The sequence below is a fragment of the Canis lupus genome, chromosome 9 (assembly GCF_011100685.1).
Source record: "Canis lupus familiaris isolate Mischka breed German Shepherd chromosome 9, alternate assembly UU_Cfam_GSD_1.0, whole genome shotgun sequence".
NCBI lineage: Eukaryota > Metazoa > Chordata > Mammalia > Carnivora > Canidae > Canis > Canis lupus.
The window spans coordinates 49,346,061-49,412,601 of NC_049230.1; the positions used below are offsets into that span (position 1 = coordinate 49,346,061).

Sequence of the window (66,541 nt, forward strand, 5' to 3'; positions counted from 1 at the left end):
CCCAGGACCCCAGGGTCATGCCCTGAGCCGAACACAGACCCTCTACCAACTGAGCCACCCAGGTGCCCCTTACACGTAGATTTTTTTTTGAATGATCATAAATAGTGTTGTATTTTTAATTGTGGTAATTGATGATCTATAGAAATACAATTGTTTATCTTGTATCCTGTAACCTTGATAAACTCAGTAGTTCTAGGAGGTTTTTTGGTGGATTCCCTGGGATTTTGTATGTAGACAATCCTGCCATCTGCAGATAGGGACAGCTTTATTTCTTCCTCTCCAATCTATGTGTGTGTTTTCTTGCCTTATTGTGCTGTGTTGAGCAAGAGTGGTGAGGGCGGATGTCCTTGCCGTGCTCCCCATCTTAAGGAGAAAGCATCAACTGTAGGATTTTTGTAGATGCTCTTTTATCAAGTTGATAAAGTTCTCTGAGAGTTTTTATCATGGGTGGGTGTTAAATATTGTCAAATATTTCTTCTGCATTGAGACTGGTATGTTCATGTGATGTTTTTCATGAGTCTGATGATGGTGGGTCACATTGATTTTAAAATATTGAATCAGCTTGGCATCCCTGGAATAAACCCCACTCAGTCATGGTATATGATTTTATTGACATATTGCTGAATTCTATTTGTTCATATTTTGTTAAGGATTTTTGTTGTTGTTTTTTGTTTTTGTTTTTTGTTAAGGATTTTGGATCTGTCTCATGAGGAACATCAGTTTGCAGCTTTTTTGTGTGTGTGTGCTTTGTCTGATTTTGGTGTCTTTGAAGCTAGGGTAATACTAGCTTCATCATTGAATCGGGAAGTGTTCCTTCCTTTTCTGTTTTCTGGAAAAGGTTGTGTACAAGTGGTGTTAATTTTTCTTTTGACGTTTGTTAGAATTCCCCAGGGAAACCATCTGCACTTAGAGATTTCTTTTTTGAGAATTTTTAAAATTACAAATTCAATTTCCTTAATAGTTGGAGAAGGCTATTCAAATGCTGTGTTCCATGTTAGGTGAATTGTGGTGGGTTTTGTTCCCCCTTAGGAATTGGTTATTTAAGGGATGCCTGGGTGGCTCAGTGGTTGAGTGTCTGCCTTTGACTCAGGGTGTGATCCCGGAGTTGCAGGATCAAGTCCCACATCGGGCTTCCTGCATGGAGCCTGCTTCTCCCTCTGCCTGTGTCTCTGTCCCTCTCTCTGTGTGTGTCTCTCATGAATATATGAATAAAATCTTAAAAAAAAAAAAGGAATTGGTTATTTAATTTATGTTGTTGGGTTTATGTGTGTGAAGTTGTCGGTATCATTCTTTTTTCACGTCTGCAGGGTCTGTAGTGATATCCCCTGTTTCATTACTGATACTAGTAATTAATTTGCCTTCTTTCCCACTTCTTGTCGGTTGTGCGAGAGGTTTTTCAATTTCATTGATCTTTTAAAAGAACCAGCTCTTTGTTTCATTGATTTTTTTCTCTATATTTTCTTTCTATTTTCAATTTCATTGATTTCTGCTCTCACCATTATTTCCTCTGAGTTTATTTTCCTTCTTTTTCTAGGTTCTCGAGATGAAAGCTTAGATTATTGATTGGAACCTTTTCCTTTTTTCTACTGCAGGCACTTAGTGCTGTACATTACCTTTCAGCTCTGAAGGGGTGTCCCACACGTTTTGGGATGTCATGTTTTCCTTTTCCTTCACGGGATCTCCTTAAGATTTCCTCTGACACGTGAGTGACTTAGAGGCGTGTTGCTTATTTCCAGATGTTTGGAGAGTTCCTTGTTAATGTTTATGTTAATTGATTTTTAATTTGATTTTGTTGTGCTAGAGGAACCTACCCTGTATGATTTCAGTTCTTTTAAGTTTCTTGACATTTCTTTCTTTGTTTCCCAGGATATTGCTTGTCTGGGTGTAGGTTTCATGGACACTTGAAGGGAACGTGTAGTGTACTGTGCCATTGTTGAATGGATGGCTCTGTAAATGCTGATCCTATTGGTTGACTTTGGTTCTCTGTATTGCTGCGGATCTACTATCTAGTTCTGCCCATTGTTCAGAGAGGGCTGTTGAAGTCCTCAGATAGGGTTGTGCACTTGCCAACGTACAACACTACTATGATCATTCAAAAAAATCTCTTTTTAGTTCTATCCATTTGTGCTTCAGTATATTTAGCTCCTCTCTTGTCTGGTATATACATTCTGAGGATTGCTGTGCCTTCTGGGTGGATTAACCCTTTGATCTTGTGAAATGCCTTTGTCTCGATCATTTTCATTTCTCTGAAATCTGTTTGATAATAGTAGAGCAACCCCTGTTTTTTTTTTTATTATGCTTGCATGATTGATCTTTTTCCATCTTTTTCTTTTCAAATTGCCTGTATCATTATGTTTGAAAGTGAGTTTCTTGTAGAGAGCATATAAGTGGATCCTGGTTTGTTTCATCTACTCTGCCAATCTCTGTCTTTTAATTGGTATATTTAGACCATTTATATTTGATAGAATTATTGCTATGCCACGGCTTACATCTGCCATTTTATTTTTTTATTCTGTTTTTTTGTCCTTTTGTTTGTTTCTGTGCCTCCCCCCTTCCTGTGGGTCCCTTGACATTAAAATTTCATTTTGAAAAAAAAAATTTTCATTTTGATATATCTGAAGTTTTTTCTTTTTGAAAGAAAGCTTTAGTGAGATATAATTCACATACCATACAGTTACCCATAGGGTACACAATCCAGTGGCCTTTACTCTGAGTTTTGTAACCATCATCACAGTCTATTTTAGGACATTTTCATCAACCCAGAAAGAAGCCCTATCCTCTTTAGCTGTCACTCCTACTCCCTCTTTTCCTCCCTGATCCCCCACCACTTCTGGCTCTAGGCAACCACTGATCTGTTTTTGTTTTTGTTTTTAAGATTTTATTTATTTATTCACGAGAGACAGCGAGGCAGAGGGAGAAGCAGGCTCCACGCAGAGGGCCTGACATGGGACTCGATCACGGGACTCCAGGATCATACCCTGGGCTGAAGGCAGGCGCTAAACCACTGAGCCAGCCAGGGATCCTGTTTTATGTCTATCAATTGCTTGTTGTAGACATTTCATACAAATGGAATCATGTAATATGTGGTCTTTTATGATTGGCTTTCCTTTTTTTTTTTTTAACTTAACACCATGTTTTCAGAGTTTATCCATGTTGTAGCATGTGCCAGTACCTCATTCCTTTTGATGGATGAACAATATTCCATTGTATAGCTGTGCCACATTTCGTTTATCCATTCTTCCACTGATGGACATTTGGGTTGTTTCCACTTTTTAGCTATTGTGAATAATGGTGCTATTCATACACCAGGTTTTGCATGGACATTTGTTTTAATTTCTCTTGGTTATACCTAGGAGTGGAGTTGCATATGGCAATTGGCAACTCCGTATTTAACCTTGAGGAACTCCCAGATTGTTATCCAAAAATGGCTGCACCCATTTACATTCCCATCACATCTTCCCCAACATGTTTAATCTGTCTTTTTGATGATAGCCATTCGAGTGAGTGTGAAGTGCTATCTCATTATGGTTTTGATTTGCATTTCCCTAATGGCCCATGATGTTGAACATTTTCTCATATGTGTATTGGACATTTGTGTAACTTCTTTGGGGAAACGTTACCAGATGCTTTGCCTATTTTTAAATTGGGTTATCTTTATTGTTGAGTTGTTGGAGTTCTTTATATATTCTAGATATAAGTTTCTTGTCAGAAATATGATTTCCAGCTATCCCTTCCCATTCTTTGTTACTTTCTTGATGGTGTCCTTTGATGCACAAAAGTTTTTAAATTTAGTGAAGTTAAGGGCACCTGTGGCTCAGTGGTTGAATGTCTGCCTTCAGCTCAGGTCGTGATCCTGGGGTCCTGGGATTGAGTTCCTCATCGGACTCCATGCAGGGAGCCTGCTTCTCCCTCTGCTTATGTCTCTGCCTCTGAGCTCTCGCTGTCTCTCTCGTAAAAATAAATAGATAAATAAAATCTTTAAAAAAATTAATGAAGTCAAATTTATCCAGTTTTCTTTTGTTGTTTGTACTTTTGGGGTCATATCTAAGACTCTGTTGCCTAATCAGAGGTTACAACAATTTACTCCTATGTTTTCTTTTAAGAGTTGTATAGTTTTGGGATGCCTGGGTGGCTCAGTGGTTGAGCATCTGCTTTTGGCCCAAGGCGTGATCCCAGGATTCAGGATCGAGTCCTGCATCAGGCTCCTTGAAGGGAGACTGCTTCTCCCTCAGCCTGTGTCTCTCTCTCTCTCGCTGTGTCTCTCATGAATAAATAAATTAAAATCTTAAAAAAAAAAAGAGTTGTATAGTTTTAACTCTTACATTCAGACCTTTGATTTGTTCAAAGTTAATTCTGGTAGATGGTGTGAGATGAGGGTCTAAATTCATTCTTTTACGTGTGAATATCCAGTTGTCCCAGCACCATATTTTGAAGATGATTCTTTTCTAGTTGAATGGTCTTGATCCCCTTGTTTGTGTCTAGATTTTCTCTTTTATTCCTCATGTCAGCTGCACTTTTGATTACTATAGCCTCACAGTAAGTCTTGAAACTGGGAAGTACGAGTGCTCTTTGTTCTTTTTCAGCTTTGTTTGGCTCTTCTGGGTTTCTTTTATTTCCGTATGAATTTTAAGATTGGCTTTTTCATTTCTGTGATGATATCAGCTGGGATTTTGATTAGAATCACACTGAATCTGTGGATGAATTTTGGGGAGTACTACCACCTTAATGTTAGGTCTACCAATCCACGAACATGGATATCTTTCCATTTATTTAGATCTTTAGTTTCTTTCAACAAAATTTTGCAGGTTTTTAAAGTGTAAGTTTTTATACTTCTGTTAAATTTACTTCTAAGTGTTTTACGCTCTTTGATGTCATTATAAATAGAATTATTTACTAATTTTCATTTTCAGATTGCTCATGGCATATAGAGACACATTTGAGTTTTGGTTATTGGTCTTATATGTTATAACCTTGCTGAATTCATTTACTAGTTCTAATTGTTTTTTGTTGTTGTTGTTGTTGATACCTTAGAATCTTCTGTGTTACAAGATCACGTCATCTACAAAGAGATAGTTTCACTTTTTTCTTTCTATTTTTTATTTCATTTTTCTGCCCAGTGGCCTCCACTAGAGACTCCTCTGCAGTGTTGACCTCCTTACCTTCTCCCACACCCTAGTAGAAGCAGCCAGTCTTCAACTGTTGAGTATGACATTGGTTGTGGATTTTCACATATGCGGTTTTTCAGGTTGAGAAAATCTCCATTTCTAGTTTACTGAGTGATTTTTTTTTTAAGATTTTATTTATTATTTATGAGAGACACAGAGGCAGAGAGAGAAGCAGGCTCTATGCAGGGAGCCCAATGCAGGACTCGATCTCAGGACCCTGGGATGACACCCTGAGCTGAAGGCAGACCCTCAACCGCTGAGCCACCCAGGCGTCCCTCACAGAGTGTTTTTATGTGATGGTTACGTGTTCCATGTTTTTAGATAACAAATGTTAGAATTATCTGACAGAGTTTAATGCATCCCTCCAGTGTTCTACAGTGTTCCATATTCCTGGAAGTGGAGGTCTAACATAATTTTGATTCCAGTTTTGATATCAGTTTGAATTATTTAATAGAGTTGACTATGAATTTTATATTTTTTCATAGTCTTGAGCCCAATGTAAAAGTAATGCTAGCTTTTCTGGTTGGTCACACAGTATTCAGATTAACTACTTTCCTCATGAGAAAACACATCCAGATCTTGATAATAAAATGCACACTAGATTTATAAGTCAAAGAAAAGACATGAGGTTCCCCTCCCAAAGTTATCGAGCAGCCTGATTTGTTCAAGATTATGGAAATTTGGAGTTTTATACGGAAATACTTTTTGAGCTGGTGGTTTCTCTGAAAAGGGTCCCCTTCCCTTTAAATGTTAGCTCATTTATAATATTAGAAGGTACCTTGCTTTATATTCTGGGAATTCTAGAGGTTTTAGATTTACAAAGTCATTATCTGTGGGACACCTGGGTGGCTCAGCAGTTGAGCGTCTGCCTTTGGTTCAGGGCATGATCCTGGGGTCTTGGGATCGAGTCCCACATTGGGCTCCCTGCATGGAGCCTGCTTCTCTTTCTGCCTGTGTCTCTGCCTCATTCTCTGTGTGTCTCTCATGAATAAATAAATAAATAAATAAATAAATAAATAAATAAATAAATAAAGTCTTTTTTTTTAAAGTCATTATTTGTTAGCAAGTTGAGGACACAATTCTTTAAGAAACTCTAAGTCATGAACAATACTCTTCAGAGTTAGGAAAAACTCCAACCCAATGTGAGAGAGGGCTCATCTCAGGTCTAGACAGAGAGCACTTGCGGCATTAACCATGGGTCAGAAGTAAACACAGGGAGCGGCTCGCTCACCTCTCCTTGTCTGATGGGAGAGAGGTCTGTCTCTGCAGTGTGGACCTGAGCTCCATCCTTGATTGATGAGCGAACATGACTGGCAGCACAGATCAGACCCCCCTCGACCGCCCCGAAGAGTTTCCTCGTGGTCAGACTGGATCACCAGACCTCAAGCACCGCCTCCCCAACCTGCTCCCCGGCTTACAGTGTGGAGGTGCTCCTACAGGGCAGCCGAGACCCACCTCAGTGCTGGTGACTGCTCCTCCCTGTTCCTTGTCATGGGGCAGGGACATGGCCCGGACCCCAAGTTGCACAGGATTCAGGTGGGCTCACAGACTTGCCCAACGGCCAGAGGCAAAATAGTCTTGGAGGGAGAAATAAAGCATAAAAAGAGAAAAAGGCAGTCAGCTTGGGCTCAGATGGGGAGATGGGGCGCCGGTGCTTCGCCACATGCAGGCCGCCGGGTACCTGCTGGAGCACAGTGTTTCCTAAGGTGTGAATGAGAGCCTTGTGCCTGTGTGAGCGCGTGCGGAGGGTGTGCTGGGCTCCTAGTGGAGGGGCTGGTGGGGCGGGAGGCAGGGAGGGCAGGCCCTGGGGAGCAGGTGGGCCTGCAGGAGGAGCAGGTGGCCTCCTGGACCTGCCAGACGGCTGTCCTCGCCCATGGGGTGGTCTTTCCCTGCAGAGAGAAAGCTTGGCATCTTTCCTGGACAAGAACGATGTGTTAGGTGGAACCCGATGGAGTCTGGGTGGACAGTAAGGCAGAGGGGCTGCTCGTCTAGGAGCAATCGTGGGGGCAGCCCTGCTTCCCTGTGGTGAGGGGAATGGTTATGCTACTTCCAAGTGCTCAATGGCTCTCTGCAGTGTACCGCCCATCTGGAGCTGAGCTCTATCTCATGAGCTTGATCCCCTCCCCAGCCTGCCTGCCTGCAACCAAACCCCCTTTTCTGAGCAGGTGGTTTTGGGGTATCTTGCTGGGGGGGAACCGCTGGTTCCAGGTGCCATGTGGGCCCCATGCCCCTGCCCGCTTGTTCCCTTCCGTCCACTGTTCCCTGTGCTCTGCTGTTGGGGAGCAAGCGCCAGCCTCCCCTGGACCCCAGGTTCTCCTGCAGCGCTGAGTTCCCAGCTGACCCCCCAGTGGCCAGGGCCCCCTTCGTGTTCTGCAGGGCTAGGGAAGCATTTTAGTGAAGTGGAGCAAGTGCCCGGAGCTGCCAGGTACACTGCCCGCCATGGCTCCCGAGTGGCTAGAGGCAGCACACGACATGGCCCAATGTCCCCACTACTCCCCACCCCACTATACCCTGTCAGGCCGTGGGAGGCCACCTGGGGTCTGGCAGGGTGTGAGCTGGGGGCTGCGCTCTCCCTGACCTCCATGAAATTCTACGGCAAATAGAGCCCAAGCCTGAGAAGGGCCTGCCACTGACCCCTCTCCACAGCCCCTGGATGGGGGTGGGGCGTCTCCTTCAGCCTAGGATGTGCGGTACCAGTGGGCCTTGTCCCTACTCTGGGACAACCTAGGATCAGTAGTGTGGTCTGAGGCGAGGCAGTCTGGGGGTATTACACCCTCACGCACACACCTGCCTCTACTTCCTCTGCCCCATCCCACCTGTGTGGACCCCCCATCTGCAGGCTCTCAGGAGGTTTTTGGGTCTGGGGGGGCTTCTGGCATGCAGAGAGGGGGAGGTTATGGCAGAGGTGCTGGCCCACAGCTGGATACCCAGAGAGCCAGAGCAAGGCAGGGGGAATGAGCCAGGGAGACCTGAGGCCCTGGGGTCCGGAGGGTGGTGAGGCCTTGCTCTGGGGCCCAGGGTGTCTTCAGGGCACTTGGTGCCCACCCAGCTGCATCTGGGATGGTCACCAGGCATATTCTGTTGCTATTCTGTCCTCTGGGCCGACTTCCGCCCTGGAGGTGCGATGGGTCTGTGGGTAGGTAGAGCCGGGTGGGGCCCTTAGCCCTGGGGGCCAGTAGGCCTGGCAATCCTCTGACCACACAGAAGGCCTTCCGCCCCCTCGTGTCAGCTGGCCAGCCTGCCCTGGTGTCCTGCCCTTCCTGGTGTGGGCACTGAGCCCTCCGTCTCTGGGCACACCGGCCAGCCCATCCCGTCCCATCCCTGTGCCACAGCGTCGGTGAGGTCTGGGTGTCTGCAGCCCTCACCTCCTGCTTGCCGTGGGAGCCACGTGAGACTCGGGGTGGGGGTTAACCTGAGGCCTGGTGGGGCCAGCCTGGTGCTCCCTGCCTGCCCCTGCAGACTCCTCTGTGGAGGAGGAGCCGCCTCTGGGAGGGGAGCCGGGTCCTGCCCACTGCTCCTGGGCTGTAAAGTCGGGTATTTATGGTCTTTATTTTTCATATCAGTAATTACCTTTTATGGCTCCAGCTGTAAGCGGCGGCCCGTGCCTCTGATCGCAGGCCGAGCACAGAACTACCCCGCCCTCCGCTCCTCCTTCATGTGGCAAGATGCCTCTGCCTCGCACAAGGACTTGGGGGAGATCTGGGCTGTGGTTAAGATTTTCACACTGGAGCACGAGGACAATTATGTGTAGCTTTTATTCGGCCCCCAGGATTCTTACTGCATTATCCGTATTTCCTTTAATTTGTGGGATTTCTAGTAAATGGGCTTAAAAATAGGTCTGGGCGTGATGCCAGGCAGATGCGGGCAGCAGGCATCTCTGTGTCTCCTCCTCCAAAGGCAGAGTGGGGCAACCCCTGTGTCACTTGGGCCTGTGCCTCCTACGGGTCCCCCCAAGGAGAGCAGGGCCGTGCCAGCCCAGGTGCCCTGACTCCTGGATGGGAAGTGGGGCTGGGTCTTGGCTGCTGCGGGGGTCCAGGACCAGGGCAGGTGCCTGGAGCTGTGGGGAAGGCAGGCTCGGGGGCGTTTGGGGTCTGTTGGGGTGAGGCCAGGTGGCTTACGTACCTATTTGCTCACTGGCTGGCAGCTTTGCCCCGGGGTACACCAGGTGTGGCCCGGCCCACAGGGCCCTGAGGTCTGTATGTCTAAGCCGCCTGCTTAGGTCCCAGATGCCCTTTGCTGCCTACCTGTGAGGTGGGCTCTAAGTAGCAGGTGTGGCCTCTGTCCCCCTCCCTCCCGGGCCTAGACCCTTCTGTTCTGTTGGCCCTGGTGTGTGTCTCCCTGCAGCTGGGAGGCCTGGCCCCCAACGGCAGAGTCAAAGCCCACCGGGTCTCTTCTGCCCATGCGGGGCTGGGGCATCCTTGAGACTCAGGAGACCTACTGCCCCGTCCTCTTGGCCCTGAGTGGCCTGGCGCACTGTCCAGGATTCTGTCCCCCAGCGTGGGGCATTTCCTGGGGGGCGGGGGGCGTTGGTTCTGGTTCTGCGCTGTCGCTAGAGCTGAGCAGGCAAAGCGCCAGAGTGTCCAGAGGGTCTCCTGTGGAGACTGGGAGAGGGACTCAGCCCCCACCCACGGGGTGGCCCCAGGCCCACAGGGGCCTCTGTGAGCTGGGTGGCCGCACGGAGTGGGTAGCAGGTTGTCCTCAGGCCTAGAAGAGGGCAGGGGGCAGGGAACTCCTTAGGGAGAAGGTGAGCAGGCTGGCCAGCCCTGTGGCACTGGGGAGGGGTCTGTGAGGCTCTGCAGGCATCTCCCCGACTCTGGGCCCTGACTGGATGGCCAGCGAGGCTGAGGTTGGCCAGGGAGCGGGTGGGGACCCCGCTGCCCAGCTCCAGGACAGCCACCACCGTGTCACCAGCTGTCAGCATGCCTGGGGCTCCAAGGTGGGGACTGCTGCATCGTGGCCCCCCCCCTCCAGTGGCTGATTTAGTATTTCTGTGTCGGTCTGATTTACATTAGGTTTTTAAGCATAATTAGAAATGCAGGGGAGCTTTGTGTCTTACCTCGACTATTTATGGCACGATATGCAGATGAGGAACGGCTATGAATATTAACGGCGGGGGTGTGTGGCGGAGTCACTGTGGGGAAGGAGTTGGTGACCCACAGTGTAGGGCAGCGTCTGCCTGCCACCCTGCCACCCAGACCCCCCCGGGCCCCTCCCCCCAGGCCCTGGGACCCCGCCACCCCCCACCGTACATAGGACGTTGGCAGGGGAGGATGCCCTGTGGGCCGAGGAGGGGGTCCATCTCCACAGAGCCCCGCCAGCTGGGTCTGGGCAGCCCCAAGGGCTCCCCGAGCCGGAGGTGCGAGGGGGGGACCTCCTGTCAGCGGCCAGGGGAGGAGGAGGCCCGGCTGCAAGCTCATGGAGCTGGCTTTTTAAGTTATTAAACTATGCCCTAGGGAGACGCTCTTCAAGCTTACGTTATTTAAATTACAAATACGGGTGAGAGAGAGTGAGAGAGATTGTCGGCTCTGTTCAAAACACTGCTTCATTCTTTTGGAAGCCTTCTGGAACCGTTTTGTGGCTCATGTGCGGACCTGCTGGGTCCGTAGGGCTCCCGGCGGGCGGCAGGCCAGCCTGCTCCTTCTCTGAGTGACCTCAGGCCGTGTTTGTTTGGCCCCAACTGCACGCCCACACTAAAGGCAAAATATTTGAGAGTGATGGGTCGGAAGACAACGTTGGTGGCAGGTGGTCATACTGGGTGGCAGTGGCCTGTCTGACGGAGCCCCGCAGGTGTGGGTCACCAGACTGGACCCTTGTCAGAGCCCATGCAGTGGACACCTGCCCCGATGCAGGACCCACTCTCCCACCCGCTGGGGGCGTGTTCAGCCTGCGCCCAGCTCCGTGGCCCGGCAGTGTGGCTCCAAGGGCTGGTGCCACCTGCACTGTGGCCTGGGTCCTCTTCTTGGGAGAGGGCACCTGGGAGGGATTGATAAGCACGTGTTTGAATTTGCACATGCTGGCACAGCTCCCTTTTCTGTTTGGGGGATGAAAAAGAAAGGCTTCCAGGCAAACGTTTGTTAGTAAAGTTAAAACTGGTTTCATTGCTTGATGGTGGTCCAGGCTGTGGTCTGGGGTGGAGACCACCAGGGGCCTGGGGCTCAGGGCGCCAGGGTGGGAAGTTTCAGAGGCCCACGTGTCCCTTCCCCTGGCACGAGGGGCTCCAGGCCTGAATGCCCATGGGGTTCTGCTCTGCAGCCGAGCCCTGGGGGCCAGGCCAGAGTTGCCTCCCTGTTGTGGGGCTAGTCCTCCCTCCCTGGATAGTGAAGTGGACACTGGCTGGGTGCTGTTGTGGGATGCTGGGGAGACGTTGGCCCCCTGGCCTCTGCGGGAAGCATGCACTTGGTGCCTCTCTCCCGTCCACACCCACCTGGAGAACAGGGGCTGGGAGGTGAGCATACAGCAGGCAGAGGAACCCAGCGGCAGAGGAACCCAGGGAACAGGGGCTGGGAGGTGAGCATACAGCAGGCAGAGGAACCCAGTCGGGGACTGTGGAGAGGGGCTCCTGGTAGCCTAGCCCTGCTTCCGCTCACCCCAGTCTTCAAGGGGTGACGGGCCCTTCCATTAGCAGCGAGGCCATGGCTGCTCAGCTTTGTTTTATGATGTATTAAAAGTTTAATGCTAACCCGAGCACCAAGCTGGTTGGTGCCTCACCCAGCGCCCCGGGGCCTGGCCCACCCTGAGCAGGGCAGCCGGGCAGGCTTGCTGAAAACCAGCACCTGCCGTGACCCTTTGGGGGGTCAGCCAGCCTCCCTCGCTCCCCGCAGTGGCAGAGCAGCATTCACTGTGGCCGGCCACCAGTGCGCTCAGCTCCTGTAGCGTAACCAAAGCCTGCGCTCTAATCGAAAAGCCCAGGCAAGTGCTCTGCGGGCCTCAGTCCAAAGTGAGCCTCCCTCCCCGAGGACCCCTCCTCACCCTCCCTTCCTGCTCACAGTGTGTGCATGCTGACTCACGGGGTAACTCGGGGGCGGTGGGGCGGTGGGGCGGTGGGGCGCTGTCCTGGGGGTGTGGCCTGGCACCTTGACTTTAGGAGGCAGCCTTGTGGCCTGGCCGCTGTGACCTGGCCGTGGGGGCCGGGAGGCCAGGGAGGCAGGGAGGTGAAGGGGCTCCTTTGGTCCTGGCCCACCCGCCTGCCACGGTGGGTGTGATAGCTGTGCGTGTGTCCGGGCCCTGGCCTCTTATTAGAGTGGAAGAATTAAATCCTGCACAATAATTGTATTTAATTTCAGTTACGTCGCCTATCCTCTCCTTGTGGTGGTCACCCCACAGAAGTTAAACGTTGCATTCCTCCACCTCAGGAGGCTCCCTGGGATCTGGGGGAGGGGGGGTACGGCAGGGCGAGGTGTGGCAGGGCCAGGGTCCTGGCAGGGCTTCTCAGGACATCAGGCCGGGACCTGGGGACCCTGGGAAGAGGCCCCTCCGCTGGGCTCCCCATCCTTGTCTGGCTCTCTGGGCCCCAGGGGGAGTCCTTGGCACATTCCTGGTACCTGTTGGGGTCCCTACCCCCCCAGGTGCATGAGAGCCTGGCCGCACCCCGAGAAGCTGTGCCCCATTTGCATCCTGCTTAGGCTCTCAGGTCCTGCTCGGTGCATGTGTGTGGCTCTTAGGACCAGTACCTCCACCTCCTCCTCACCAGGTCTTCCCTCCTCTTTCCTCCTGCACCTGCAGGCAGGCTGCCCTTGGGGGACTGGGAGGAGCTCTGCTTGATGGCCCAGAACTGCAGGTCCTAGGTACTGGCTCTCCCTACAGGAGTGGTCTGTATGGGATGGGGGTACCCCCTGAGGCTGGCACAGCTACAGGGGCTGGACTCCGACTTTGGGATTTCCCAAAGTGGATTCCATGGTGGAGGGTATTATGAGGAGGGAGGGTTCCATGGTGCAGTGGCTTGGAGGATGGCCAGAGTGGACCAAGAGCTCTTTGATGTCTCTCCTGGCTCTTGAGAGCCTTCCTGACACCAGTGGGCATGGTGACTCTGGCCGTGGGGGAGAAACCCAGTGGGAGCTGTTTGAGAAGCAGGAAGATGGGGAGACTGGCAGGGAAGGGGGAAGGTGTTCTGGATGGGGCACGGTCCCACCGCCTGGGGAAAGGTGAGAGGGTGTCCCCGCTGCCCTCAGCCCACTCAGGTCCTGGGGCCCTCCTCTCTGGCTGCTGCCCGAGGGGCGGCCCGTGGCCTGTCCTGCTTTCACAGCTCCAGGCGCAGAAACCAAACCTTTATTTTATTGTTTTCTCCTAAAGTTCGGCTTTGTTGGCGTCCAGGCCCAGGCTTCTAAGAAAGCAATCTAAAACCAGCCCCCTCGGGGCTCTCCTGTACCAGGCTATGGGGCAGCAGCTTCACCTGTGCAGGTGGCTTGAGGACACAGCAGCAACAGCACACTTGTCCTCCATCCCTGGGGACCAGACAGCCTTCTCACCTTCCAGGGGAATAATGGTCCCCTCTCTGAGTGCGCAGCCTGGCCCCCAGCCCTGAAGTGTAGGTGTGGGCGGAGATGGGCGGCGGGGGTGGGAGTGGGAGCAGGGGCAGAGGGAGCCACCTGCCTTACCACCCCTCCTGTCCAGGTCATGGTAGGTAGCAGTCATCATGGGGCAGGTGACTGAGGCACAGAGCATGCTAGGCTCAAGCCGAGTGCTTCACCGATACCGTTTCCCTCAACTTTGTGGTGACCGTCCGAGGGTAGACCTGACCCCCAGTTGACAGATGAGCACCCCAGATGCAGTGCCATTTGCTTGAGGCCGCAGGACATGGACACAAAGTAATCGGGGCAGGGGCTGGCATAGGGAGGTATTCCTTGGTGGGGCCCAGGATTCCAGCCCTGCTGACAGGCAGAACCTGCTGTTTGAAGGGACAGGCTCTGAGGGCCTCCCATTGTCCCCTGCTCTCTGTTTGGGACCCGACCACTGGCCTGCCCAGCCTCGAGCAGTGGGGACCCTCTGGGGACTGGTGTGCAGTGCACCTTTGCTGGCTTGGCCCACCCCTCCCCAGGCTGGGTCACCCCCTTTCAGTACCAGGGCCCTCATCTGGCCCTGGGGACCCTGCCCGCCGCCCTCTGGGGGACACCTGACAGCAGGTGCTGTGGGTCTGTGAGGGGCCGTTTGGGGTGCCCAGCATTTGGCTAAATGCCCACCAGGCATCGGGCAGACTACCCTGCCCTTCTTCAGCTCAAGAGTGGTACCTGGCAAGCCTCTCTGAGGAGGTGACGGGGAGGAGGTTCCTGAAGTCAGCAGGCCCATCCCAGGGAGAGCTGGGGGATGGCTCCTGCAGGAGTTGTGTGTGCCTGGGCTCTGTCTCCCCACCCCCCCCCCCCCCGTCGTGGGTGCCACCATCCTTTGGCCTGTGGGTGTCTCTGTGTTTCCCCAAGTCTCCCTCTGTGGCTGGTGGCATGTGGGGGCTGTGTCCCCAAGCCCCACCCCAAGCCTTCAGCCCCCTCATCTTGGGGCCGTTGGGCTTCTCTGGGGCCCCAGGAAAGGGAGACCACCAGGACAACACAACCCAGTCTGGGAGCCCAGCAGGGCTTCTGGCAGGACTTCTCTGGGTCCATCCTTCTGGGTCTGGGTGAAGGGGAGCTGGCGAGTCTGCCTCCCCCCCACCCCTGGGTGTGCAGACACCCATGTTCATGTGGATACTCACTCCAAGCCTGCTGCTGCCCAGGGCAGCCAAGGAGTGGCAGTTTCCTAAGGCTGTCCATGGCCCCACGTGGCTTCCTAAGGGCGGTGGGGACCCGGCTGTGAGGGGTGTGTGGCCTGAAGCCTGTCTTGCTGTTGACCAGGCCCACCGCCCACTGGACTTGCTTCATCCAGGTGGGGGTGAGGGAGGGCTGAAGTTTGGATTCGCTCCATCGCCAGGGGACCAGGTCCTCATATCTCCTTCCTGGGCCAGGCTCCTGTGCCCTGCCGCCAGCCGAGCCCCCATGTCCCTCCCTCTAGGCCCCCCATGATCACACCCCCCCCCAGCTGGCCTCTGGATCCTCAGAGCAGCGAGCGGGGACCATTTCTGCCAACACTGCAGCCACAGTGCTGGTGTCACCACACTGAGGGTTCTCATTGTCCCCTGTAGGAGGCGCAGAGCCCCCTGAGGAGCCCCAGCCAGCCACTGCCCCCGGGGCGGGGGCGGGGGGGGGGGGGGGCTTTCCCACACCTGGATTTCTTCCTGCTCTCATCCTTCCTCGGTGTTTTATCTGCTCTCGGAAGCTGAGCCCAGGGTGTGTGAATGGGGAGGCGCCAGATGGCCCTTTCTTTCTCTCCGGATGCTGCTGCTCGCTGGTGGGAGGGCTGCCGCCTGGCCCCCCAGTCCCTCCCAGCTCCAGTGGCCAGGGTTTGTGCTTGAGGTGGACTCTGCGCTGGGTGCAGCAGGGGACCACACTCAGCCATTGCCAGTCTTGACTCTCTTTCTGCAGGTGCGTAGGCTCTTCCCAGAGCACAGTTAGTGGCAAGAGGGAAACTGAGGCTGGGCAGGCCACAGGTGGTTGAGTCTAGACCAGGACAGGCTGGGTGCAGAGCACAACCTCCCCTCCCCAGAAAAGCCCAGGAGCCATCAGATGTGGAGGGCCTTCATACTGTCAGCATCACGGTGGGGGGGTGACCATGCTGCCCCCCAGAAGGGAGGGGTCTGTCAGCACTGCTGGTTGCAGCCCCCCATATGGGCCTGTCCCTAGTTGTACTTGCAAAGTAGTTGTTCTTGAAAAGACCCGTGTCGGGGGCTAGGGGACAGGGTGACTTCTCTGGGTGAGTGGGATGGGGTGCAGGGGTACAGGAGTGGGACCTGCTGCTCAGGGGGGCCCCGGGGAGAAGTGGGGAGGCAGGTGTAGAGTGCTAGAGGCTCAGGGCCTCATCTCCCACCTGGGCTTTCCTTTCTGCTTCGTTTTCTCATCACCCCTCTCCCCTGGGCTCCCCCTCCTCGGCTCTACCCTCATCATCCAGCTTCTGCCTGTCTGCCCTGCCTGCCCCTGCCCCCCACCCTCTTGCCCCCCCATACCTGCCGTGCCCCCATCTTCCCCACCCCATCCTGTTCTCCCATACTCCCCCCTGCCCTCTCCTCTCCTTGTCCTCCCCCCCACCGTCCCCCTTCACCCTCCCATCCTCCGTCCCCCTCACCCCATGCCCTATCCCAAGCACCCTCATCCCCCTGTCCCCCATCCCCCTTCATCTCCACCCTCACGTCCCTTGTTCCCCCTCTGCCCCCTGGCCTGCCCCCCCCAAGGCCCCCACCCGGCCCCCTGCCCGGCCCCCTGCCCGTCCAGCCCACCCCGTGGAGTTGGGTGGCCCTGCCAGCCCTGCAGACTGTTTGGAATAGTTTAAATGCTTTGACACTCGGGCTGCATCGGGTGGCAGAGCGGCAGTTTACTGGGTAATTCACATGCAGAGCCGCACCATAAATCTCGGGCGCTCAGTTGCCGTGGCACCACGGAGCGTTTCCCCACGTACAGTACAGTATTTCTGCCATCTTTGTTTGCATTGCGGTGAGTCATCAAAGTCTGTCTTGTACCAACACCCGGAGCCGTGCATTCCTCTGGCACCAACACTCCACTGTTTTTAAAGCTGGGGCTGGAGCTGGCATTTACTTGGGCTCCCAAATCAAAGGCGGCTATTCATTCCCAAGAGCTGCCTGAATGTCCGTCTGCATCCGGCCTCTTCATTTAGATGCTGTGCGCTGCCCCGGAGAGCCGGGCTGGGTGCAGCTGAGCTGCGGCCGCCAAGCCCGGCGCGGAGACTCTGCCCTGCTCCTGCTGCTGCTGCTGCTGCTCCTCCTCCTCCTCCTCCTCCTCCTCCTCCTCCTCCTCCTCCTGCTCTCCCGGCTCCTCGCGCCCTCCCCACCCCAAGGGCTCCCGCTCCGTTTGCTGCATTCCCGGAGCAGCTGGCGAGCCTGCCCCTGCCAGACTGAGCGGGCAGTGCCGGGCCACCGGCGGCAGCCGCCGAAGGTAGGTCTCCCCTGCGGGCGGGCGCCGCGGGCTGGCCGGCAACTTCTCCGCAGCGGGGGCACTGCGGGCCCTCCCCCGGCGGCCACCCATCTGCCCAACTCCAGTCGCCGGGGTCCGGGCGCTCCGCCCTCCCTCTGCCCTCCCTCCCCCCTGCCGCCCGGCGCCTCTGCGGCCGCCTGCACTTTCCTCCCGCGGGACAGAGCGGCCCTTTGTGCGGGCGCTGCTGTGCGGAGTTGGGCCGGCGCCTTCTCCACCCGGCCGGCACCAGCCCCCCTCCCGAGCCCTGGGCAGCAGATCCACCTCGCTGGAGCTCTGCCCCCGCCCTGGGGGCGCCCGGCGGCGGAGGCAGCGGCTCCCAGAGCCCTTGCCGGGTCTCTCCCCCTGTCTCCCCCGACCCCTTTAGTCACCTGGGCTGGGAGCGAGCCAGCCAGGATTGGCCAGCGTGGGGAGCCGGGGGACGGGGAGGGCGGGCAGATGGGGCTGCGCCAGGCTCCCAGCAGCCGGTCCAGCCCTGTCCCTGACAGTGCCGGCGGCCTGGGGAGCCGGTCCCGGGGGAGGGGCCGCCTGACCTAGCTTCGGCTCCTTCCCCTGGGTGCCCCCACCCCTAGCCTTCTACCTCCACGGCAGCGGCCGGCAGGGCGGACGGGCGGCTTCTCAGCCAGTGGGGCGGGACCCTCCCCTTGCCGGCCCTCAGTCCGTCCGTCCGTGCGGCTGCTCTGAGGGAAAAGAAGACAAACCAGAAACCAAAAGCCTCCAGAAGGGCCCCTGCAGGACCCGCTGGCTCTGGGTGGTGGCCCCTCCCAGGGGAAGGGCTGTGAGGGGCTCCTCCGCCGCTAACTTTTTCTTGGGGAGAAGAGTTTGCAGACACGGCCTGCTGCCCTCTCCCCTCCTGGCAGCCGCGCGTGGCAGTGCCCTGTTCCATGTTCCATCCTCTCCGTCCTCTCCGTCCTCCTCAAGCGCAGGCCTCCGCTTCTGTCCCTGGCTTCTGCTCAGACGGGGCGTTCCTGCCCGAGGGTGCAGGCGCTGTCCTGGGGGTGGGCTCTGGGCGCCCCTCAAGGTGGGGGGAGCGTTCCGCAACTCCCCCTCCCGCCCCCGCCGGCCGGAGCGGGGCTGTGCAGCTCAGAGTCTGTGCAGTGCTGGCCACAAGCCCAGCCAGGGTCCCGCCCGGAGGAGCTTGGCCTCAGGACGTCCCCTGGGTTGCTCGCCCTGCTGGGGGGGCCCGGGAAGGGCACCGCATGCGGGGGGGGGGCGGCGCGGACATGCCGGGGTGGTGCATTCCCATAGGCTCGCTGGTGGACCCCGCCGTCCAGGAGCCTGACTGAGGTGTCCCCATGCCCTCTCTCCCGCAGATGTGCCCCTCTCGGGCGCTCCCGCGCTGAGTCTGAGGCGAGCCCTCTAGCGCCTGCCCGCCATGTCGCAGATGCTACACATCGAGATCCCCAACTTCGGGAACACCGTGCTCGGCTGCCTCAATGAGCAGCGCTTGCTGGGCCTCTACTGTGATGTGTCCATTGTGGTCAAGGGCCAGGCTTTCAAGGCCCACCGGGCCGTCCTGGCCGCCAGCAGCCTGTACTTCCGCGACCTGTTCAGCGGCAACAGCAAGAGCGCCTTCGAGCTGCCGGGCACTGTGCCGCCCGCCTGCTTCCAGCAGATCCTGTCCTTCTGCTACACGGGCAGGCTGACCATGGCGGCCAGCGAGCAGCTCGTGGTCATGTACACGGCCGGCTTCCTGCAGATCCAGCACATCGTGGAGCGCGGCACCGACCTCATGTTCAAGGTGAGCTCGCCCCACTGCGACTCGCAGACCGCCATGATCGAGGACGCCAGCTCCGAGCCCCAGAGCCCCTGCAACCAGCTGCAGCCGGCCGCCCCCACAGCCCCCCCCTATGTCGTGTCCCCCTCTGTGCCCATCCCGCTGCTGACCCGAGTGAAGCATGAAGCCATGGAGCTGCCGCCGGCTGCTGGCCCGGGCCTGGCCCCCAAGCGCCCTTTGGAGACGGGGCCCCGGGATGGCACGACGGTGGCGGCGGCCGCCACGGCGGCGGGCGCTGCCCCTCTCAAGCTGCCCCGGGTCTCCTACTACGGGGTGCCCAGCCTGGCCACCCTCATCCCCAGCATCCAGCAGGTGCCCTACTCCCAGGGGGAGCGGACCAGTCCGGGGGCCAGCAGCCTGCCCACCACGGACAGCCCCACCTCGTACCACAATGAGGAGGATGAGGAGGATGACGAGGCCTACGACACCATGGCGGAGGAGCAGTATGGCCAGATGTACATCAAGGCCACTGGCAGCTATGCAGGTAACGTGCGGCGGGGGCCTGGCCCCGAGACCCAACTGCCAGTGTAGCTGCGCCCCCTGCCCTGGTGGGCAGAGGTGAGCCTGATCCCTGCCCCTCTGGCCGTGACCACTCGGGGAGGCTGCTGTGCCAGGGGAGTGCAGGGGACGGTCCCTGACCCAGGCTAGCTGAGCAAGAGGGGCAGGGTCTTAGCTGAGGACCAGATGGTCATTTGATGCCGGATAAAACCCCCCCAGCCTGTGTGATGGGGCCTACTCTCCCCTGGGCCCAGAGGAGACCCAGGGACCTGCCCGAGGGCTCATAGGATAGTGTGCGGCCCACCTGCTCGAGGCTGGGGTGATCTGTCTGCCTGCCCTTTGACCTGAGCCTTCTTCCCCCACCTGCCCAGGTGCTCTCCCCTTCCCTGTGACTCGGCGAGGCCAGAGACTCCCCAGTGCCTGGCTCATTTGGGTCCAGCACCAAGGGACAGGCTGGAAAGTGCTTGTTGGACTGAGTGAGCTGCTCCCCCCACATTGTTGGTGGGGGGCTCCCCTGCGGGGGACCTACACCCCTGAGATGCCCCAACTTAACCTGGTGTTCTAGACCACATCCTGGTCCCCAGAGACTTCAGGGTTTGCTGGGCAGAGGGTCCGGTAATTGGGGCCCCAGCCCCAGATCGGGTGTCCACCTGCCTTCCGTGTTCCCCGAAAACTGGCTCTCTGCCTGGGCCCGCTGCCCGCTCATTTGCTTGCAGGGCCCATGTCCAGTGGACGGGCTCTGGACACACGGTGCCAGCGGGAAGTGACGTTCCAGAGTGGGGGCGCAAAGGGTAGTATGGGGACTCTCTCCTCTGTCCCTATGTCCTGCTGCCCTGATGAGGTCCCCCACCTCCAGGTGGGTACTGGTCAGCAGTGCTGGGGGGTGGGGGACCCGACTAGCTGGGGCCCTTGGGACAGCCACTCCCTGGGAGCAGCCAAGGATGTGTGTCTCTCAGCGCTGTGGGAAGTGGGGAGCCTCTGCCCTGGGCTCCTCAGGGGCTGTGGGTAGTTGGTTTCTCCCTAGAACTCATTGCTTTATTTGAATGCATGTTGTTAGATTTGCATGAATTCCACAGGACCTTAGCACAGACACCACCTTGATCTGGACTTGCTGCTTCCTCTCAGTGGCAGAGGGAAGGGCTTGGTGTCCCAACACCAGGAAAGCTGCAGGCTCTGGCTCGGTCCTTCAGAGGGCCACTGGACTCAGGCCTCAGGGAGGCCCCCGGGGACCTGCCCCGAGTGCAGTTCCCTCTGCCCGCTGCTCACAGGCACCTAGGGTCTGGGTAACCTGCCAGGTGCAGGCAGAGGGAGCTGGGACCTGCCCAAGGAGCCACTGTGGTTCCCCATGGAGCCGACAGGATCCCAACCTCCAGACATCTCCATGTGGTGTGGCCACAGGCCTTGGCACGTATGGGATGGTGAGAAACAGGACAAGGTGCTGGGATCGCTGGGCAGGTACATCTGCCCCTTCACCCGGACGTGCCTGGGGCCCTCTTCCCACCTGGACAGTAGTGGCCTACCTGTGTCCTTGGGTTTTCCAAGGAACCTGTGGGACAGTGGCCCTGGAAAGGCCAGGGTGGGGGTTGGAGGCCAAGCTGCCCTGGGCTGCCTCATAGCCTTGGTAGTGACCTGGCTTTCCCACCTGTCCCCCACCTCAGCTCTCAACCAAGATGCCAGGGGCACAGGCCTGGCCCGGGACATTGTGTCCGCGGAGGGTCACCCATCCATCTTCTCCCTGGGGGCGTCGAGGGAGGATGGGAAACGGGAGAGGGAAGTGGGCATGGGCGAGCCGCCCATGGGGCCAGCCCAGGGTGCTACAGTCTGGGTTTTCTCCTCGGCTAGACCATAATTGGGGCAGGGAGGGGGGGTGTGATTTCTTGGTTAAAATCTAGGTTATTGGCAGTGACGTCGCTGGCATCACTGGGCGCCGGGTGAGCAGGGAAGAGGGCTGTGGGGGAGGGGGCCGTAGGGGCCAGCGGGTCGGGGGAGCCGCCCCCAGAGGCCAGCTGCCCGCACCCCAGGCTCCCTCTGTGCACTGGCTCGGCTTGCGGAGGGGGTGTCCTCAGCCCCTCGGGCTGCTGAAGAGCCTGCTGCCCATAGTCTGGGGCCCTGACACAGGTTGGGCAGGGCTGGCTCTGAGCTGTGGAGTCGGGAATGCCCCAAGGTGCACCCCCATTTGTGAGGACCCTCAGGGATTCCCCTGCCGCCTGGCCTCTTTACCCACCCATCAGCTGAGAGGCTGGCCTGAGTCACCTTCAAGGGTCTTTTGACCTGCACCCCTGTGGGAAGGCATGGGACTGCCCACTGGGGCCCTGTGTCCACCCTCCACCTCGGGAAGAACCAGTAGTAGCTCCTGCCTGGTGAGCCTCTCGTTTTGGAGATCAGGGAATTCAATATGACAGATGAGGTTGGCTGGCCGTCCCCTGGCAGCCTCGCTGGGTTCCTGCCTCTGTCCCCTGCGTCTCCTGCGCTCCTTCCAGGTCCTACCTACTGGGCCATGGTAGGGAGACACCACTGCTGACTTACCTTGTCCCTGGGGACACTGGCGTGGTTTCTAATTTGTTGCTCTTAGGACCCAGTGGCCAGGAAGGGCCTGACCAGGGGCAGGGGATGTGGGCAGGGTGAGTCAGGCTGCCTCCTGGTGCCCCCAGCCCACATCTTGGGGCAACGTGGTCCCTCTATCCCTTCCTCCTAGCTCCTGGCTCGGGGCGGGATCTCCGCGGGGCTCGGGAAGCCCCTGCTCCAGCTCTGAGCTCTGGAGGGATGGGGTCTTCACACCTGCTGCTGCACTGGGAGTGAGGCGCTGCTCCTGTCATGGCAGAGGGTGGGGCACGGAGGGTGCCCCAGTGCAGTACAGGTCTGTCCCCAGGCTCTCCGCAGGCCGTGAGCAATGGTGGCCCAGATGAGACAGGTGGATGGCAAGCAGGCCTTGATGTTGGCTCGGTCACCACGAGGCAGGATGGGCTGCCCCCTGGCCCCAGGGAGTGAGGCTTAGGGGCGGGAAGAGTGAGCCTACCAGGGTGTGGTGAGAGGGGCTTGCTGTGCGACCTCTGCAGGGGTGGGGAATGAGGGTGGCCAGAGGGGCCACCCCTGTGCTACTCTGCCATGGCTGGGGTCCACGTGGTACCTCCACTGCAGGTCCAGCCCCTCCTCAGGGTGGGCAGATGCTTAATGGTCACTGGCAGATGTTGGTTCCTGAGACACAAGCCCTCCTAGCCAGGCATGGATGCCAGCCATCCCCTAGGAGGGGACCCCCACAGGATGCCGGCCAGGACAGATGGCCATGCACTGGTGTCCGTGTGTAGCGGGCCTGCCCGGCCTTGCTCCCACCTCCCCTCTGGGGGCTGGCCAGCTCCCCTGGGTCTACCCATCGTCCCAACACCGGGACGCAGGTTGGACGCTGGTGGTGCTCAGGTCCAGGTGTGGGGGGCTGGACGCATGGCTCTGCCTGCTGCGAGCAGGAGCTGCAGATGGTCCCTGTGAGCTCTGCCCCGGACCAGGCCCCATTTAGTGGCACCCACGAGGTCGGTACTGCGTCGACTGCCCCTCTACCACGGCGCCCTGCCTGTCATGGGCCGCACCACCTGCAGCCCAGCTGTACTTGGGGGTCCCGCAGAGAAGGGGAAGGCCAGGTTTGTTCTGCGAATCTCAAGCCCAGCCAGCCCTCACTGGCCTGGCCTGGCCGGGGGTGTCCCCACGACTTTAGAGCTTGGTGCTGGCACGGGGAGGCCCTGGGAGCAGTGGGTGCTTCCTGTCCCTGGCCTGGTGAGCGCAGAGCCAGACAGAGGCAAGTGGGGTCCCCTCCCTTTGAAGGCAGCAATCTGGCCAGGGGCCTGCTTGGGCCAGGCGGGCAAGGGGCAAGGGCCTGGGTGTGGGGTGTTTGGAGGCTTGTCTCTGCACCTCAGGGGGCGGCCTCCCTGGCTCCCTGACCCTTGTGTCTCCTATCTCAGGCACAGGACAGAGTTCCTGGTGCAGGGTCACGTGGAGCCCTCGCCCCCTCACCCCTGGGGACCCTATCTCCTCCATCGGTGTCATTGAGGCGTGGACCCCTGTTCCTCTCTGGAACGGGTGTGGGGGCACCTGTTGGAGTCCCGGACTGTGGCACCAGTGTGCAGTCAGAGGGAGGATGTGTCCATCACCCCTACCCCTACCCCCGGCAGCCTGCGACCCCCTGTCACTCTGGATGTCAGGTGAACACGGTGGAGCTCTCATCCTCCCGCTTCTCTCATCAGCGCAGTGCTTGTGGGGCCCATCCGTACTGTGTGGGCCCGTCCTTTGTTCCCTACCCTTGCCTTGTGCTCACTCAAGTATTTGTTCACGATAAAATACACTGACTCCGAGTGTACAGGTGATTGAGCTTGGTGTTTGGAATTGTTCGAGCACCACAGTTGCAGTCAAGCATGGAGCGGTCTGCCTCCCGTACGATGTCCCTCAGGACCTCTTGCCCCACCTGGCCCCCGCTGCCTCCTTCTGGCTCTCTATCCCTAGCCCTTTGTGTTTTCTAGAACCCCTGCAAACGGCATCATGCAGAATGGAGTCTTTGATTTCTGTCTCCGTGTTCTGTGATTCATGCATACGGTGTTAGTCCTCGGGCCTCGTGGTCCCATGCGGTGGATGAGGCCACCAGCAGCTCTGCAGGGGGCTGTGGTTATCTTGATGCCTTGAACACCTGTGTGCTGGTGGGACTGCTGGGCCCCACGAGAAGCGTGTGCAAGCGCCCGGCTGCCACACGGTCCACTCATCTTCTGAGGGTTGTTCCTTGTCGTGGATGATTTTACGGGTTTTCCCCTTAATTTTACTGACATCTGGCGTTGCATCAGCTCATTGTCAAACGTGAAACCCCCCCCCCTTGCGCTCCCGGGGTAAACCCTACCTGGTCATCATGTGTTGCGGTTTTTATATGGTGCTGGGTTTAATTAGCGAGTGTTTTCTTAAGGGGTTTTCTGTGTGTGCACTTGTGGGGGAGTGGGCACCCATGTCTTCCTTACAAGGTATTGTATGTCTGGGGAACATGAACCTTCTGCTCCTTTCTTTAGTTTTTGAGAGTCAGTATGAGGTTGATGTTCATTTCTCTTGCGTGTTTGATAGAATTCATTTGCCAGTGAAGCTGCTTCATCCTGAAGTTTCTTATGGTCACTCTTAATTGAGTTTTTAAAGGATAAATTCTGTTCCTTTGGATACAGAGCAGTTTTGGGTTTCTCTTTCATCAGGTGCCAGCCGTGGTGATCTGTGCATCTCCCGGAGCTCCTGTGCTCCCGAGTCCACTCTGATACTCCCGCGGCCGGGGCGGCTCTGGTTCTAGGGTTTGCACCTGCTGGCGCTTTGCATCCTTTTCTTTTTAACTTGCCCATATCTTACGGGGCGCTGCTCACACGAGACACGTGGTTGACACTGCAGTTTCATGCACTCTGATGATACAACTTTTATCTGGAGGGCTTCATCCGTCTATGCTTGGTCAGACTTTCAGCGGAGCTGGGTTCAAGTTGGGCACCTTACTGTGTGTTTTCAGTTCCTTGTTCCCTTTCTTCCTCTCTGCCAGTGTTTTTTTTTTTTTTTTTTTTTTTTTAAACATTTTATCTATCATTTGAGAGGAAGAGCAAGCGTGTGAGAGAAAGCAGCAGGGGGAGGGGGGGACAAGCAGATGTGGCACTGACTGTGGAGCCCAATGTGGGGCTCGATCCTGTGACCCTGAGATCACGATCTGAGCCCAACTGACTGAGATGCCCCGATGCCCCTCTGCCGGCACCTCTTAGGTTGAACTTTTCCTCATGATCCTTCTTACCCCTCTGGTGACACCCTGTGTGCTTAAGAAGAAAGTCGGGTAAAATTTACCCGTTTTTGGCCGTCCTATCCTCGCCTCTGCGCACAGGAGCCGGGACAGCCTCCCCACCCCACAATGTGTGGCCCTCAGGGGTCCCTGGCTCCCCCCAGCATATGTGCCCTGCTGCCCCATGTTCTCCCATAGACAGAAGCACACAGCCGTGGACACAGAGCCTGGTGTGCGCTGTATGTGTGTGTGGGCCTGCTGTGTGGCCACACCAGTCGATTTGCTCCCTCACCCATCACAGGGCATCTGCGTGGCTTCTGTGTTTCAGTAGTCACGTGCAAGGCTGGTGTGAACCTTCGCATACCCATGTTTGCAGGGCTTTAGGTCCCCAACCTCTGGGGTGTTTGGTAGAGTTTGTTTACCTACAAAGCTGATTCGCCCTGCAGTTTATTACAGTCATTGTTCATCACGAGAGAGTTTTTAAGGATAAATTCAAGGTTGGGGGGTCACATGGCAAGTGTGTGTTTGACTTTGTCAGACGTTGCCCAGCTCTTATATGAAGAATGAGGCCGTCACACCACAGACGGCTGTGCCACATTCTCGGCAGTGCTTGGCCTTGTCTTATTTTCTTTTTCTTTTTAAAGATATTATTTATTTGGGGATCCCTGGGTGGCTCAGTGGTTTAGCGCCTGCCTTTGGCCCAGGGCATGATCCTGGAGTCCCAGGATCAAGACCCATGTCGGGCTCCCTGTGTGGAGCCTGCTTCTCCCTCTGCCTGTGTCTCTGCCTCTCTCTCTCTCTGTGTCTTTCATGAATAAATAAATAAAAATCTTAATAAAATAAAATAAAGATATTTATTTATTCATGCGAGACACAGAGAGAGAGGCAGAAGAAGCAGGCTTCCTGTTGGGAGCCCATGTGGGTCCCAGGGTCACGCCCTGAGCTGAAGGCAGACACTCAACCACTGAGCCACCCAGGCATCCCTGTCTTGCTGTCAAAGCTGCTCCGTCGGGTGGCGGCGGTGTTTCTCTGATGTCTGATGACGTTGGATCTCGTTTGTGTATTCGCCACCCGGGTATCGGCTCGGGTCCGCTGCCTGTGCACCTTGGCCCTGTCTTACTGGGCTGTTTGGGTACCAAGGGTGTTGGACACTGTTGACAATTGTGAGTTCTTTGTGTGTATATTCGGGGCAGAGGCCTCTGGTGGGTGCATGATTCACGAATGTTTTCTCCTGGGCTACTGTTTGTCAAGTCCCTGGATAGAGAGTCTTTAATAAAACACATGTTTTTGGGGGACTCCATTGGTGAGGCGTCTGCCTTGGGCTCAGGTCGTGATCTCGGGGTCCTAGGATGGAGTCCCGCATTGGGCTCCCTGCTCTGTGTGAAGTCTGCCCCTCCCCCTGCTTGTGCGTGTGCGCTCTTGCTCTCTCTCAAATAAATCAGTAAAATCTTTCTAAAAACACTTTTTAGATGTTTTTTAACATTGTTGAAGTTGAGCGATTAATTCCAGTTGACCCTGAACAATCTGAGTTGGTACTGTTCAGACTCCCCTCCGCATGGGTGTTTTGCTGTAACGGTATTTCCCCATCTTTAGGATTTCATTTTTCTAGTAACGTTTTCTTTCCTCCAGCGGACTTTGCAGTAAGAGACAGTACGTTGTACATGCAGCACACCAAATAGGCGTTAATCGGCCGTGCACAATCCGCGAGGCTTCTGGTCAGCTGTGGGCTGCCACAATTAGCAGGTCAGAGTCACTCGTGGATTTTCCATGGCATCAGGGCCGCTCACCCTTGCCTCCTTCCAGCGTCAGCTGTGTTTCTCTAACAGATTGTGCTTACCTCACAGGACCACAAGGGTTTTTCCCCAACATTTTCTTCCAGATGTCTTGCAGCTTTGGGTTTTACTTTGCTCTGTGGCCCCGCTCTGGGTTAATTTTTGCATAAGGTGTGAGGTACAGGTCAAGCTTCTGTTGTCTCTTTCATGTGATGTCCAGTTTGTTTTCAAAGAAATTTAGAATATGAAAATAAAACCTGGGGGCGCCTGGGGTGCCCAGGCAGCGAAGCATCTGTCTTCGGCTCAGGTCAGGGTCCCGGGATCCTGGGGTCAAGTCCCATGTGGGGAGCCTGCTTCTCCCTCTCTCTCTCTACCCCCAACCCATGCATATGTACACACACTCTCTCTCTCTCAAATAGATAAAATTCAAAAAAAAAAAAACTTTTTAAAAATATAAGAAAAACCTTCTGATATTTACCCACATATTTGTTTTGTGTAGATTTAAGTTTCCACCTGGTATCATTTTTCTTCTGCTCAAAGAATTTCCTTTGACATTTCTCATGGTCCTGGTGACAGACCAGCAATGAATCCTGGAAACTCACAGAAAGGTCTTGCCCTAGTGACGTGGATTATCCGTGGGGTGAACCCCGTCCACTTCCACATGCGTGTCTGCCTGAGTGCCAGGCCGGAGCTCGCCTCCCGCTGTTAATGGACGCCTCTCCCTGGGTTCCCTCCTAGAAAATCGCAGGCCTCCGTGCTCTTCTGCAGTTCGCGGAGCTTCTCGGGCACTTGTGCGGATGCAGGCTTTTCTTCAGGTGACGTCATGCCCCGCTGCCCGGAGCTCCAATTGCTGTGCCTTTGTCCCTGAGGTCGCCGAGGCCCTTGTTTGTTGAGTGAATCATTTCCATTGCTGTTTCTCCACGGTCACCCATCTTTTCCGCAGCTCCATTTGCTTCTTAGTGGCTGCCCACCTCCCCCTCATTGAGCTCCTTTCTGCATGATTCCACGGGTGTGGTCATGTTAGAGTCACCGGGTTACAGCCCCCGCCCCTGGCACCGTCCTGTACTCCCTCCATACATGGGAGCTTTATTCACCTTTTCTCGTGATCACTCTTTATATTTTATTGAAAGATTTTTTTTTTTCCTCCACATTGAGGTGACGGAGATGTTCCTCTCTGTGTTCCTTGAGAAAATCAACCACTTTGATTTGAAATCATTTTTTTTAATTGTTTTTTAATTTTTATTTATTTATGATAGTCATACAGAGAGAGAGAGAGGCGCAGAGACACAGGCAGAGGGAGAAGCAGGCTCCATGCACCGGGAGCCCGATGTGGGATTCGATCCCGGGTCTCCAGGATCGCGCCCTGGGCCAAAGGCAGGCGCCAAACCGCTGCGCCACCCAGGGATCCCTGAAATCATTTTAAATGTACAGAAACGTTTCTGGGTTGGGTACCCTCCTCTCAGACACGCTCATGGGTCATAATGTGCCAGTCACTCCACTGTTGCATTTCTCTTTTTATGGAGGGGAAGGGGGTAGGTTTGTGGGATTTTTGAACCATCCTAGAGCAGGCTGCAGAAAGTGAGCCCCATTGCCCCCCGGTGCTGGGCATTTCCTGCAAACGGACATTCTCTCTCACTTGAATGCAGTAGCACATTCAGAGCTGCGGAGGCTCTGCTGGGGTGTGGGGCTCCTCCCGTGCCTGGGGGACCTTTTGTCTCCTCGCTGTCCTGCAGCACTGCTGTGTCTCTGAGCCCATGCTCAGGCCAGGAGCACGCACAGTATTTGGTGGCAATCCCTTGTCCTCTCCTTAGTCTGGGACAGTTTCTTGCTCTCGGTCCTTTCCTGGGAGCACAGTTCACCTGTTCTGCAGAACGTCCCTCTGTTTGGGTTTGTCAGGTTTTGTTGTGTGACGGGGCTTAGGTTGTGCTTTTCAGCTGGAACTACAAGGAAGCCACTCTGGGTGCTTCCCAATATGTCCTATCAGGAGGCGCCTGGGACAGTCTGGCTTCTTGGTGATGACCGGTGACCCCTGCCAGCAAACGTTGTGCTTTTCCCTCTGTGGGAAGACACAGTGCATCACCCACACTTTTCACCCAGCAGTATTTTTTTTTTTTGAGATTTTATTTATTTATTCATGAGAGACACAGAGAGAGAGAGGCAGAGACACAGGCAGAGGGAGAAGCAGGCTCCCTGCAGGGAGCCTGATATGGGACTCGATCCTGGGACCCCGGGATCATGACCTAAGCTGATGCCAGATGCTCCACCACGGAGCCACCCGGGCATCCCCACCAGCAGTTTGAGCATCTGCCCAGGATTCCTGCTGGGATTGATGACAGCCCCGACGGTCGCAGAACGGTCACTCCCAGCTCCATCACCCGTCTGTTTGCTAGCTGACTGTCATCATCAGGGCACGGCTTCCCCACATCCTTCACTTGTTTATGTTGTGCCTTCATTTATTATTTATTTAGTTAGGATAGAGAGTTTTTAAAGCATTTCTCATATTGTCTTGTTCAGCAAATATTCCAGGACCCGGCTGCTCTTTCTTTCAGTGAGTGGGGAGTGGACGTCCAGGGGTGGCCTATGTGGTGCTCGGGGTGGCCCCGAGTTCAGGCTGCTATCTCCAAATCCAGTTCAACCCCAGGGTTTTCCCAGCCTCCCCTGCTTACGTCTGTTCTCCTCCTGACAGACAAGATTCTGACACTTCCGTTTCTGAACGAAAGGCTTGTGCATCTGCGGGACTTCTGGAATTGGCTTTTTAATGGGGTGGGATATGAGGCCCAAGATTTGCTTTTCTCCCCACCTGACTTTCCAGTGGGCCCGCCTCTTTTCATGGGGGAGAGATTGCCTCCTCCGACACCATCCTGCCGCGCCACCCCGTGTCGTATTCCAGAGGTGAGTGCGGTGCACGAGTGCACCTGAGTTCCACACCCCCCGCCCCCCGCCACCTCCACACTGCACACTGCACATGCACCTGCAGAAGGCCTGGTGCGCACCGCCCGCAGGACTGAGTAAGGTTCGGAAGGTCTGTTTCTTTGGTTCTGTCCCTACAGTTGCCCTGCCTTGCTGCTCCTTGCATGCCTTTTATGCCTTTTAGAGTCCTTTTGTCGAAAGCCACACAGAAATACCTGCTGGAACGTGGTTGGGATTTTGTCGACTCTGTCAGGCTTGGGGGTGCATGGAGATCCTACGGTGTTGAGTATTTCCCTCCACTTACTGACATCTTCGGGTTTTTCTTGGGGCTGTTGTATTGTCCTCCGCACATGTGTGTTGTTAGATTGACTCCTAGAAATTCATATTTTGTCTCTACATGGTTATCTAAGTTTCTTCTACTTTTTTATGGGTGTTGCTATCGTGTATAGAAACAAATTGAATTTATTATTTTAAAAAATATCTGGCCGCAGCCCACTTACATAATTCTGATAATTTGCCTACAGATTCTTTTGGATTTTCTCTGTGTGCAGCCATGGCATCTGCTAGCAGTGGCGGTTTTATTTCTATTCCTGACCATGCTACTTCCTTTCTGCCCGACTGTACTGCCCAGAGCTTCCGGCTCAGCCTGTCTCATCTCCAAATTCAGGAAGGGCTTTCAATATTTCATCTTTAAGTAGGATATTTGCTCTAGGCATTTGTGGTGTACTTTATGGGATTACGCACATTCTTTTGCTAGGTTCAGAGCATTTTGGTTTTGTTTTGTATTTTTTTTTCGTTAAGTACGTGTTGAATTTTAACAGAAGCCTTGTCTCTAAATATTAAAATGCTTGTATAGTTTTCCTCTTCTGCTCTCCTACTTTTCTGAAATACAGAGATAGCTTCTTTGAATATTCAAACAAAACCAAACCAAAAACTCGCGTTCTTGGAATATGTTCAGCCTCGTTGTGATTGAAACTCTGGATTCAGCTTCCTGATTTTTTTCCCGTTTTGGGTGACTGTTCTGAGGTATGAGGCCCTCCCCAGGGCTGTCTCCTGGAAGGGGCATCGGGCAGAGGAGGCATGTGCAGGGCCAGGCGTCCAGCCGTTGGCAAATTGAGGGGAACCGCTGGCTCTGGTCGAAGCCTGGGCCAAGGACCTCGGGTGGCACCAGTCATCCTGAGCTGCACCCTCAACACCAGGCAACCTATTAGATGTGCTCTGGAGCACACGCAGTGTGGGCGCCTGTGTAGACACAAGCCACATCGGAGCCGGCTTCAAACCCAGGGTCCAGAGGCTGACGTCAGTGCTGCGCGGTCAGGTCAGTTTGACAGGCTGCCACCAGTCGCAGGGGGCGTGTCATCTAAATCTCCTTGAGGTAGTGTCTCTTGTCTCTCTGTCAGGGTCTCTCTACCTTCTGAAATGAACTGAGAATTATTTCCTGCTTTCTTAATGACTATCCTTTCTCAGTAACTTGGTGTGACATAGGCTGTTTCTGACACGCTCACCGTTGCTCACAGGTCAATGTTTGCTGGCTGCATCTCGTCTTCTGACTTACTGGTGTCAGTTTGTCCCTGATATACCCTTAAGGTCCTCTTAATGTTGGTAGCAGGGGCATCACATTGTGTCGTGGGCAGATCCGTCCCCTTGTGAGTTCCCTGCAGCCCACGACCCTGGATGCCATGTATATCTTTAAAGGAAAAAAAGCAAAAATAAAGAAAGCTATGCACCCCAAGTGGCATATGGCCCAAGCAGCTTCTTTACATTGAAACTTTGCTGCCCTATGTCCTGTAGGATCCTGTGCGGTGTTCTTTTCGTTTTTGTTTTTGTTTTAAGATTTTATTTATTTATTCATGAGAGACAGAGAGAGAGGCAGAGACACAGGCAGAGGGAGAAGCAGGATCCCTGATGCGGGACTCAATCTCAGGACCTTGGGATCACACCCTGAGCTGAAGGCAGATGCTCAACCACGGAGCCACCCAGGTGTCCATTGTTGTAATTTCTGAATGAAATTCCCCAGGTCATAGAATATTCAGACAAGCTCATTGCTCTGGAGGCGGCAAGAATTACTTTATTCCCCAGCACATGTTCCGCATGCGCTGGAAAACATAATTGCGTCGTTCAGCTTAATAAACCATACCAGTAATTAATAATTGCACACTCCTTCGGGTTCGGCACTCTCTTCCTGTTGAGTTGGCCCTCTTACCATCCCAGCGTGTTCCACAACATGCCAGGAGCATCTGCGTGTTCCATTGGGGTGGACGTGCTAGGTCTGCATGTGGCTTTCGACCTTTCCTTGCCTCTTTTTCAGGTTGTCTCAGGTTTTGGTTTCTGATCCGGGCCTAACAAACCCCAATATCTTGTTGGAACCACAGTCTGGTTACATTTCATGAGGTTGGTGATAACTTTGGGTTTCTTCTCCCATCCTAGGATGTCCCGCCCGTCCCCACCAATCCGCTGCATTTCTCTTTTCCCTCTTTCTGGTTAATCAGCCGTTTGGTTCTATTTCCCCTTCTTTTACTCTAGGTTTGTATGTTGCTCTCTCCAGCATCTGTCCTGGCAACACTTCGCCTTCAAGGATCCCCAGGCCTCCCGTCCACGCACCTAATTCTGGGAGTGTTTTCAGGGCCTCCAGCCCTTCTGTGGGCGTGTCAGTAGTGGTGTTTAGACTTAACCCTGCACAGCCGGGACCTCTTGGTCACCGTGGCCTCCTGGGCTCCTGGGACATGGGTTGGGCTTTCCCCACATTCCATGTCACTTTCACTCTCTCTGGTGACTCTCCTATTTCCGTTTCCTTTCTCTGCTTCCATCTGGATTATTTCCCAGGTCAGAAGTGTCGTCACCTGCTCTGTGTCCTGTTATTTGACACAGATGTTGTGTCCAGGGTCCAAATCTTTGTATCAGTTCTGGTTTTCTGGTGAAGTTCTCCATTGTGTCCTTGCATTCCCGGCATGAATCGAGAGCAGTCGGTTCACGGGTGGCGGCTATTGTCTCGGACGGATCACCTGTGGGTCTGATCTCCTGTCTTTTTGTAAATTGGCTTTTTATCACTCATTTCCCCATGTTCCCGGTAGTTTATTAGTGAACGTTGGACAGTGTATGGAAACATCTGGAAGCTCCCACCAGTGCTACTCTGAAGAGGGTCTGTCCTTAGAGGCCTTGGGCTGGAGCTGGTGGGGTGCTTGGTGCCGGCGCTGCAGCCAGTTCTGGGGTTCCCTGCAGCACCTCCTGGCGGGCCCAAAAATCTGATATCTGTTTATCTTGTACAGGGACCAAATTCTTGACTTGTCTTTAGTTTGTTGGTTGTAGTTGTTTTGAATCTGGTCCTGCACATGTGCTGCTTCATGATGGAAGGAAGTTGAAGGAAAGCCGGACAGTCCCCCTGGCCATGGCTGCTCGGGGCAGCATGCTCCAGGGCCGTTGCCCCGCCTGTCTGGCCCCACAGCCACCATCCGCTCAGCTCGGGGTCTTGGCCCTGAAAGTCCAGCAGCTGATTCTGATGCAACTTCAGGAGTCGTTCCTGGTAGGCAACCACTCCTTCCTCGCCACACAGACAACCTTACAAGTTAAATGCATTTATTTCTAGTTAACATACACTCATAGTTTCATAGTTTCATACGCTCATCATCGTGAACAGTGTAGAAAGATTGTACTGGGGAAAGCTGTCCTTCCATCCATCCCTCTGCCTCCCTCTTTCTCCCAGAGTTCCGGCGACCCAGCATTTCGTCTTCATATGGAGCGTGTGTGCATTTTACATACACATGCTCCCAGGGCACACAGAACTCTGCTCTGTTTTCATGGCGACCAGTGTCACCTGGTGTCATGGGCTGTGATCCGTGCAGAGTGGATAGGGAGGCTGCATACATCTCGTGGCCAGCGCCAGACGAGTCCCAGGAGCCGACGGAGGGACAGAGAGGAATATAGTCAGGTTGGCAGTGAGAGCGGCCACCAGATTTGCTGGGACCTCAGCTGCAGACTTCACAGGGTCCCCCAGGGCTAGACTCCAATGCTAGACACAAAAACAGCAGAGCCCTTGGGCTCCAGGGCAGCAGCATCGGTGACAGGATTGACTGGGGTGGGCTGGGTTGGACGGGGAGATCCCCAGAGCAGGTTTCGAACGTTCTGAGCTGGGACCCAGGGGGTCAGGGGCACGGCCAGGGGCACGGCTCAGGGCTGCACTGGGTGCTGTTGGGGGCCGAGCTGTCACGGCTCTGCATCTCCCCTGCAGCTGCACCTTTCTGAGCACAAGGACACCGAGGCCCACCTGTCTCCCTTTCTGTCTTGACTCCCAGGGCTCCGGGCAGTGGGGTTTGCACACATATCCTCCCTGCGTCCAGCCTCTTGTTTGTTCACAACCACCTGTATTTTTTTTCTGGGCTTTCCCCACCACACTTGTCCTTTTACGCTCAGTGTGTTGCATGTGGTGGGTTCTGAGATGAGCTCTGCCCTTGCCCTTGAGTGTCCATGAGATGGGGTGCACCTTGCCTTCGGTGGGGACCTGGCTACACTGGTGGCACGTCTGTCTTTCTCCACAGTGAAGAATGGCCATCGGTGCTGTCACCCTGCCTCTGATCCCTGCCCCCCCTCCCCCAGGCCCACACACACCTTTAGGAAGCACCACCTGCGCTATTCCCGGGATGCTGACACCGCTGTGCTCAGAGGCACGGACAGACACCCTTCCCGGGTGTGGCCCTTCCTGAACTGCTGGTCTGCCTGGTGCTGAGCCTGCAGATGCAGGGAAGGGGCGGGCAGCCTGGACGCAGGGGTGCTGTGGTGGGTGTTCACGCAGAGCAGCTCTGTCACCCATCCACACTGCTCCCCACACTCACCCCCACGCCGTCCCCCGGCAACCACTGACCTGTCCCCACAGTATCATCTTAGGGACTGTGTCCTATGAAGGAGGTCATCCGGCATATCACGTGTGCGACTGGCCCCTTCTATCCCACCGCTGAGCCTGACATTCCCTGAGCCGAGCAGCTGTTGGTGCTGATGAGTGTGCTGCAGTGACCTGTGTGCGGGTGCCTGGGCCGTGTGTCCACTGCCGTGGCAGGGCGTGGGGCTGTGTCCTGGTTGGGGCATGTGTGAGCAGAGCTGGCATGCACATCCTTGCTCAGGGCCTGTGTGAACTGTCTCCATCTCCCGTTTCTCCTTGGGGAGGCAGTCCCCGGGCTGGGGTTGCTGGCTCCCTGGGGGACGCACAGCTGTGTCCCCGTGTGCGCGTGCCCTCAGCATGCCTGGGGTTGGCAGGCTCAGCCGCTCCATAGGTGTGAAGTGGGGTTTTACGTCGTCCTATGTTCTTTTTTTTAAATATTCCTTTTTTTTAATTTTTTAATTTATTTATGATAGAGAGAGAGACAGAGAGAGAGAGGCAGAGACACAGGCAGAGGGAGAAGCAGGCTCCATGCACCGGGAGCCCGACGTGGGATTTGATCCCAGGACTCCAGGATCGCGCCCTGGGCCAAAGGCAGGCGCCAAACCGCTGCGCCACCCAGGGATCCCTACGTCCTATGTTCTAACAGCTAATGATGTTCAGCATCTTTTTGTGTGCTAATTTGCCATCTGTACGCTCTCTGGCCAAGTGTCTTCAGATCTTTTGCCCATTTTAAACACCGAGTTGTCCCTTTTCTTGCTGTTGAGTTCTGAGAGTTTGCCCTGGGTTTTCCATACACATCCCGGGTCCAGGGTGCAGTCTGTGGGCCACTCCTCCAGCCGGGGCAGGCTTGCCTGTCCTTTCACACACCGGAGGTTTGCGTTTTGATGAAGTCAATTGATCCATTGGGGGGCTTGTGCTTTTGGGGGTCAAGTCTAAACTTTTAGCTGAACCCCAAGACCACAAAGATTCTCTTGCAAAAGTTTTACGCTTTTGTGTTTTACGTTACGTCCATGATCCACTTTTATTCATTTTTGTGTGAGGTGAGAGGTTTTGGATCAAGGGTGGTTTGGTTTTGGTATTTGCCCGTGCACGTCCAGTTCCTGGGTGCTGCGTGTTGGAAGAGCTGACCCTCCCCACACTGGGCTGAGGGACCCCTTGTCACACATCCACTGCGTGTGTTTGTGCGGGTCTGTCTCTGGGCTGTGGACTGGGCGTCCCCCCGCTGGCATGCACGAATCTCGCTGGCTTGGCTACGTTACCCTTACAGTAAGTCACAGATCGATGCCGTCATGTAGCATTTCTCTTTCCATTTGGTTTTAAGTTGTATTTTCCTAAATAATCAGGACAAGGGTTTTGTTCTCTTATTCTGCCGTTTTGATGAGTGGCGTGTGATTTTGTAGAATGGGAGGCCCTTCTCTGTGTCCCCTCCTCCACACCCCACCTTAGCGGGCTTGGTCACCTACTGTGGCTGCTCACACTGGTGGGGGCTCCCTACCGAGGTGGGGCTGCCTATGTGTCTCTGAGGTGCACCTGCATCTGGAAACAGGAACAGAGTGTCACCCCCCACCCCAGGCCCTGGGACATGTAGCACCCTGTGGGCTGGGGCTTGGAATGTTTACTTGGGCAGAGGGTCTGGCGCCTTCTCCAGATTCCCAGTCAGTGGGCCATGGGAAGCTGAGAAAGTGCAGTAGTGGAGGCCAGCGACCCTCCAGGGCCCCCGTGGACCTGCTTCATTTGCTCTGCCCTCATTGGTTCTTTCCACCGGTTTTACTGAGATTGAGCGATGAATCTCACGGCTTGGCCTTAGATGTGCCTACGCATGCCACCAGATGAGGACCACCTAGCGTCTCCCACAGATACCATCCATCCTTTCAAGAGGATTGTTTTATCACTGGAATGTGCATAACCTAGGATTCCCCATGGGGCTCATCTCCCACAGCACAATGTCCCCAAGGGCCCAATCCTTCCTGCATCGGCTGGACTCCCACAGCGTCACCGAGTCAGGGAGCAGTTGGGGTCCTCGTTGGTGTCCCAAGTCCCTGCAGGGTCCATCCTCGCGTGTGATCATGGCTGTCTTTGTCCAGGGATCTGAGGGACACTGTTGGTCTGTCCTTGGTTGCTGCCCTTTGGCCCAGATCAGCTACTGTTCCAGATCTTTCCATAGAGGCCTTTTGGACCCAGACTCACCTTTCCTGTATCAAAAGCGATGACTCCCCTCTTGGTACAAACAGCTCACTGCTCTTTCATGTGGTTTTTCCCCCAATTCCATGGTGCCAAAATATTTGGAGCCCATAGTCCTGGAGGCATTAAAAACGAGGCCATTGATGGCGAAGGTGGAAGTTCCTGCCCACAGCCTACTGAGTGGCCTTCCAGCATACCTGCAGTCAGGGCCCCAAAGGCCACAGGGATGCGCAAGGGGCCACACGTCCCCATGCCCCCCACATCCCCATGCCAGTACCCCCATGCCACCTGCACCTATGTCCCATACCCTCATGCCCCTGTAACCCTCACACCCCTATGCCCCCTGCACCTGTGCCCCACACCCCTCGTGTCCCCTGTACACCCTCTCCCAGGTCTCCAGACCTGGAGAGCCTCCCCCTCTGCTCCCTGGAAGCAGGAGCCCTTGACGCTCAGCGGTGGGCTGCAGCGGCAGTGGCTGGAGATCTAGGGCCAGGGAAGGGGCGGGGAGGGAATTCGGAGCACCTTTCCAGATGAGCCACCACTCGGGTTCGGGTATTTTTAGCTGGCGCAGTATCCGGCTCACAGCAGAGCAGAAATAGATGAGGCTCTTTTGGATGTTCTGGATCTGCCTGTCTCTAGCTCTCAGAGCCGGGCTGGGGCTGGGGGGTTGAGGGGCTGAGGGGCAGGCGTGCGGAGCGCAAACAACTTCTGCTGTTTAGAGAAACACGGCAGGACGTGTCGTGGATGGCGTTATTTCTGCTGGTGAGCACTCTTTATGTAAATGCCACGGCGCCGGCGTTGGCGCTGCGTCTGCGTGTGTAATCACAGCCGGCCGTGTGGGGGGCGCGGGCGGGTAATTATGTTTTAAAATATCATCCGGGTTGTTTTCCTCTGCTCCCTGAGCCCCCGGGTGTTCCAGGTTTGGAAGATTCTCTGTTGCTCTCTGCTGATCCGCCCGCCCGCCCGTCCGCATGCCCCACACGTACCTGGTGGGAGGTGCCGCCCTCTGACTTGTGCCCTGACCTGGGGCAGGGTGGATGGGCAGGGCAGGTCGTCCTCACCCCGAGCCCAGCCACCTGCTTCTCTGGAGGGGCTGTCCTGGGGGCTGGGTGGCCCCTGCTGCTCCCCTTCAGGAGCTTGAAGCTACTCCAGAGTCTAGAGTGGCTACTCCAGAGTGGGGAGTATCTGCCCAGGACCCTTCCTTGCCCCCCCTCCCTCCTGAAGCCCCTTTGCAGCATCCCCCACGTCGCTTCCCCAGGCCTGTGGCCTTCCCACCCTCAGTGCCCACAGGGTTGCAGTGCAGAGAGGACAGGACCACTGTCCCAGGGCACCTGCCCTGAGCCTGATGGATGGAGATCAGGTTCCCATAGCCAGGCCCTGCCTAGAGGGGAGGTCGGAGGGTGGGGGCCTCCAGGCAGCACAGGGAAAGGGGGCAGTGGCCACCTCCATGTCCATGGCTGGCTGCTCTTATGCTCCCATGTGGCTTAGGGACGTCAGAGGGGGCCTTAGCCCCTGCCTTGTCAGAGTGCCAGAGTAGGTACATTCAAGGGTCCCTGACTGTCCGCTGGCAGTGGTTTCTCAGAAACATTCCCAGGCAGGCTGGAGGGTCAGGGACACCACATGTGCCACTGCCCGGCTCAACCACTGTCAGGTGTTTGTTTGTTTGTTTATTTATTTATTGCCGTCAGGTATTTATAGAGCAGTGTCTCGTCCAGGCAACACGCTGCTCCCTCTGGGGAAGTGCCCCGCCTGTGGGATGGGGCTGCTGGGAGCCATCAGGCTAGGGGCACAGTGCTCCCAGCCTGCACTCCATCCGGTGGAGGTGCTGCTCCACTGGTTCATCAGACCACGGGTCCAGCCAGGCCACCTTCTGTTCAGCCTCCCTGTGTGCACTGTCCCCCTTCCTGCCTCGTCTGCAGGCCTCTGTGTGCTGGATGCCTCCCGGGAGTCTCCTGGGCCCTCACAACTTGTTCCAGGTCGGGGTGGCATCCTTCCCCTGCCTTCTTCTATTCGCTTACTTGCTCTGGTCCTCCCTGCAGAGGTCAGGACCAGGTGGGCAGGGAGAGAGGACAGAGGGTGGGTATGGAGCAGTGCAGCCCGCTGTGCAGGGTGGGCATGGAGCAGGCCTGACGTGGGCCTGGGTGGACAGGAGGGGCATTCTCGAACTCCATCCCTGTCCTGGCCTGAGAACACCCCTAACTAGATCGGGTCTGTGTCCACAGTACAAGAGAAGCCAGAGCCCGTGCCACTGGAGAGCCGCTCGTGTGTCCTCATCCGCCGTGACCTGGTGGCACTGCCCGCCAGCCTCATCAGCCAGATTGGGTACCGCTGCCACCCCAAGCTCTACTCAGAAGGGGACCCTGGCGAGAAGCTGGAGCTGGTGGCAGGTGAAGTGTCTCTCCCCACCCTGTCTATTGTATGCAAATGCCCTCTTATTGTTTTTTTTCTTCAGAGCTGTGAACAATGTACTCATCACTAATCACTCAAAAAAAAAAAAAAAAAAGAAGATAGAACATCTTAAATTTCCTCTAATTTCCTTTTAGAAGAATGTGTCATTAAGAGGAGTTATTCAATTGAATTAATTCAGCATTTTAATTGAATCCCCTGGGCTGGCCACGCATCAGATTGGCAGGGGCTGCAGTCACGATAGTGTTTTAATTTAGGTGGCAGATAAATCCAAATGGGATGCGGTGCGCCAGCCCCTCCTGCAGCCCCCAGAGTGTCCTATGGCGGCGTGGAGGGTAACCACCAAGGTCCTAAATGTGGCTCCGAGTCAGAAATGGAATTCTGTGAAAACAAACAGTCCAAAAGCCCATTAGGGCCAGGTGCCTTTGTGAGGAATACTCCCCTTTCCAGTGTGGGGCTTCGTCAGACCTTGCAGCCTCTGGCAGATTTTTAAGGCTATTCTCGGGAAAGTTGCCACTGCTGTGACCCAAGCTGGTCCCAGGGTCACCAGAGGAGCCCCCACGGGGTGGCCAGGACCCACGGCCCTGTCCCTCCTCCTCGGTGCTGGCGTGCACCCTGTGTGAGGCTCTGGGTACACCCCCAAGCCCTGTTTGGGGCTCCTGATCGCCACCCCCAGGGCAGCACTTTGGGGTTCTTCCTGGCCGTCCCTCCGCTGGGAGCCACGGTCCCAGATGGTGGCTTCAGAGCAGGGCAGAGAGGGACAGCTTCACCTTCGAATTGCCGGAAGAGTGGCTTCCTGTCTGTCGGGGTCTGGGGTTGGGAGGGGCGAGGGCTGGCTACCTTGTCTGGCCCTACCCACAGCTGGACGTCAGGTTGCCAGGCCCCACTGTGCCCCAGCCCCCATACGGGTTTCCCCACACAGGGAGTGTCTAGTCCGTGTGGCTCAGGGCGACCTGCTCTGCAGATGTGACCAGGCGGGCGGGGGCCTCGGGGACACTTGATATGCCGTGGCCCAGCATGGTCAGAACACACTGACCGGCGCCCCGGCGGTGGTCTCCATCCACAGCCATGTGCTCATTTGGGCAGTGACGTGGCTCACAGGGGAAGCTGGCCCTGAGGCACTGAGCCAGGGCCCCCACAGGCCTGAGCACCTCCCTGCACCTTCCCACTGTGCTTCCCCACTCCTATATTCTGTCCTGACGAGATTCAGAACATGGTCTGTGACAACGGGGGTCATGGTGGACGCCTGAAGGAGACGGTGGGGAGGGCCCGAGGACCCTGTGCATGTGCCCTTTGGTGTTTGCCACGCCGTTGTCCAGAGTCGGGGGCACCGTCTGGCGCCTACAGACTCTTTTTTCCTTTTTTTTTTTTTAATAATAAATTTATTTTTTATTGGTGTTCAATTTGCCAACATACAGAATAACACCCAGTGCTCATCCTGTCAAGTGCCCCCCGACGCTCTTTTTTCCTTGAGGAGTGTCCGGCCCAACAGAGGCCACCCCACACCAGCGACTGGCCCCAGGTGCGGTCCCCCCGCTAGCTCGGGCCTTCATGTTTCCAGGCCCCACAGGGCACCCGGGCCTGGCCAGGCTTCCTCAGGGTCGGCAGCTCTGTGGGCTCCCCACTGATGCTGGGCTTATCGCCTCTGTGGTTCCAGCTCCCCAGCACAGCCCAAAGTGCTTTGGTTTGGGTGATGGATGGAGAGGCAAGGAGTATTTCTGACCCAGGACCAAGCACGGAATTCCCTTGGGGCTGGAAGGGCATCTGGGGACAGCTCTCCAAGGACCAGGCTGCCTCCTCCAGGGGACAAGGCCTCAGCACAGCAAGGAAGGCCTGCAGCAACGTCCCCAGCCTTGTGGGGTCCTGGGCCCGGGCGAGGGCCTGCCCAGTGCTGCATGCAGACGTCAGGGTGCCCTCTGCCCCACCATGCACCCACTCTGGCCCCTGCAGCCGCCTGGGAAGCTCATGGTCATCCCGGGTTGTGGGTGGCAAGGCCAAGGGCCTGACCCTTTTCTGTCTGGTGTTCACAGGCTCCGGAGTCTACATCACACGCGGCCAGCTGATGAACTGCCACCTATGTGCAGGGGTGAAGCACAAGGTCCTGCTGCGGCGGCTCCTCGCCACCTTCTTTGACAGGTGGGTCCCTGAGCAGGTGCAGAAGCTTCTAGGGTCTCCTCTGGCCGTGAGCTCACTGAGCTATGCATTTACGGCACCCCACCTTCCCAAGGTCTCGCCATGGTGTCCGCCCGTGCCAGGGGGCACATCACTCCAACAGGACCTGGGCCTGGGGAGCAGCCTGGCTCCTGGCTGTGGACCACCCCCCACTTGGCCCCCCACCCCTGGCGGGCCGTGGCCTCATGAGTGGGTCAGAGGGGTCCCTTCCTCCTTCCTCCACACCGCAACCCCTGGAGTACAAGGGGGAGGCCAGGTGGGATTCCAGGTGGGCCAGCCCCGTTCCTGTGGCACCCTGGCCAGCTGGCCTCACTGCCCTCCCACCGCACCCTTCTAGGAACACTCTGGCCAACAGCTGTGGCACTGGTATCCGCTCATCCACTAGTGACCCCAGCCGCAAGCCTCTGGACAGCCGGGTTCTGAATGCTGTGAAACGTAAGTGGACCGGGGTCTCCCGAGTGGGGCGGAGGAGCGCTGGGGGCCCAGGACCGCGGCTTGGGCAGGCGGCCTCTCCCTGGCGCCAAGCCGGCCCTGCAGGGCTGGAAGGGAGAGAGAAATGAGCAGCTCTCAGGAGCCAGGTCTCGAGGTGCTAACATTCTTGGTTCGTTTCCAAGCATGATGGATTCAGCTGTGTGCGAAACTATTTTAATATGTGAAATAGATCTAATTTTCCTTTTTGAACAAAACCCCTTATTTACATTTCGAGGTTATTTTGAGCCTTTGCCATCTGCTCGCCGGCTTCTGCCTCCCGCTCCTGGGCGCGTGGGGGTGGAGCCCGGTCCATCTCCGCAGCCAACTGCTGCCCCCCACCTCAGCACCCCCCAGACCACAGGACCCCTGGCCCCCCCCCGGCCACACCGGCCATCAGCAGGCCCTCCCATGGCTATCTGCTCGCGCAACAGTGTCTTACTTCCTTGCTTGAAAAACACGTCTTGTGAGACTAATTCTGTGTTAGAGCAAAGAGAGACCTTTGTGGTCGGTAATTACGGCCCAAAGCCAGCGTGCCAGCCAGCCCTGGGAGGAGGCCCGGGGAGTGTGTGTCTGATGCTGGCGTGAGGGTCTTGTGTGGGGACATGTGTCAGGCTCCCAGGCTGCTTGCAGAGCTGGGTCCTGTGGCTCCCGATTGGGGAAGGAGAGGCTGCATTGTCATTAACGTTGGCGGTGCCCAGATGGCCCTGCTGCTTCCGCCAGGTTGGGGGCTGGGCCCCGACGGGTGTTGATCGGCTTCCACTGCGCTTCTTGTCCAGCCTATGAGGAAGAGCCTCTGCTGAGGCCCCTTGAGGCCTGAGCCTGGGCGTGGGCAGGTGCCCCGGGCTGCCTGACCTTCAAGCTTGTCTCAGCAGGCCCTGGTGCCAAGGTTGGGGGTTCAGAGCAGAGAGGTGAGGCCTGGAGATGCTAAGGACCTGCACAAGGCCACACAGCCAGCTGGTGCTCAAGGAGAGGCCCCGGCCTGTGCCCTGCCGCTGGCCTGCCCCTCCTCCCCTGACATTCGGCCGGAGGGAGGAGAGTGACCACTGGTCTTCAGGCTGAGGCCAGGAGGGCCCTGGGTGGCCACATGGCCTCTGGTACCAGTGGGCGGCAGGGAGGAGAACCGTGTGCAGGCCTGGGAGGGACGTGAGCACCGTGACCCCAAGGCTCGTCCGGGGCCCCTCGCCACTGATGCCCGCCTCCTGGCGCCCTGTGCTTGCAGTGTACTGCCAGAACTTCGCCCCCAGCTTCAAGGAGAGCGAGATGAACGTCATCGCGGCGGACATGTGCACCAACGCCCGCCGTGTCCGCAAGCGCTGGCTGCCCAAGATCAAGTCCATGCTGCCCGAGGGCGTGGAGATGTACCGCACGGTCATGGGCTCCTCGGCCGCCGGTGTGCCTCTCGACCCCGACTTCCCGCCCGCCACAGCGCAGGTGTTTCGAGCAGCGCATCTACGCGGAGCGGCGGGGCGATGCGGCCACCATCGTGGCTCTGAGGACTGACGCCGTGAATGTCGACCTGAGCGCCGCCGCCAACCCCACGTTTGATGCGGGCGAGGAGGCGGATGGGGCCGGCTCGGTCATCCAGGAGGTGGCAGCACCCGAGCCGCCGCCCACTGGCGCCCAGAGCCCCCCGCAGCCCTTTGAGCAGGGCAGCGCCAGCTCCAGCCGGCCGCAGACGCCCGCCGCCACCCGGAGACAGGAGCCATCGTACGCAGGGGCCTTGTAGAGAGCCGCCGGGAGCCTCGCGGGACCGGTACTAAAGCTGCTTGCATGCGTTACTAATACAAACAAATGTGATCAAGCCACTTACCTACGGAACTGCTACTGTTGCCTGAAAAAAATGTGATTTTTATTCTGCTTGTATTTAAAGTTTATGAAGGAAACAAATGCATTCGTTATACTGTAAAGGATCAGTCCACTGGTGACCTAGTTGCGAGGAAGGTCCCAGGGCTCCTTTGGTATCCGCGAGGTTCGTCTCCAGGCTGTGGGCCCCTGACCCTGCTCCAGGAGGGGCGAGAGCCTGTGGCCCCGGGGCCTGGGAGTCCGAGTGGGGGCCTATGGCGGGGCACGCGTCTCCTGACACTTGTTGCTCACCCGGCGGGGGAACCCCACCCACCCCTCTGAGGCCAGGGGCCAGGGCTGGGCCCCCAAGGGCCAAACTCCTCTTATTTTCCCTCTTCCTGAGACTCGGGGGTCAGGCCTGCCGGGTCCTCTGTGTGCGTGGGGTGCAGGAGCGCGTGTGTGAGTGTGCGTGTGTGTTTGAGTGTGTGTGTGGGGGTAGTGGTGTGGGTACAGTGGGGCGGGGAGGGAGAGTCCACACACCTTCGTCGTTCCACCCTGCCCGAGGGCCCTCCCGGCACCCTTAGCTCCACGGCCCCTTGTGCACCTGGGCCAACAGGGAGAGCTGCTGCCCTGAGTGCCCCCCACCTGGCTCCACCCGGGCCGCCTGCTGCCCTGTGGTTGGTGCAGCCCCACAGCCCTCAGCCATGTTGGGATTATGTTTGTTTGTTTATTTGTTTCTGTCTTAATTCAGATCTATTTCATGTATGGTTTGAAACTTTGAGACCCAAAAGAGCAAAAAATTAGGGAGGATTTGGTGTCCCTGCCCTCAACCCACTATGCCTGGGGCTGGGTCATCTGTGTATGCATCCCACCCAACCCTGACCCAGGTCCCACTCGCCTCCTATTAGGAGCAGGGCAGGGTCCCAGGGAGATGCAGCCAGGGTGTGTGACAAAGGAGGGGCCCAGGGCCCTCGCTCAGCAGGAGGTGGGGGTGGGAGCCAGGCTGGGCTGGAGTGCATCCCCATATTGTGCTGCAGACCTGGGGGCATGTGCACTCTGAGGCCAGGGGGGCAGGCAGGGGGAGCCTGGAGTGGCAGGTGCTGAGGTTCTGGAATGCAGTGGCAGGGCGCAGCCAGGAGGGGCTCGCAGAAGGTGTTGGTTTGTTACAAGCTGGAATGCTCACTTTGAAGTTCAGTTTTTCGATGAGCGAGGGTGCTCACTTGGCCACTTGTTCCGGGGGCTTGCTTCCTCCTAAGTCCCAGCCCCCCACCCCAGCAGGACCAGACACCCCTCTGTTCCCAGACTTGGAGTCTGTTGGTCCCTCTCCCCGTCCCCAGCCCACTGCCTCCCCAGACCAGGTGCAGAGCAAGAGCAAGCCCGCGCCACCTGTGTGTGCACGCAGGGCTGCGCAGGTTGGCTCAGCCCTCCCTGTGACCCACAAAGCTGAGCCCCCCGCCCCACACCCGGCTGCAGGCAACCTGCAGTGGGGGCTTAGGCACCTTCCACTCAGATTCCTCCTGACTGCTGCCCTGCCGGGAGAGGCTTTGGGGGAGACCTGGGCTGTGGGCAGAGCCTCCTGGCCTCCTCCAGCCAGGCCAGACCCCTGCCTGTGTTTCAGGAAGATCCGATGGCTCCTGGAAAGGAGTGAGGGGAGCTTGGGCAGGCCCCGTGGGAGCTCGTCTCAGCCCCTGTGCCCGAGGCCAGGGGTGGGCAGGGGATAGTCTGGGCCTGAAAGGGCTCTACTCTTGCTGGGCTCCAAACCCACCACTTGGCCCCAAGCTGAGCCTCTCTCTCCACCTCTTTTTTCCCTGACCTGGGCCCAGTCGGGCTTGGAGCTGCGTGGGGCTGGGGCTACAGGCCACTTGGGAACTCACCCTCCTGCATCTGAGAGGCCAGCCCCCAGCATCCTCAGGCGGCCAGTGGGGGATGGAGGGGAGGATGGGTAAGGTGGACCCCATCACCCTCTGCAGCTTCCTTTCCTGACCCCAACACCCCAACGTGCACTTTAATTTGACCATCCCTGAGGACCCTGGGGAGATAGCCAGCCTGTCCTGGCTGTCAGCAGAAGGGCTCGCGCACTCGCTCTCCCTCCTCCCCCTCCCTCCCTCCCCTCATCCCTCTCTCCTCCACTCCAGAGTGGCCGCCTCGGGGGCCCCCCCCCCCCACAACCCCAACCTGAGGCCAGGACACGAAGGGGTGCCCCTGGCCCGGTGGAGGCGGGGCGGCGCCCACAGAGAAGGCCTGACCGCTGCTCAGGCCAGCACAAAGTCCCATGACCTCTGTCCCTTAATTGTTTATAACCGCCGTCTGTTTTGTTGTTCTGGGTAAGGAAGGCAAGAGCTATACGTGAAACTTTAGTACTTCAATGTGAATGGGTTCTGAGCTCTCCCTGTGCCCCAGGCGGGCCAGGCCGAGCGTTTTGCACTAATGTGTCCCGCGGTGGACGTGGGTCCAGAGCGTTTGCAGACGGGCATGGCTGATGATTGTATCTGCCGGGGCGCTCCCTCCGCGTCCTGAATGTTCCGCGGGGCGGGCAGCGGCGGGCCTGGGCTCGGAGGGGCCTTCCAGAGTGCCTTAGCATCTTCTGATCATTTTTCCCAAGGAAAACCAATTAAGAAAACCGGACCCTCCCCCTCCTCTGTTTACAAGACGACTAATCCTGTCCTGTGAGCGTGATCCTGACTCACCCAGACCCTGTAGACCGAGAGACAAGCCACTCAGTATTTATGACATGTCTGCACCTTTATTCTCGAGCTTGACTATTAGCAATATGCATACACTATGTAGAGTCTATTATAGAGCTAAGTTAGACCCGCGCCTTCTCGAGGAGGAAAGGGACTGGACCCTGGCGGAGCGGACACGGTGGGCAGCCGGCTGGGCCCCCGTCCTCCCCCGCCCTCCCCAGCCACCGGGCTGTGCCGCAGGAGGCGGCTGGAATGCAGCGCAGAAGGTCCAGAAGCAGGGATGAGGAGATGTGACGGATACTGTGAGCCGGTGGGGCCGCCGGCCTGGCCGGTGCGTCTCGGTACTTGAATTCTGTCTTGTGTTCTGCACTGTGTCTGCTCTCACCCAGAGTTCTCTGTGGTTGCTTCACTTTGCGTTTGAATCGATTGTCTTGCCTTGCCCCATTCCCCCAATGCGGCCTCGTGGGTGAGGGGCCGCAGCCCCTCTGCCGGCCACCCTGGTGCCAGCCCTGGTGCCAGGACCGCCGTGGGAGCTCCTTCTCCTTTGGTTGTGCTTGGAGCTGGGAGGGGATGGTGGGGGTGTGGACGGCCACTAGGGTGTTCAGGGTTTGCGGGGGGGCCCTGACCCGGTCCCCTTTAATGGCAGGAACCTTCAGAGCACCAGCTCACACCCATCCCCCAGCCATTTACTGCTTAGATTCCCCTCAGATGGGTTATTTTTATGGAAATATCTTGATGCTGGTGGAAGGAGGCCGATGGCCCATTAAGCAACGGAAAACTGCAAGGAAACCTCTGTTTGCTTCTGCGAGCAGTAAATCCTAAACACAGAATTGAGAGTTCATAGCTGTCTTGAGCTTTAACTACTGTTTCAGAATGTTGCTGGTGCATAAATTTGTCATTATGTCAGCTGGGCAGCTCCGAGCACGTGTTACCCGCTGCCACTGCTGCCACTGCCGGCCAGAGATCGTTAGGGCTTGGTACAAGATGTTTCTAACATGGCAAAGGTTTTGGATTTTGTTTGTTTGTTTGTTTTGTTTCTTTGGAAAAAAAAAACTGAAAAGGAAAATTATGCAGAATCTAAAGCATTCAGATTGGACAACCTGCTTGAATTCTGATCAACCCTTTCATTGTTAGCGTTTTGCACATGATTGTAATTTTTATGTCAAAAGAAGCCAAAACTTGCAATACTATTTTTAGCAGACAAAAAAAAAAAAAGAACTAAGTATAAAATGTATAAATATTTTTGACTTGAACATTTGGATGGCACTGGGTGCAAACAGACCATTCATCCTTTGGACGGAATGTTTGGAAAAAAGAGCCTTTTTACAAAGAGACGGTTGATGTCCAGTCTGGTGAGGGGTTAAGTCCTACTGTAACTCACGACTGTTAAACAATAAATAAATGAAATCACTGTCCCTATGCCGTGGAGCAGGTTTGTTTCCTAGAACCTCCCCCCCCCCCACCACCGTGAGTGAGCTGGTTCTAGCCTCAGCAGGTGCGTCCTCTCTCCTTCCCACTGCTGTTCCGCAGAGTCAAGACTGTTGCTTCTGAGCCGAGGCCGACGCTGCTGCACTGGTCACTCCACCTGCAGAGACGTCCGCCCCACGGGCGGCCAGGAAACCCAGGGCTTCTGTTGCGCGCAGAGCCAGTTCAGGAGGTGGAAGTCAGTTACAAACAGGAGGATGTGATCGTTAATTGTAAAGCGCTTTGTAAAATTCACATTTACAGAATAATAAAGTCAGTTCAAACCCAAGTGAATAAAGTCAGTTCAAACCCAAGTGGCCTGCACTTTACTCAGTCAGTGGGACTGGGGCAGACACTGCGGGGCCAGGGAGGAAGCCGGCTGTTGTGCAGGGGTCCCGGGGAGACTTGGGACACCCTCTGGGCCCAGGATCACCAGGGGGGAGTGGGGCCCACAGGCTCGTTGCCCACTGCCCACCCAGGGGCAGAGATCTGGCTGCTGTGGGGTCCGGGGCCACTGAGGCCTTACCTCTCCTTCCTCTAATGTCTTAACTTACAGGGGCAGGGGGCTGGGTGGGCAGGATGCCCAGGGGTGGAGGGGGTGACATGCTTGTGGGAGGGCCCTGGGAGGGGCTCCTTTTCTTTTTATTGTCTGTAAACTGGGAAAGCCAGCTCACCTGGCTCACCTGCCAGCCACCCACCAGGTGTGAGGCTACCTCCTTCCACCCCAGCTACCTCCTCCCGGCCGGGTCTGCCCCTAGATGGACAGAGGGAGAATTGCAAATGAACAGAACAGAAGGTGCCCCTGCCTGACTGGGACCTCTGAGACTGGGTGGCCCCCACGGCATCTCCCACCACTGTTGGCACCATCTGACCAGACCAGCTCTGGACGGAAGTTCTCACGTCTCTGCCTCCTTTGTTTCAGCTCCCCCTGAAACCTGAACCCTGGGTGAGCAGGGCATCAGTGTGTCCCTCAGACCTGGATTAGGGCCCCCCACCCCCCCTCGCACATGCACCCCTCCCGCCCCACCTCACCCTCACCACCCACGGGCAGGCTCCCGATTCCTTTATTCCTTCACGTCTGCCCCGCTGCTCTATGCCTGAGCTGAGCCATGGGTGTATTTGCTCACTTGTTTAGTGAGCTGCTTCTCCCAAGGGCCGGGGTCTGTAGACCTGCTTCGTGGGGATGTCCCCAGAATGCAGTCCCCTGGAGCCATGGCCAGCATGGAGCAGGCACAGAGTCTAAAGTGGGTGGGTGTGGGTTTCTAAGGGGCCCTCTGCAGTGGGGAGCCCTGCATCCAGGGGCATGGTGGCTTGGGATCCACACATCACAGTCTCTCCCCAGGAATGCCCAGGGAGTCTGGGCTGGGCGGGGCTGAGGAGCTGGGTATGCATGTGCCCACCCCACCCCCAAGCCCAGCTCTGGCCACTGGGACAGCGTGCCACTTCTGGTCTTGTTTTCAGAGCTGTTTCCTGCCACCCCCAGTCCAGCTGACCGGAGTCATCTCGGGCCTGTGCAAGCCCCTTCCCACCCAGGCCTCCAAGCTGCTGGATGCGGTGGATTCCCTCGTCACCTCCCTGGGCTGGTGGAGATAAGCCCACCCTTGGGCCATGGTACACACACGTGGGAGGCCCTGAAGTCCCCTCACAGGCTTCCAAATGCCCCACCCAGTTGGTCCAGGGCCAGCTGAGGACCCTAGGAGTGGGGGTGCGAGGAGGGTCTGGGCTTGGAACCCAGTTCTGCTGGGATCCTGTGGCATGGGGTCTCCAGGTGTTTCAGGATGAGGGTCCAGGCACCCGCCAGCCTGTGCTCTGTACCACCCCCCCACGCCCCTGTCCTTCAGCCGGCCTCCCTTCCCTCGCAGTCTGGATAGAGACTGGCTGAGGCATCAGACGCTCAGCCCCTCCTCTCAACCCTTTGTCCTGCCCTGGGAGGAGGGTGCAGCGTCAGCAGGACCAGAGGCTCTGCCCTGGAGCCCTTTGTCCTCAGCATAAAGGGTCTGAGCCCCTGGGGTGGGGGTGGTTCTAAGCCTGTGGAGGAAGTGCAGGAGGTGGGCAGGGAGGCGAGAGGGCCGGTTGCTGGGGGCCTGGTCAGTGCAGGGGGCTGGCAGGGAGGAGGGAGGGCCAGGGGCGATCACTCGTCATTGACAAGCCTTCAGTGGTGTGTTCTTCACAACCCCCACTGGATGGGCACCATCCCTGCCTGGAGGGGGAGCCTGAGGCCCTGCACTGGGCACCCCCTGCCATGCTGGCAAAGCCTGGCTAGAAGAGAGTCCCTACTCATCTGCTGCTGCCAAGGAGGCTTGGGGCGGGTCAGTCTCAGCTCTGTTATATCCATGCCATCCGGTGGCCCCAGGAGGGCTGGGGCAGGGGGATCTGCTTAGATGTGGACACAGACACTTGTCAAGGGACCACTGGGGGATCTCCATCAGAAAGAAAGGGGAGGGTGGACAGGTGGACAGTAGATTAGGGCACTGGGTTGGGAAGGGGGGTAGGGTGGTAGAAGGGGTGGGGTCTTCAGTGCACCTGGCTCTGAGATATTTTGGCCACTGGAGGCCTCCACATGTCTGGGCACATGGGGGACATGCAGGAGGTGACAGTAGGGGTTATAAAGGGTCGGCTGCCCCTGTATCCAAGGGGGCACGATGCCATTGCCTTCTTGGGCTCTCCTAAGGAGTCTGTGGCCCGTACTGAGGGATGGGGCTGAGGTAGGGAGGGGCCCAGGAGCCTGTAAGGTGGGGGTGGGGATGCATCAGGTGCCCTCAGTGGGAGCACAGCCACGAGGGGAGGCTGGACAGGATCTCCGGCCTGGGTCTGTCCCTCCCCTGTAACCCCCTCGATGGGGCCTCCATCAGTGAAGGGAAGCTGTTCCGGGTGGACCAGGGGTGGGAAGGCTGCTGTGATCCTAGCCCCCCCGGCCAGAACTCCCTGGGCCCACTCGTAGGGACCGGGTTCAGCTGCAGGTTTCTAACCGAGAGAGGCAGTGGGGAGGGTGGAGGAGCTCAAGTGGGCAACACGGTGGCCCTGACAATGATAGCGCCAGGGGTCTCATCCAGACATCCTCACAAACCTCCGCCCGCCCCCCCCCCCCCCCATGCTAGGGAGGCAGGTCCAGCTAAGCAGAAGCTGCTCCCAGCCCCCTGGGACCCATAATTGACTAACGCCAGCAGACATTGGGGCTGGGAGATGGTTAGCACTGCCTGGAGGCGGGGGCATGCAGAGGCTCCGGCTTCTAGGAAAGGCAGCCTGTTCCTCCAGGGCGGGCCATCAGGGCCTCAAACAGGGCCAACCAACCTGGGACAGAGCCCCTGTGCCCCGAGCTCGGTGCATGGCCTGGGGCCAGCCGGCTCCTGCCTCAGTAACGCCGTATGTGAGGGATGGGCTGGTGTGTCCCCACTCTGCCAGTTAGGGACAGAAGTGACCCTGGCCAGGAGCCAGCCATGTGTGTCCCTCTGGCTTCCCTGTGGTGACGCAGGCTCTGGAAAAGCACTCCCCCAGCAGCCCTGGGCACCTGGTTCAGGAGGCAGCCCTCCCCGGGATGGAGGTTCCAGGAGGGGGGGGCCCATGCTGGCACCCAGATGGGCCACACCACCCCTCGGGGCATCCCACTCTATGGCTCTCACCCCACTCCAGCAGTGGCCAGCCTTCTGGAGTAGGGCAGGGGCAGAAGTTTGCCCCCAAGGAAGCAGTCGTAGGAGTCTGCCCTTGCCAGGAGGGAAGGTCACCCCTAGTGGCAGCCCCCAGGGACAGTCCATGAGGCAGTGGTGGGGAACGTGACCTCTGCAGGCCCCAGCGGCCCGGGTCTCCATCCTGGGCTGTCTCCTGACCCCCTCCTTCCTCTGGGCCCGTGGAGGCCTGGATGCAGCTCGAGGCTGGGAGAGCATTTCCCGCCCTGAGGGAGTGAGCAGCCCATGGAGCCTGCACCAGCCGGGATTGATGGCTCCCAGCCTCCCTGCCAACAGGGACCCTGGCTGCTCACCGGTCCCATTCCTTCATCCATTGACAGAACCCTTCCCCATGTCCTCGACCTCCAGCGATGCTGCACTGAAGGGACTCTGGCCTGGAGGAGTCCCAGCTTTGAGGTCTGACTAGGGCCATGAGCTGTGACCCTGGCATGTGTCTGCCCCTCTCTGGACCTCGGCCTTGGCCTCCCGACTGCAGGGTCTCTGGGGCCTTTGGGCTCTGAGACCCCCGAGGCCTCACCACCTGCCTGAAAGGCTGTGCTCAGGCCTCTGGTGGGGAACTGCTCCACCCACAGAACACAGACAGGGCCAGGATCCAACGTAGGTCCCCCAGGGGGTAAGGAGGGCAGGCAGGAGCACCCCTGGTCTGTGAGCAGGAGTCAGCACTCTGGCTCAGGCCTCACTGGGAGCCAGCCTGACCCTGCAGGATCCCATGGAAGCCCCAACACAACCCTGTGAGGCCACCTGGTCCCAGCCCCATTTTTCAGGCAGGGAAATTGAGGCTCCTAAGTATCCGGGGTCTCCCCTGTGGCAGAGCCAGGATCTGAATCCATCCCTGCTCGGCAATGACCTCAGTGACCCGGGCCGAGGGGCAAGGCTCCCCAGGATGGCAGGTTGGAGGGGCTCAGCCTGGGCCCACAGAGAGGTGGATACATTCCCTCAGCCTCACGTGTCGGACCGGGGCGAGGGCTGCCCATGCCTCGCCCCTGCCACAAGGGGACCCGCAGCCCTTCCTCTGAGGAGGGAAAGAACAGGGCACCTAGCCTGTCCCCACGGGTGACCCCGGGGCTCTTTAAGGAAGGGCAGAGCGCCCAGGTGGCTCACCTGGGGACACCCATGAGGGGTACAAGGGGCCCAGAGCTGGAGCCACCTGCCGGGGCAACCCCTGGGCCTAGCAGAGCAGGTGAGGAGCAGGTGAGGAGCAGGTGAGGGGCAGGCGGCCTGGCCTAACACAGCCCTTGCCCCGAGGGGCTCCAACCTGCAGAGGCTGGTGCTGGGAACAGGGGTCTTGGGGGCTCCTTCAGCTTCTCAGTCAGGTCCCCGGAGAGGAGGCGGTTGTGGTCCTGAGGAGCCGGCATCTGGCCCAAGCGGCCACGGGGGGTGAACAGACAAGCCCACTGGGCAATATCTGTGTTCCCTCAGGGTTAGCCTCCAGATGCAGGGCTCAGCAGAGGCCTCTGCATGGCAGCCCCACAACCCCAAAGAAGCAGGGAGCTCACAGCCATGCACATGGGGGTGGAGCACCCACTCTTGTCACCAGCGGTGGGCCTTGAATGACACTTTAGAAGCCAGAGCAGGATTCCCACGGAGGGTGGGCTGGGCTGCAGGCCAGGTGAGCAGCCCTGTGTCAGCTGCAACCCCTGTGAGCGTCTGCCCCAATTCTGGCTTCAGCTTCTGGGGTCAGGGCTCTGGAAAGGGCCAAGGGTCGGTAGGGAGTAATTGTGGTCTGGGGGGAAACCTTAAGGGGGACACTGCATCCAGTACAAACTACAGGAACCCCAAGAGCTCTCTCTGCTAGAGCGGGGCCCCGTCATCACTGCAGGAGCCCCCCCACGCCCCTCCCCCACGCCCATAAGGTTCCCAGCTCCCTCATGGGGAGGCCATCACCCAGGGTTGTCACCCACAACCCAGGGTAGCCCTGTGGCCAGCAGAGGCGAGGCCACAGGAGGCGCAGCCACACCCCACCATGCCCCGCCCCTAGGCCCAGCCCCACCCCCCAGAAGCCCATGGAGCCCCTGCCCCCAGCACCAGGCCTTGGACCTGAGGGCTGATGGGCAGGGCAAAGCTGTGGGGTCCTGCAGGGCACGGGGGTCACAGGGACAGGGGACTGGACCCCCGTGGAGAGGGGACTAGGCTGCGGAGCTTGGAGCGGGGAGGGATGGCCCCAGGGCCAGGACAGATTCCTGAGAAAGGAGCTCCGGGCTGGCTCTGATCAGAGTGGCTGCCTCTCTCCCTGCCAACAAGGTGGGTGTGAAAGGAAGCCCCACCTGCTCCTTGATGAGTGAGGCAGGGGTGGAGGGGAGGGGTGGAGGGCAAAGCCAGACTCACCACCTGGAGGCCCTGTGTGGGCTGGAAAGGGTCTCCCTGGGCTGGGGCCCTGGCTGCAGGGGTGCCTGGCCTCGTCTGCACACAGGCCCTGGGAAGCCACCCGCCTTTGGGACCGCACGCACTCCTTCCAGAACCTTCCCGGGCCCAGGTCCGTGCAGCCCCAGAGCCAGCCTGGGCTGGACAGCTGACTTGTGCCCTGGCTTCAGCCCCTATGGGAACTCCAGTCCCAGGGGACATACCAGGAGGTCGTGCACTGCCCAGTGCTGGCCCATGAGCGTCTCCAGGACCACACGGTGGAGCCCCTCCTGCAGGGGACGCTGGACTTGGGTTGGGAGGGGAGCATCAGGCCACCTCAGACGAGCAGTGCAGGACTGGCAAGGCGGGCACGGCTGGAAGGGAAGTTAGGACCCGGTGCCAAAGTGCTTGGAGGAGCCCAGCCTTGATCGGATGGACGGACTCGCGGGAGACCCACCCTGAGTGGGAATCCAGCAGTGATTAGGCCTGAAAGCTCAGGCCATTTAGCTTTTATTCGATTGGCAGAGAGGCCCTGTGCGCCCTCTGCTTTTTGCCGTTTGATTATATGTCTGTGCTCAAAATACCGCTCCTGGAATGCAGGCAGCCGGCAGGACTTTGGGATGGAAATCAATTTGATTAACAAGCGGTCGATCACGGGGAGGACCCAGGTCGGGATCCAAGCGGAAGCCAAAGTGGAACTTTCCGAGGACACGTCTGTGTAGAGGAGCCCACATGGGAGGGGCTGTGGCGGGGTGGGGGGGATAGGCGGCCTAGGAGCAACCAGGATGGGCCGTGTGGAGCACCGCCCCCCTCCTTTCTCCCCGCTTTGGCCTTGGCGTGCACACAGCTCCTCTGGGCCTCGGTTTTTCCCTCCATCAAATGGGATCTGGCTGCCTCCAAGAGCTTGGGACCCCCGAAGTCATGCTTATGGGGTCCACACTGCTGCACAGTGCAGAGTATAGGTTCAGTGGGTGCTGGCCGGGCAGGTTCTGCTCAGGCCAGCCAAGAACCTGGCTCCCCAGCCTGCATACGCTCAGCCACGGAAGGATGCCAGTGGGGGATGCTGGCACAAGAATCCAGGGAAAGCTGGGCCCAGCAGCCAGAGTAGCAGGGTCAAGCGGGGACAAGCCGTGTGGGGAAGGACCCTGGGCCTATGTTCCATGAGCCTTGGCTGGGCCACTCTGAACCTCAGTCTCCTTCTCTGTGCAGGAGCAGTAGCTCCCACCTGGAAGCTGTGGAGGGAGGAGGGACAGTGTCCATCAGGCGTGCCACACATTGCAGGGGCATGATCACAGTGGCCTCCCTCCTGTTCTCCTCTGCTCAGGGCAGGAGTGTGAAGGGTCTGACCCTCAGCCTTCATCCCTATGTGGAGGCAGGTGCCCCTCTGAACTGCCTTCTCCTGGTGATCCCTCCAGCAGAGGCTGGCCTGGACCACTGGGTCAGGCCTCCTCCCCATTCCTGCAACAGAGGTGTCCTGTGCCCATGTCACCTCCACCCAGCAGAGGGTGGCCCGAGGCTCCCCGCCTAAGCCTGGGCCAGTGTGGGCCCCTGGCAGGACGTTTCCAGGCCTCCCCAAGATGCTCCACACCTCTGCGCTAGTCCCCACGAGGTGTCATGGGCGAAGACACATGGTGTGGGGTGGGGAGCAGAGCAGCATGGGAACTGCTTCATCCTCTGGCCAGATGCCCCTGGGCAGTGAGCAGCCCGGCTCCACCCTTGGGCTGGGGGACTTTTGAAGTCACTTAACCTCTGTGAGGTTTTGCGAAATAACAGTTTCTACCTTGCCCAAGTGGCATGGAAATTGGAAAGTGCCTCTCCATTTGGTATTTATAGAGCACCGACTGCATGCCACGAACTACGTGGCTGACGCATAGCGTGTGCTCAGAAACCGTGGCTGTCACCTTTGGAGCCTGGTGCTGACAGCCATCCCCATGGGAAAGCGGGGACAGTTTCCATACAACAGGTGGGGTTACCTGAGGCTACGGACCCCCCCGGCTCACACCTGTCTGCTGCAGGCCTGCCTTGCGGTGCCACCAGGGGGCCCAGCAGTGGCACTGGGCCCTGTACACCCCGAAGAACTGCCAGGGGGATGTTGAGGCAAAACCCTGTCCTCCCCCGCACACCATGGCCCTGGGCGCGATGGCTGGGAGGTAGAAACCACCCAAGGGGCATCTACAGGTGAGGGGATGAGCACGCAGGGTCCACGTCGCAACAGAATGCTCAGAACCAGAGAGAGGAGATGCTGATTCACGTGGCCACGTGGATGAACCTGGAAGACATGATGCTGAGTGAGAGCAGCCACGTGCACGAGGACACGCACCGTGGGACTTCACTTGTGCCAAATGCCCTGAGACAGGGAAGCAGACCAGTGGCGCGGGGACCCAGACTGGGGGAACAGCTGCCAAACGGGCACACAACCTCGTTCTGGGGGGAGATGACGTTCTAAACTTGGGTAGTGGCATTGGCTGCACCGCATTGTTAGGAATGTACAATTGACCACTTTATAATGGTTAAATGTGTAAATTTTATCTTTTGTGTATTTTGCCACAATTTAAAAAAGTAACTCCTTATGGCCAGTGGGTGGTGGAGCTGAGTCAGGCCAGGCAACACCCTCCACCAGCCACTGTCCCAAGCAGGGGTTTGGTGCCAGGGGCCCCTCGTGGCAGGCAGAGTGCCCTCACCAGTGTGGGCTTGCAGGTGGGATCTGGCCAGCCGCGGGGCTCGGAGCACTGAGAGCAGACAGGTGCGGGAGGGCAGGGCCCCAGCGGGGATGTGGTGTGGCTGAGCCCGGGTCTGTGATCTCCAGGATAGATAGCCCAGCCCTGCCAGAGGTGGCTGACTTTCCTCAAGCGGGCAGCGGAGGGACAAAGGCCTGGCTATCAGAAGGGCAGGTGAGGGATCCCTGGGTGGCTCAGCGGTTTGGCGCCTGCCTTTGGCCCAGGGCGCGATCCTGGAGTCCCGGGATCGAGTCCTGCATCGGGCTCCCGGCATGGAGCCTGCTTCTCCCTCCTCCTGTGTCTCTGCCTCTCTCTCTCTCTGTCTATCATAAATAAATAAATAAATAAATAAATAAATAAATAAATAAATAAATAAATAAATCTTTAAAAAAAAAAAAAGAAGGGCAGGTGACAGGGGCAGGGGACGCTGTTAGCTGCAGGGTGGAGCCAGGCTGACCAGGGGCACAAGAGTGGGGCACAGAGCCAGCTTGGGATCGCTGGTCCCAGAAGGGGCTTCCTGACTTCTTCCAGACCAGGGGTGACCTGGGTCAGGAGGGGCTTCCAGGGCAACTTCCAGATACTGGGGGAATGGACAGGAAGGGACAAGGGACAAGGCCAGAGAGGCAGCCATCTAGCAGGCCCAGGGAAGGGATCAAAGAGCCAGTAGTCTCCCAATCCCAATGCCCCCCAGGCTGTCCCCACATGCCTCCCACCCCCCCAAGGTCAGCCATCCACTGGTGAACCCGCCCCGCCCCTCCCAACCAGGAGGAAGGTGCTCCAGTCCCCCTCCCCTCCCCGCCCAGGCCTGTCACCATCTTGTTCCCCTTGCAAAAGGGTCCCGTGAGCAGCCCCTAGCCACAGGCTTCCCTGCATCTCATGTCTGGGGTAGGGTGTCATGAGGGTCACCTGAGGGGGCCAGACACCCTGGCACCTGTCCAGGGACAGAGGCAGCAGAGGGTCCACAGTGCCCTGGGCAGCGGTGGAGGGGGGGGCAGGCGGGGAGCAGGACAGGCTTCCTGGCTTCCTGCTGGGGGGGGCGGAGCGGGGGCTGAGGGACACAGCCAGGACAAAGATGGGGCACCCAGAGCCAGCATGGCTGCCCGGCCCCGGGGTGGGGGGGCCCCGGGGTGGGGGGCCCAGCCCTGGAAAGAGAAAGGGGATCTCCTGTGGCCCTGTCTCCCATCAGATTCCCCGGCTGGCTCTGGGGTTGTGCTGAGAGAGAGAGAGAGAGAGGGAGAGAGAAGGCCCCTGGAGAGTGAGTGCACGCCCCGGGGCCAGCCTTCTGGGGCGGGCGGTGGGGGGGTGCGACGGGAGCCACAGCTGTGCATGTGAGTCCCAGCACCTTGCTTTTGTGCTGCTCTGAGTCATGTGTTCCCTGCATTTGTAGTTAGTGGAGCAGATGGTGGGCGCAGTAACACTTTAAATTAAGGATGCTAGAAGCACATTAAATTTAGATTTAATAAGACAGTTATTGTATGGAAATTAAAGACCCATTGATTATTCTTTGATTATTGAGATCTAAGCACTTACTGCATCTATTGCCCAGGTTGCGCCTGGGTGCACACAGGAAGCGGGGCTGGCCTCTCCATCCCAGCCTGCCCTGGCCACCTGCCTGCCCCAACCTGTAGTTTCCAGAGCCCAGTCCCCCCAGGCTGGCCTGGATGATGTCATGGAATCCTGCAGGAGAGAGAGGTTGGGGGGATGCCCGCCCATGTGGGTGGATGCCTGAAGGCCAGGTGCCCGGTCTGGGAGGGGAGCCCTGGAGCTTTGGTGGGGTGGGGGACACCTTCCTCGCCTTGGGCTGCCCCCTCTGCCGGCCCAGGGGGGTGGAGGAGCTGGGGAAAGGAGTGATTCCGGAGCAGGCCCCCCCCACCCTGTCCCCAGCAGGCCCCCACTTCCTCTCAAGCCAGGGGCTAGAAGCCGCTGAGTGTACAACGAGCTTCTGTGGCTGCCATCAATTTGGTCACTGTGTCCCTCCTGAGACAGAAGGGGAGGTTCCTTCCGTCTCCAGACAGCAGGAAACTAGTTTCCCAACCTCGAGCAGATTAACACCCCTACTACCCTTCCCATAACTGGCAGCCGCACTATTGATAATCAATCTCCTTTGGCCCTAAAAGTAGATGTTAATCACCTGCTTCGGGGGAGCCAGTGGCCTCCACCCTCGGCCTGGCCAGGCGGGGTCTGAGCAGCCCTGCAGCCGCCCAGTGAGCCTGGGCAGGGGGCTGGGGGCATGGGGCCTACCGAGGACAGTAGCACCCAGGCCTCCAGTAACTAAGGTCAGTCACATATTCCCTCCTGGAAGGGGGCCAACTGGCTGGACGCAGGCCCCTCTGTCACTTCCAGGAAAGGACCTTGCAGCATGGGCATGGGAGGGTCAGGAGGGAGGTCAGCTCTGTCTGTGTGTACCCAGCAGGGCCTCTCAGGCAGGGGCAAGATTCTGGCCCAGGCTCACCCTGCAGCTGGGTGGGTGCTCCCAAGCTGCCCAGGTGTACTAAGTAAGAATACGTGACATCTAATTAAATCTGAATTTCACACACCAATATTTTTCTAGTATGTCCCATGCAATTTGGGGGCACAAACGAAGGAATCATCATTTATTTGAAATTTATTTATTTATTTAAATTTTTATTTATTTATTTATTTATTTTAAAGATTTTATTCATCCACTCATGACAGACAGAAAGAGAGAGAGGCAGAGACACAGGCAGAGGGAGAAGCAGGCTCCATGCAGGGAGCCCAACACGGGACTCGATCCCAGGTCTCCAGGATCACACCCCATGCTGACGGCGGCGCTAAACCGCTGAGCCACCGGGCCGCCCCTATTTGAAATTTATTTTTTTATTTTTTTTTTTTTTAAAGATTTTATTTATTTATTCATGATAGTCACAGAGAGAGAGAGAGAGAGAGAGGCAGAGACACAGGCAGAGGGAGAAGCAGGCTCCATGCACCGGGAGCCCGACGTGGGATCCGATCCCAGGTCTCCAGGATCGCGCCCGGGGCCAAAGGCAGGCGCCAAACCGCTGCGCCACCCAGGGATCCCCCTATTTGAAATTTAAAATTAACTGGGCATTCTGTATTTTACTTGGCAATCCCCCCTCCCCCACACCAGCTCCTCCTGCCTCTGACCCCCTGTCTCCCGGGCCCGCTCTGGCCCTCACTCCCTGTGCCTTGACGCCTTGGCCTTCTCTCTGTCTCTGCCACGGGACCTTTGCCCACACAGTCCCTCTGCCAAGGCCACCCTTCCCTTTGGCCCTGGCTGCCCCACGGAGCCCGCAGCCCTGGCTTGGGCACCCTTGGCCGGGGCAGCCTCCCAGGAGGGGCTGTGGTCGCACCCCAGCCACGAGCAGAGCAGCGCTTGTTAAAGGCGCTCCGCACAGCTTCACCCAGACTCATATTTTGGATTGGTGTCTTCCCAGTGGGCTGGAGGTCAAGACCTCGTCTGTCCCAGTCTGGCCCTGGGTCAGACTCAGCACTACTCCGGGGGCACCCTGCCGACCTCGGCACAAAGACTGGCCTTTTGAGCCTCTGTTTCCTCATTTGTAATGGGGGGGACGGTGCGCACTTGAGAAATCTGGTTTCTGGTGATGGCAACAGAAGCCACCTGCCTGCTTTTCTTAGGGTCTGTGGGGACCCGGAGAGTCCAAAGCAAGGTGGCAGGAGGGGTCCAGGAGAGCCCAGCAGGATTGAGGGACCTGTCCCCCACCCCGCCTTCTCATGAAAATGCAGGTGAAGGAGGGGAGGTCTCTATTTCCAGTTAGATGCCCAGGGAAGAGAGGTCCTCAACACACAGGGGACCCCCAAGCTGGGAGGAGGACAGGAGTCCACATGTGGAATCTCTGGGTAGCTGGGAGGACCCACCTGCGTGTCTGATCTTCAGGCAGTGGAGGGGGAAGGGGATAGGGAGGGTGGGGTGGCTGCTTGCCTCCACCAGATCTGCCAGGCCCCAGGCTCTCTGGACCCCACTCTGCCCTGCCCCATCACCAAGGTCAAGGTATAAGGCAACGCTATTGACTCTACAAAGCACTTTCTGAGTCTATAATTTCATTATGTTTTTCCACAAATTACAAAATAATTATGATAACGGATCATAGCAGCAGCCACGTCCTGAGCACTTGCTGTGTGCCCGGAACTTCCCCCACCCACCCTGTGACCCTGACCAGGCCCCTCCTCAGGGCTCTGCACTTCTGCTGGGGCCACAGTCCTGGGGCCTCTGAGCCATGGGATTAGGTGTCCTCCTGTCTACAGGGACCTGGGGAAGGGCGCGGGCAAGGCCGGGGTTGCCCAGCACTTATGCTGAGAAGCTGCAGACTGGCCCTTAGGAGAATGAGGATGTTGGGCCACAGGGCAAATTTCCCCACGGGGACGGAGGGGCCCTGCCGACCAGCTTACAGATTAGGAAACTGAGGCCGGGAAGGAAGCCAGGAGGGAGCCCAGGCCCCTCAACCCCTTCCCGTCTCTCTCTGCTCCCTCCTCTGCCCCACTCGCCACCCCCCACCCCAAGCGGCCTATGGAACCTCATGGGTCGCCCTGGGGTGCCCCCGACCCCTCCCACACACCCCGAGGGCCCCGCTGCATACGGAGGCCTGTGCCCCATGGGCTCCCTGGGTCCTGGGCTGTCTGGGAGCAGCAGAGCCACCCTGTGGCTGGGTACACACATGGGCGCCAGCACCCCCAGAGACGCCCTCCCTCTTCCCGGGAGATGGCAGGCAGCCCCAGGACTTGGGCTTCTTCTGTAGAGAGTGGGGCCACGAGAGGCTGGAGGCCAGGAGGTTACCCTCAACTCGAGATGAGGCTGGGGGGACACATAGGGAAGGCACCCCAGCACAGGGCTCCAAGGCCTCCCCCCCAGATCTCCTCCAGTTCCCACCACCCTGTACTCTGACATGGGGAGAGGGAGAGCCTTGAGGGTCTGGATGCCAGCCTGGCACCAGAGCCCAGGCCCAGCTGCCAGGGACAGATGGGTGGGAGGGGAGGTCCCTCGAGTACCCCAGCCCTGGATGCTGCACCCTCTGCACCTCTCCCTGCCTGCCATCTCCCGGCCGGGATCTGCCTGTGGGCACTGCTCACTTCTTCTGTTTAACCAGCGAGGTTTCGGCGGGGAAACTGTCAGCGGCAGTCTGCAAACATCCCTTCCCGCTCAGCCGCGCCGCCTGCCAAGCGCCACCAGCCGACAGCTTGGCTGGCAGTCGGCTGGCGCAGGCTGCCTGGCCTGGCACCGGGTTCCTCACTGGTGGCCGGGGAGGGCCGTCCGCTGCCGTGCTCCGCGTCCTGCCGCCTCACAGCAGGGCTCTGGCCCCACGTGCCCCCAGCCTCATCCCCAGGGCAGCCTCTGCAGCCCCGAGGCCCCGCAGAGCTGGGAGGCTGGGGACCCCTGAGGCTCGCAGGCACCCCAGGAGGGATCACAGAAGTCTGGGGAGACAGGAGGTGTGCAAAAAGAAGCTGTAGGAGGGAGCAGGTGTTGCCGAGCCTTGGGGGACCGGTCACCTCTTGAGGTCAGCCCTGTGCCAATGAATGCTTGAATCCTCCTCCTTCCCGGGACACTGCTGCCGACTCCTGTCCTGGCTGGAGGGAGGCCTAGGGCCCAGGGCCTTCTCCATGGAGCCGGGCCTTTCGAGAAGGAGGTCTGCAGGGCACCACTGCAGGATCGACTCCCAGTTCACATGAGGGGCTGGCTCGGTTTCACCCCAGTTAGGCCCCAGGGCCTGCTGGCCAGGCCTCCTCTGGGAACACTGAAGGCCTGGCTGGAGGGAGTGGTTTAGGGCTGCCTGGGAACGCCCCAGCCCCCAACTGCTCCTAGGCCCCCAGGAACACCCACTCTAACTCTCCACGACCACCCATAAGACTGGGTTGCACAATTTACAATTAATAATCACACTGTTTCATGGCCTCATAATTAAGTGTCTGTTCATCCCGATTATTGTCAGAGAGTGATTTGTCGTTCTCCAGGCAATAAAGATCAACCTGCTGAAGGCGGGGCCTCGGAGGAGTGTGTATCCCTCTGCCTGCCCGAGTGCCCCCCGACCCCTGGACTGACCGCCCCTCAGCCTTGGCTTTCTCTACACACACCCCAGGGCTGCAGAGGTGCGCGGGGTCCTTCTCGCTGCACTTGGGAGCCGCCAGGCAGAGTGAGCATGCGTGCATACACACATACCCCTGTGAACACAGCGCGCTGGAGGTGGCTCTCAGGGGCTGGGGTTTTCAATGAGGAGCCCCCACCTGTGCCTCAGTTTCTCCACCATCTGCAAGGGCCGATGATCCCTCACCCTTTGTCTCCTGTGGCTGAGGGACGGTGGGTGGAAGGGACGATGTGCGAGACCATGGCCAGTGGCCCAGCCCCTGTGGTCCCTCCGCATGGGGGTCTGGACCTCCTGAGACCCCTGGTCCATGAGCCAGGTCCCTGGGGAGCAGCATCTGAGGGTCCAGCAGTTGTGAGGCCCTGAGGCCCACATCTCGAGTGTCCAGCTTGGGGCAATTGAAAAGCCCTTCGCTGCCAACCAGGGCGAGGGCGCACTCACTGGTGTTCCTGGGGAAGAAGCAAGGCCTGGAGGTGCCCAGGTCCTGGAGGGAACAGGCTGGCCTGCCTAGGCACCAGAGCCCCGTCCTATACTCTCCCACCTAGCCCGGAGGGTGGGGCTGCTCATCGTGGAGATTACCCAAGGATCATGCCTCACCATCCCTGAGGGCTCCAAATGGAGGAGGCAGAGGGTCCTCTGGGGCTGACAGGGAGTCCCCAAGGGTGGCAAGAGCAGAAGCCCCCTCCACACCCCATGCTTTCCGTGCGAGGAAGGAGGGAGCTATCTGAGACCTCAGGGCCCCGAGCCTGCCCAACCTGGCCGCCCTGCCCCTCACTGGGCCGGAGCTGTGTCCACACATCCTGCACCTGCACATACAGACCCAGGCATAATCCATATTTGTTTGAGCATTTAAAAATTAGGGCCAAAGTATACATAAAAGATTTTTTGGGGGGAGGAGAAAATCTGAAATAATGAGCTAACAAAAGGCATTTGGTGAGACATAATCTAACAAGAACGGACTTTGAAATCATGGTTATTGGCCATATTTCCTTTCAGGAGCAGCTAAAGACTCCACAGAAAGTAAAGCAATTAAAGTCTACGTTTATATTGCACATTTTCGTCCAGCGAGCCACTAACGAGGTGGCAGCATTAACCTAAGCGTACTTGGCAAGTGGCCGTGGGCATCCTGGGGACACTCGCTGGACCAGCCGGTAGAGCAGCTCTCCCATGCCCAGCCCTGCAGGGGCAGATGCTGAGCCCTGCCAGCTGGAGGGCCTCGTCCTCTGGGAGGGATGGGCGAGGGTGAGCCCGTGGGTTGCACAGAGCCCTGGGCCTGCATGTCCAGCAGCTCCGTGGACATGGGGTTGTTTAGGGGAAAGGGTTCACCTGGGAGAGGGGGGTCAGAGGTGAGTCTAGGCCCTGGACCAAGCTCAGCTAAAGTGCTTCCTCCCAGAGGCCCCACTCTCTGGGGGGTGGGGAACTCAAAAGTCAGGGTGCTGAGCTGGGCTGACCCTGAAGCCAGCACTCCTGCCTCTCCCTGGGCCTCAGGCGCCCTTCCCGGAGTGACTGCCAGGTGTCTCTGCCCTTAACTGGCTGAGGCACTGGCTGGGGCACTGGCTCGGGCAGGTGACACTGCTTCAACTGCAGCCCTGGGGGCCAGAGGAGAGGCCACAAGGGGACTGTCTCCAGTCCTGGCCACACCTTGCCACCCCCCAGCACCGCCTGTGGGTTCTGTGCCTGACTTTCCCCTGCGCAGGGGTTGGGGAGACAGGGCAGGAGTAAACATCCCGCCCAGTGGTAGAAGAAGCAGCCTGAGGACACACTGGAGCTGGCATCTCAGTCGTGGACACTGATAGGGGGCAGCTCTGAGGAGACAACAGGCACAGGTCTGAAGGCACCCAGAGGGATGTGGGGGCTGAGAGGCCAGCCGGGGCTGGAGGCCCAGGGGCAGGAGACAGGTTATGTGGACCTGGAGAAAGGGACCCCCTTTCTTCCCTCCCTGCCCAGGTAAGCCTGGCAGTGCCACCCTTCAGGGTTTTTACCTGGATTGTCTAGTCCCACAGGGTCGGGGTTAGGGGCCCATGCACTTCCTGGAACTCAACCCCTTTAAATATAAGACCCTGCGCAACGTTTGTGTTGGAACTCTTGTGAAAGTCACCCCAGGGCCCTGCCTTCTCCAGAGGTCCCCTGAGCCCCACGGAACTGGCCAGCCTGGGACCCCCCTCCTGGTGCCTCTGCCCACCCTGCTTCTCAGACACTGCTGGGTACCCCAGCCCTCAGATGCTTTCCCCGGGCCAGAGAGTCAAGGCCACTTTGGGTCAGTTCCCGTGTCCTCCTCTGGGCCCTACTGTCCCTCGGGGTGGGATGGGGGGCTGTAGGGTTAGGACCTGTACTCCGGGTCCTGCTTTGGCCCCTCCTCCTTCCAGGGGCAGGTGGTGGGAGCAGAAGGGTTGCCCGGGCCGCAGCCCCCGGTCACACCGTGGGCCTCCACCAACAAGACTCAGATGGATTTGAGACAGGTCTGCGAAGTCTCATACCTATAACTTTAAATTAAAAAAGCCATGTGCTGTTTATGGTTCTGTCGGCAGCTCTGCACAGCAGCCCCATAAAGATCATATTATAGTACAAGCCATTATGTGCCGAGTTTACTATATATACATTTCTAAATGGTTCGGCAAACAGCGGCCTACTTATGGGCAGGGAAGGAGAACTGGTTCATTTGGGGTAACAAATGATCCTTGATTTGATTTTAAATGCAGTGACAGCCAAATTTATTTCTTATTTAATCACTTCCCTGTGCTGTTCAGAACAGAGTGATATTAAACTCCACAACGCAGAGCAGACTCTGGAATCCGCCGAAAGAGGCCTGCGAATAGATTATGTTTATAGGGTAGAGCGGTGCACATAACCAGAATGGGTATTTTTGTCATTTATACAGTGGCTTACATCATTATTTCTTCCTGCTTCCAATTTTTCAGTAATAAAAATATAGGCAATGTGATTCTCTTTGCATTACAGATAAACCATCCTGATTCTTTATTAAATATTTGTATTAATCTCAAGTACTACAAAGCGTTCACACAGATACATCAAGCCCAGGGCAGCCATTCCCCTCTGCTCGCTCTCCACGAAACAGCCCCTTTACGAGCAAGCAGCTCCCGGAGAAGAAGGTTTCCATGAGGACCGCCAGGCCCCCCTCTGTCCCTGCTTTATGGCCCGTGTGCATGTGGCACCATTGGGACCAACAGGATATTTGCTCCTCAAGATCCAGCAGTGTGGGCGATCACACCGCAGTCCCCAGTTTTCTGTTCTATTTAATTAGGAATTACCGCCCTGGTGTCAGTCACGGGGGCTGAGACACACAACACCTGTCTGCTGCTCCAGGGGCCCCAGGAGGGGCTGCGCCGGGCAGTGACCAGCTGTTTGGGGTCATGGAGCCCCGGGGGCCGGGCCTGAGGGGTAGGGAAGAGAGGGTGGGTGCCAGCTCTGGCCCCCACTTCCTGGGTGGCCTGGGGTGAGTCTGCCTGCCCCCTCGCCATGGTGGGGAGACATGGGTCACCCAGCGTGGGTGACAGCTGGGTGCTCACGTTCCTGGGAGGCCGGAGGAGGTGGTCCTCCTGTACCAGGAGAGAAAGGAGGGACCCTCAGCCCCAGCTGTGCCTCCATGTCTTCCCTCCACCCCCCTCGGATTCCATGGCTCCCACAAAGGTTGGTCATTGCTGCCTCTGGCCGCCCAGGATCGATGACAGCACAATCGAGGGGACACCTCTGGGTGGTCCCAGAGGGTGTCTGCTCTTGGGTAGGGTGTGGATCTGGGCCTGTCTCAGCTCTGGGTGTGTCTGTGAGAGGTGGGGGGCTGGGGCTGG

The 66,541-nt window shown here is 57.5% G+C and overlaps 1 protein-coding gene across 1 annotated transcript; it reads left to right on the plus strand.

Annotated features, from left to right (window-relative positions):
- The first annotated feature begins 16,729 nt into the window (after window positions 1-16,729).
- NACC2 (NACC family member 2) lies at window positions 16,730-48,235 on the plus strand. Its single transcript, XM_038548788.1, is given in 7 exon segments — window positions 16,730-17,131; window positions 18,481-19,428; window positions 39,165-39,329; window positions 41,379-41,484; window positions 41,858-41,955; window positions 43,211-43,425; window positions 43,427-48,235. Coding segments are annotated over 6 exon segments (1,761 nt in total). The 5' UTR covers window positions 16,730-17,131; window positions 18,481-18,542; the 3' UTR covers window positions 43,718-48,235.
- Window positions 48,236-66,541: the final 18,306 nt, after the last annotated feature.